The sequence below is a fragment of the Camelus ferus genome, chromosome 19 (genome assembly GCF_009834535.1).
Source record: "Camelus ferus isolate YT-003-E chromosome 19, BCGSAC_Cfer_1.0, whole genome shotgun sequence".
In the NCBI taxonomy this organism is placed as follows: Eukaryota; Metazoa; Chordata; class Mammalia; order Artiodactyla; family Camelidae; genus Camelus; species Camelus ferus.
In genome coordinates, this window is record NC_045714.1 from 24678716 (window position 1) to 24750313 (window position 71598).

The following is a 71598-nucleotide window of genomic DNA, read 5'->3' on the forward strand; positions in this document are numbered from 1 at the left end:
TGGTAGAGATCATGATCAGGGCAAAAAACACATGATCATCTGAATAGATGCAGAAAAAGCATTTGATAAAATTCAACACCCATTTATGATTAAAAAAAAAAAGAAAAACCTTACCAAAGTGGGTGTAGAGGGAACATATCTCAGCATAATAAAAACTGTTTATAACAAACCTACAGCCAGCATAGTACTTAACAGTGAAAAACTGAAAACCTTCCCACTAAAATCTGGGAAAAGACAACATTGTCCACTCTCACCACTTCTATTCAACATAGTCTTGGAAGTCCTAGCCACAGCAATCAGGCAAGAAAAAGAAATAAAAAGGATCCAAATTGGAAAAGAAGAAGTAAAATTGTCATTATATGTGAATGACATACTATATATAGAAAACCTGAAAAGTACCATTAAAAAAAAAAAAACACCTCTAGAGCTAATAAAATAATTTGGCAAGGTAGCAGGACACAAGATTAACATACACAAATCAGTTGAATTTCTTTACACTAACAAGTGAATCAAGAGTAAAGGAAAGAAACAATCCCTTTTAAAATTACATCCAAAACAATAAAATACTTAGGAATAAATCTGACAAAGGAGATGAAAGACGTACAGGTGGAGAACAACAAAACTTTGATTAAGGAAATTAAAGAAGACTTAAAAAATGGAAAGATAACCCATGCTCCTGGGTTGGAAGAATCAATATCATTAAAATGGTCATTCTGCCCCAGGCAATCTACAGATTTAATGCAATCCCTATCAAATTACCCAGGACAGTTTTTACCAAACTGGAACAATAATCTTAAAATTTATATGGAATCAAACGGAATTTCAGGGCTGGGGAAGGTGGAAGAATTGGGGGGGGATCTTGATTCGGGTGGTAGCGGCTGAGGAACGCAGCAAGAGCTAAGGGTGTAGTTAGGGAACTGGAACCAGCTTAACTCCTTTCTGCCCATTTATCTTTGTATTAAGCCCCTTTGACACCTTCTTCTTAGTGCTCAAGTTCCAAGGATGGTTTAGGAGGGAAGAACCTGGCAGGATCCCTACTTTGCCCTCTTTCCCTTTTTTTTTTTTTTTTTTTTGACTTTCTATTTCTGCCTCCTTTGCATCTTCCTGTGTCTTCTCCATTCCATATAACTCTACTCACTGCCCCCCACAGCACCCCGTTCTTTTCCTCAGAATCTCCTCTCCCCTTCTCTAGCTCGATTTCTTCTGCCTCACAGCTGACCACCACCGGCCTGCTCTCCTGAGTGAAGTCATGAAGGTGGTGAACCTGAAGCAAGCCATTTTGCAAGCTTGGAAGGAGCGATGGAGTGACTACCAGTGGGCAATCAACATGAAGACATTTTTTCCCAAAGGAGCCACCTGGGACATTCTCAACCTGGCAGAAGCACTGCTGGAGCAGGCCATGATTGGACCTTCCCCCAAACCTCTCATCCTGTCCTACCTGAAGTATGCCATCAGTTCCCAGATGGTGTCCTGCTCCTCTGTCCTCACAGCTATCAGGAAGTTTGATGACTTTTCCCGGGACCTGTGTGTCCAGGCCTTGCTGGACATCATGGACATGTTTTGTGACCGACTGAGCTGTCACAACAAAGCAGAGGAGTGCACTTGGGCTGTGCCAGGCCCTTCTCAGCGCCCTCTACTGGCTGCTGCACCGCACCGCAGCCTCTGCTGAGCGGCTCCTGGGACGGGCTGGAGGCTGGCACTCCTGCTGCAGCTGCCAAGAAGCAGCTTGCCATGTGCCTTCAGCGCCTGGAGAAGACCGTCAGCAGCACCAAGAACCGGGCCCTGCTCTACATGGCCAAACTAGAGGAGGCTTCCTCCTGGACTGCCATTGAGCACTGCCTCTTGAAGCCTGGGGATATCCTGGCTGGTCTCAGCAGCCCCCAGCTCCAGAGCCAGGCCAAGCAGTGCAGCACGCTTATCAGGAGCATCCCCACCATGCTGTCCGTGCCCTCGGAGCAGCTGCACAAGACTGGCTTCCCCACCGTCCATGCTGTGGTCCTGCTCGAGGGCACCAAGAATCTGACAGGTGAGAGACAGCCAGCCTGCTGGTGAAGAGCAGCATATGCCCACCCCACCTTGTGCCCTGGAGCCCTGGAAAGCTCGCTTCGTGGGTATCATCGAGTCCCCTGAGGGTACTGGAGAGCTCAAGTGGACAGTTTTCCCCTTCCTTAAGCTTCCACAGGTTTTGGTGAAGTTGAAGAAATACTCTCATGGGGACAAGGACTTTACTGAGGATGTCAGTTCTGCTTTTGAGTTCCTGCTGAAGCTCACCCCCTTGCTGGACAAGGCTGACCAGCGCTGCCGCTGTGACTGTACAAGCTTCCTGCCCCAGGAATGCAGCAAGCAGGGGCTTCTGTCTGAAACTAGTATGAACATCATAATGGCCAAGCTCAAAGCAGACCGGGAGCATGCACCGTGGCTGAAATCAGATGAAAATGCCAACCTCCAGCCCAACCCTGGGCTGATCCTCTGTGCAGAGCCCACAGTCACCAACATCCTCAGAACAATGGACGCAGCCACTCTGAGACCCTGGAGGGGCTGCTGGGTGTCCTGGGCCACATGCTGTCAGCAAAGAGCCTGAACTTGTTGCTGGCTGCAGCCATCAGCCACAGGGAAGTTTAACTCCTTTGCCTGGAAATTCATCAATTTGAATGAATTCACTACACACAGCAGTGAAGAAAGCACCAAGGAGGCCTCGGTATGAGCCTTGCTCTTTGACATCTCCTTCCTCATGTGGTGCCATGTGGCCCAGACCTCTGGCTCAGAGGTCATCCTGTCCGAGTCAAGCACAGGAACAGAGGTGTTCTTTGAGACATGGTTGCAGGTGTGCATGCACGATGAGGGCAAAATCCTGAACCCTGACCACCCCTACCTCCAGCCAGACTCCACCAAAGTGGAGTCCCTTGTAGTTCTGCTCAGCAACTCCTCAGAGATGAAGCTGGTGCAGATGAAGTGGCACAAAGCCTGCCTCAGCATTTCAGTGGCCATCTTGGAAATCCTTAACACCTGAGAGAATGGGGTTCTGGCCTTCGAGTCCATCCAGAAAATCACCTATAATATCAAAGGGAAGGTTTGCAATGTGGCAGTGTGTGCCGTGGCTTGGCTGGTGACCTGTGTGTGGATGCTGGAGCTGGATGAGCGTGAGAAGTCACTGCAGATGATCCGCCTGCTGGCAGGGCTGCTGTACAGCAAGAACACACTGCAATTCTACAATGAGAGGGTGGTGATCATGAGCTCCATCCTGGAGCACATGTGTGCTGATGCACTGCAGCAGACAGCCACGCAGATCAAGTTCCCATCCACGGGCGGGGACACCATGCCCTACTGGAAACTGCTGCCCCAAAGTGACATCAAGAAGGTGCTGATGGACGTTATTTGCCAAGGTGCTGGAGAGCAGATGGGTGGACAGCCGCTCCAGCCACATCTTTGACGCCCTATTGCACATGGGAGGCATCTACTGGTTCTGCAACAACCTGATTAGGGAACTACTGAAGCAGATGCAGAAGGAGCACCTGCTGCGGGTGGTGGAGCTGCCCTACACCATCTTCTGTCTGGACATGTGGCAGGGGGACCCTGGTCCTGCTGGGCCACATCCTGCCCAGTCTGCTCACTGACTCCTCCAAGTGGCACAGCCTCATGGACCCCCTGGCACCACTCTGGCCAAGCTGGCCATCTGGTGTGCCCTGAGTTCCTACTCCTCCCACAAGGGGCAGGTGTCCTCCCGCTGAAAGAAGAGAAACTGTGAGGACATCGAAGATTACATCAGCCTCTTCCCACTGGACAACATGCAGCCCTCAAAGCTGATGTGACTGCTGAACTCCAATGAGGAAGATGCAAGTATCCTCTCGAGTCTCACCAACCGATCCATGAGCAGCTCCCTGTCAGCCTCCCAGCTCCACAAATTTAACATGAGACCCGCTGAACTGAGTGCTGGCCAACCTGTTCCTGCTTATCTCCTCCATCCTGGGGTTGCAGCCCACACATGCAATCTGTTCAGTGGTTCATGGAGCAGTGCATGGACTGCCTGGAGCAGGGCAGCCAGGGCACTATCCTGCAGTTCATGCCCTTCACCACTGTATCAGAACTAGTGAAGGTGTCAGCCATGTCCAGCCTCAATGTGGTTCTGGCCATCACAGACCTCAGACTGCCCCTGAGCTGCCAGGTTGCTGCCAAGGCCATTGCTGCCTTCTGAGGGGCTTGGATTGGCCACCAGGGCTGGCAGGAGAGGGTCCAAGCCCCAGGCACCTCAGAAGGGAACCGTGAGGAGAGCTGAGACATCATTGCTTATAGCCACATGACATAACAGCCCTCGGTCAGTCGGTTTCCAGATCTTTCCCCTGCTCTTGACCTCTAAGAAGGCTCCCAGTCTCTTGTAATTTCCTCTCTCCACTGCCAGCACCTGGCTCCTTAGCTCAGGGCAGCCTTCCTGTTTTGCACCCGTACCACCACTCCTCCCCTCCCACAGGTAGCTTTACCTCTGAGGGACTGCACAGGTGCAGGGTCTGTGTGTATACATGTATATGTGTATATGTGTATATTTATATGGAATCACAAAAGGCTCAGAATTGCCAAAGTAATATTGAAAAAGAATGAAGCTGGAGGAATAACCCTCCCAGATCAGACAATATTACAGAGCTACAGGCATCAAAATAGCATGATATTGACATAAAAACAGACATATAGATCAATGGAACAGAATAGACAGCCCAGAAGTTAATCCACAGACCTACGGTCAATTAATGTTTGACAAAGGAGACAAGAATATACAATGTAGAACACAGTCTCTTCAGCAAGTGATATTGAGTAAACTGGACAGCAGCATGTAAATCAATGAAGATAGAACACTCCCTTCACCCCACATACAAAAATAAACTCAAAATGGCTTAAAGACTTAAATATAAGACAAGACATGATAAATCTCCTAGAAGAAAATATAGGCAAAAGATCCTCTGACATAAATCTTAGCAACGTTCTCTTAGGGCAGTCTACCCAGGCAATGGAAATAAAAGCAAAAGTAAACAAATGGGATCTAATTAAACTCATAAGCATTTGCACAGCAAAGGAAATGATAAGCAAAATGTAACAACAACTTATGGAATGTGAGAAAATGTATGCAAATGATGTGACTGACAAAGGCTTAATTTCCAGAGTATATAAACAGCACATATAATTTAATAACAACAACAAAACAACCCTATCCAAAAATGGGCAGAGCACCTAAACAAGCAATTCTCCAATGAAGACATACAAATGGCCAGTAGGTATAAGAAAAAAATGCTAAATATCACTAATTTTAAGAGAAATGAAAATCAAAACTGCAGTGACATATCACCTCACACCAGTCAGAATGGCCACCATTCAAAAGTTCATGAATGATAAATCCTGGAGAGGGCGTGGAGAAAACAGAACCCTCCTACACTGCTGGTGGGAATGCAGTTTGGTGTAGCCATTATTGAAAACTGGAAATTCCTCAAAAAACTAAAAATAGACTTACCCTATGATCCAGCAATCCCACTTCTGGGTATATATCCGGAGGGAACTCTAATGTGGAAAGATACCTGCACCCCAATGTTTACAGCACCACTATATACAATAGCCAAGACCTGGGAGCAACATAAATGTAGAAACATTTGACTGGATAAACAAATTGTGGTATATTTACACAATGGAATACTGCTCTGCTGTGAAAAAGAATAAAATAATGTCATTTGCAGCAACATGGATGGACCTATAGATCATCATTTTAGGTGAAGTAAGCCAAGAAAAGAAAGAAAAATACCATATATTACACATATGTGGAATCTTAAAAAAAAGAAAGGACACTATGAACTCATCTACAAAACAGAAACAGACTCACAGACTTAGTAAACAATCTTAGGGTTACCAGGGAAAGGGGTGGGAGAGATAAATTTGGGAGTTTGAGATTTATGAATGTTAGTCACTATATATACAGACAGATTTTTTTAAAATGTTTCTTCTGTATAGCACAGAGACCTATGCTTAATATCTTGTAATAACATATTAATGGAAAATTTGCTACAGCTACCACCTGACATAGAAGAGGAGAGTTAGTTATCCTGGGCTAGAACCCATCCCTTCACAAGTCCTTGTCCACCACCCTGAGAGCACTGAGTCCTCCTCCCAGGAACAGGCTGACATGAAGACACATTTCCAGTGAACCTGGGTCAGCAGAGGCCGCCCCCAGGACAGGCCACAGGGGAGATGGGAGCAAGTCCACCTTCTCCCCCAGGGCAACCCCCCTCACCTGGCCACCACTGACCCCTGACAGCACCGTGCCCACCTCCCAGGAGCCAACTCACCTGGAAACAAGTGTCCCAGGAACGTGGAGCAGCAGTGGGGAGAGAGGAGCTGCCCCTGATAAACTGGTATATTTGTACCTATCTCCTCTGCAATATGGCTTGGGGGTGGTCTCTGCTGCCCCAGCTTTGCTGGAGGCACCTCCTCATGTCAGCCTGCTCCTGGAGGCAGGCGGGGTGTGGTCAGTGGGCAGTGGTGGTGGGTTAGGAGAGCTGCCCTGTGCGAACCTATGGATCTGCTTCAATCTTCCCCACGTCCGGTCTGGGGGCAGCCTCTGCTGCCCCAGCTTCCTGGGATGCCCGTCTCTTGATCTGCCTGCTCCTGGGAGGCAGGCGCGGTGCATTCTGGGGGTGGCAGCAGTGGTAAAGGGGGGAATGGGGCTGCCCTGTGCGAGTACGGGGATTCGTTCCCACTTCCCGCTGTCACTGCTGCTGCCTCCCCCACATCGATTGCACCATGCCTGCCTCCCAGCAGCAGACTGACCTGTAACCTGTATCCCGCCAACCTGGGGCAAGCTGTGGGGGAGATGGGAGCAAGATGACCAGAGCGGTACATCCGGGGCAGGCCCCCTACAACTGCCTCCATCGCCACCCCCCAAACCCGACCTCACTGCACAGGCCTCCTGGGAGCAAGCTAACCAGGAGACATGCATCCGGGGAACCTGGGGAAGCAGATGCTGCCTCCAAGCCAGGTCTCAGGGGAGATGGAAACAAATCCAGGGGCTCACACCAGGAAGCCCCCCTCCCAACGTGGCCGCCTTAGCCCCCTGACCTCACTGTGAGCAAGGCTTCCCAGGAGTTGGCCCACCTGGGGATGTGCCTCCAGTGAACCTGCACAGCAGAGGCTGCCCCCAGGCAAGGCCACGGGGAAGGTGGGAACAAATCCACTGGCTCTCACAGGGCAGCTCCCCTTATCCCACCTTCACGGCTGTCACACCTGCCATTGTCCCTGCTGCTCCCTGACTGGACCGCACAGGCCTCTAGGGTGCAGTCTAACCTAAAGACAAATGTGAGGCAGCACAGGCCACCCCCAGGCCAGGCAGTGGGGGAGATGGGAGAAAGTGACTGGCTCCCAAGGGGCAGCCCCCCTCCCCTCACCACTACCTCCAATGCTACTGCCTCTGCCATCTTCCCAGCCCCCTGGCCACGCTGCACCCATGGTCTTACTAAAGTGGGTATAGAGGGAACATGTCTCAACATAATAAAAGCTATGAAAAACCTACAGTCACCACAATACCATACCAAGAGAGCCGAAAGCCTTTCTGCTAAAATCTGGAACAAGACAAGGATACTCACTCATGTGTGTAATCTTACAAAAAAACAAACAAACAAAAAAAGACACTATGACCTCATCTACAAAACAGACTTACAGACTTAGTAAACAATCTTACGGTTACCAGGGAGAGGAGGTGGGAAAAGATAAATTTAGGAGTTTGAGATTTACAAATGTTAGTCACTGAATACAAAAATAGATTTTTTTTTAAAAAAAGTCTCTTCTGTATAGCACAGAGACCTATGCTTAGTATCTCGTAATAACCTATAATGGAAAAGCAGCTACAGCTGCTACAGCCACTACCAAAAGAAACAAGGATAGGAGAGTGAGTTACCCTGGGCTAGAGCTCAGCTCCTCCTAAAGTCCTTGCCTGCTGCTGATGCTGCCCCCTGACCACACTGCACCCTTCCTCCCAGGAGCAGGCTGACATGAAGACATGCGACCAGTGAACCTGGGGCAGCAGAGGCCACCCCCAGGACAAACCACAGGGGAGATGGAAGCAAGTCCACCTGCTCCCCAGGGGCAGCCATGCTCCCACCACCACCACAGCCACCTTCCCAGCTGCTGCTGCTGCTGCCACCCCCTAACAGTGCTGCACCCGCCTCCCAGGAGCCAACTCAACTGGAAGCAAGTGTCCCACGAACCTGGGGCAGCAGTGGGGAATTGGTCTATTTTCCCCCATCTCCCCTGCATCATGGCCTGGGGGCAACTCCTGCTGCTCCAGCTTTGATGGAGGAACCTCGCCAGGTCAGCCTGCTCCTGGGAGGTGGCCACAGTGTGGTCAGGGAAATGGCGGCAGTGGGTTAGGGGGGCTGCCATGCGAGCCTTTGGATTTGCTTCAATCTCCCCTAGCAGCCTATCTCGGGGGCAGCCTCTGCTGCCCCAGATTTGCGGGATGCACGTCTTGGGAACTGCCTGCTCCTGGGAGGCAGAAGCGGTGCAGTCAAGGTGCGGAGGCTGCAGAAGGGATGACGACGACAGCTGCAGGGGAGGGGGACATGATCCAGAGAACCAGTCGACTTGCTCCAATCTTCCCCACAGCCTGGCCTGGGGGTGGCCTCTTTTGCCTCAGCTTCCTTGAAGGCAGGTCTCCCTGTCAGCCTGCTACCCGGAACCAGGCGCGGTGCGGTCAGGGGGCAGCTGCAACGAGTGTAGGAGGGATGACTCTGCGACCCTGTCCATTTGCTCCCATCTCCCTGCGGCCTGGCCTGGGGGCGGCTTGTGCTGCCCCAGGTTCAGGGGAATCAGGCTACATGACAGTCGGCTCCTAGGAGGCCGGGCGGTGAGGTCAGGGGGCAGCAGTTTTTGTAGAGGCCGAGGGAGGGGGGGGCCCTGGGAGAGCCGGTCCACTTGCTCCCATCTCCCCCGCTGCCTGGCTTTGGGGCGGCCTCTGCTGCCCCAGCTTCACGGAATGCACTTCTCCCTGTCAGCCTGCTCTTGGGAGGCTGGTGCAGCGCGGTCAGGGGGTGGCAGCTGCGGTGTCATGACTGGGGCTGACCCCGTGCAAGCCTGGGGATCTGCTCCCATTTCCCGCTGCAGCCGCCCCCGCACACTGACTGCACCGCACCCGCCTCCCAGGAGCAGGATGACCTGTAACCTGCGTCCTGAGAACCTAGGACAGCAGAGGCTAGCACCAGGCCAGGCTGCAGGAGAGATGGGAGCAACGAGACTGGAGCATCTTGGGCAGGCCCCCTACCCCCGCCGTCAACGCCGCAGCCATCCCCAGACCCCTGACAGTACAGCACAGGCCTCCCGAGAGCAAGGTAACCCTAAGACGTGCATCAGGAGAACCTGGGTAAGCAAATGCCACCCCCAGGCCAGGCCTCGGGAGAGATGTGAGCACATCCAGGGGCTCACACCTGGCAGTCCCCCTCCCACTGCGGGCGCCTCTGCCCCCACCCCCTGACCACAGAGCGCAAGGCTCCTGGGAGCTGGCTGACCTGGGGCTGTGCCTCCAGCAAACCTGGGGCAACAGAGGCTGCCCCCAGGCCAGGGCACAGGGAATTGGGAGCAAATCTCCCAGCTTGCAAATGGCAGCACCCTGCTATTCCCGCCTTGAAAGCTGCCACAGATTTCATCATTCCCACTGCTCCCTGTCTGGACCACACAGGCCTCCAGGGAGCAGTCTGACCTAAAGAGGAACCCGGAGCAGCAGAGGCCGCCCCCAGGCCAGGCAACAGGGGACATGTGAGCAAGTAACTGGCTCCCAAGGGATAGCCCCTATCCCCTCGCTGCCACCACCAAGGCCACGGCCTCTGCCATCTTCCCAGCCCCCTCGCCCCACTGCGCCCATGGTCTTACTAAAGTGAGTATACAGGAAACATATCTCAACATTATGAAAGCTATTCATGACAAACCTACAGTCATCATAATACCCTACCAAGGGAGCTGAAAGCTTTTCTGCTAAAATCTGGAACCAGACAAGGGTGCCCACTCTCATCACTTCTACTCAATATAGTATTGGAAGTCCTAGCCATAGCAATTAGATAACAAAAAGAAATAAAAGGGATCCAAATTGGAAAAGAAGAGATAAAATATCATTATATGCGGATGACATGATGCTATACATAGAAAACCCTAAAAGCTCCACACAAAAACTACTAGAGCTAATAAAAGAAATCAGCAAGGTGGCAGGATACAACAGCAACATACAGAAATTAGTGGCATTTCTTTACACGAAAGTAATAATCCCTTTTAAAACTGCGAGCAAAAACTAAATCTGACCCAGGAAGTTAAAGTCTTACACGCGGAGACGTACAAAACACTGACTAAAGAAATTAAAGAGGACTTAAAGAAATGGAAAGATATCCCATGTTCTTGCATTGGAAGAGTTAATATTGTTAAAATTGCCATACTGCCCAAAACAATCTACAGATTTAATGTGAACCCTATCATATCACATTTTTACAAAACTACAACAAATCAACCTAAAATTTATATGGAATCACAAAAGACACATAATTACCAAAGCATTACTTTGGAAAGAGATTGAAATTGGAGGAATAACCCTCTCAGACTTCAGACAGTACTACAGAGCTACAGTCATCCATGGTATGGGTATAAAAACAGATGTATGGATCAATGGACCAGAAACAGAGCCCAGAAATAAACCTACACACTTTTGGTCAATTAATCTCTGCCAAAGGAGGCAAGAACATACAATGGAGTAAAGATACTCTCTTCAGCAAATTGTATAGGGAAAATTGGACAGCTGTATGTAAATCAATGAAGTTAGACTACTCCCTCACCCCATACACAAAAATAAATTCAAAATGGCTTAAAGACTTAAACATAAGACAAGACACTATTAACCTCTTAGAAGAAAACATAGGCAAAACATTATCTGACATACATCTCAGCACTGTTCTCCTAGGGCAGTCTACACAAGCAATAGAAATAAAAGCAAAAAACAAACAGATGGGGACCTAACTAAACTTACAAGCTTTTGCACAACAAAGGAAACCATAAGCAAAGGAAAAAACAACCTCTGAAAGTGGGAGAAAATATTTGTTATACAACAGAATAACCAAAAAAAAAAAAAAAAAAAAAGCAACCCAATCCAAAAATGGGCAGAAAATCTAAACAAGCATTTCTTCAATGAAGACATGCAAATGGCCAATAGGCACATTAAAAAATAATCAATATCACTAATTATCAGAGAAATGCAAATCAAAACTACAATGAGGTATCACCTCACACCAGTCAGAATCACCATCATTCAAATGTCCACAACGGAGAAATGCTGCAGATTGTGTGGAGAAAAGGAAACCCTCCTATACTGTTGGTGGGAATGTAGTTTGGTGAAGCCGTTGTGGAAATCAGTAGGGAGACTTCTCAAAAGACTAAAACTAGACTTGCCAAAAGCTTTTGATCTCGGGGCAGGCCGACCAAGCTCCCAAAGGCCCAGGTATCGCCCGTTACTCTGAACTGGAGGGTCCAGGGTGGCCTCCACTCGCCAGGCAGGTCCACTTACGCAGGATGGCCATGGTCTGAGGACCAGCCGGAGGTGCTCCGGGGTCTGTCCGGCGCCCTCTCACCTCCCATGGTTGCATCTGTTTTCCCAAATCCGTGTGTGAGTGGCAGTGAAGACACGGGGTTCAGGGACTACTAATGTGGGGGGAGGGAGCATCATGAACCAGGTCTGTGCGTCCTGCCCCGCCGCAGGGTACTAACTCGACGCCTTCTCCCGGGCCTCACCTACACTCCCCTACCTGTGCGCTTCCCCAACCTTGCAGCCCAGGCCTCACCTGCTGGGTCTCTGACCTGCACGCCCCCATCACCGCCCCCTTACCTGCCCAGCGGCCATAACAGAGGTGACGGCAAGCGACGGCCCAGACCCCAGGCAGTGCTCCTCCTCGAGGAGCTGGTCCAGGAATAGCCGGCTCCCGCCAGCGTCCACACGCCCTGGGCGAGTTCCAGCGTCCGCCCGTCTGTGCGTCCGCACGTGAGCGCCCCTCCCCTTCCCGCCCGCGGCGCGGACGCTCGGGCGGGCGATGGGGCAGCCCCACCTCGCCCACCCACTGCCGGCCTAGGCTGGCTGGATCCCCGTCCCCAAAACAGCCACACCCCGGCACCGTCCGGTCCCTGTGCTCAACTAGATCCACCAACAACCCCAAGTCAGGCCACACGCCTCAACCCCACTACCCCTGCTTGCCTCCCCCCCACCGTCACTGCCCCCTCAATGCTTAATTGTGTATTTTTATACTCATAAACTTCTTAGCCAGTGGCCTTCACATTGGAGCACATCTCGGGGTACACAGAGACTGCGCAGGGCACGTGGGTACAGGTAACATGGGAGACAGGATTTCCAGATCCCCATTTCCCACGTGTGTTCCTCCTCAAAGCAGACCCATGACGTGAGGCTGTCCTGTCTGCTAGCCTTTCATGGGAGCTTTTTTCACACTCGAATAAAAGCACCATCAAATCATCTTAATCATCTGCACAGCTCTGTCCCCACAATGTAAGGATAATGATCCAATTTGAAATATGGATGTTGATATGGTGTAGTTAGTAAGTCTGATGAGCAGTAAATACTTCTGCAGATTAGGTGATTTCCATTTTTGTGCTTTTAGCAAAACTGAAGGGGGACCTAATGACATAGTTATCTGAATTTATAATAAGAGTAGTAATGTATATTATCATTATATATTAATTATTTTTAAAATCACATAGATATCACCAAAATAAAAAGGTATAATAGTAATAGTTTATTACTTTATAAATAATACTTTATTATTGTTGTTTTTTTGATGATAGGTCACTATGTGATTTTTTTCATCTGTCTTGGATGGGATATAGAAGAATTCTGTTACATTGCTATAAAATATCTCATTCTTGCCCTCTCTAGTTTTTATAAAAATCAGCTTTCTTAGCACCTATGTCTTTAAAAAGGAACACTGAAATACAATTTGATGTTGAACTACATCATTCCAGAAAAGTGAAATAGTCATCCTGTGTGTGAACTAATTCTTAAAAAGTCTTGCCTATATATTCAGATGCATTTCAAATAAAATTTTACTTTCATGTTTAGTAAATTAACAAATTCATAATATATTTCATGTTTTGATCTATGAAATGAAACTCAATCTAAGAAATTAATTAATATAGGATTGTAGTACTTAAAATTTAAAAATAAATTTAAGCACAAATTTTTGTTGTAGAAACCTACATGAAGATATAATATTAATATATGAGTAAAGATATTTGGGACAAATGGAATGAATGTATGGTTTGAAGGTTAAAATGAACAGTATGTAATCTCTGACTATTAAAAACATGCTCACTGATTTTCTTTAATGAATGATGGTGAGTTCAAATCACTATCACCTAAGATCCTTTCAGTCAGAAAAGGAGAAATATGATTAAGTAATTGATAGTGAAATATGCTGAACATTATACCTTAAGCTTATATTCAACAATTTTAGGTATCAATTAAAAATATGCTAGTGAATATTGCTGTTTAAAAATTATCTTAGCTGTTAAGCAAGCAAGGATGTTTGAAAATCACTGGCTTGGGGACTGCAGGGTTTTTTATTTGGATGTTTTATAATCACTTCTGGAAAAAGATATGTAGATGTGCTTCTTGATGTGCAAATTTGAATTTCATCTCTGTTTTGAGAGAAGGGATCCAGTAAGTACAGCAGTGAGAACAGCCATAAAAGCCTGGGAAAATAAGTGCCGCTGCTGCAATGGCACGTGCGCCGGGGCTGGAGGCCTCAAAAGCAGTGACTGCAGAGCACGGTGTTTACATTAAGTCTTTAATGATACAGTCAGGGGCATAAGTATCCACTTGTATCAAATAACTATAATTTATGGAAACTATCATGACTATTTTATTAAACTGGGGAAAACTGAATATTATTTTATATATTATTCAGAATTTAAACAATAATAACCACAAATATTTGCTAAAGACATGTTTAAGTACATAATTATATGCAGTTTGACTTGCATGGATTTAGGGAATGTTATTACCAAATATTTGCTCTTCACAATGTGGTGAAATCACACAGCCCGCGTGCTTCCAAGGCGTCAGCATACCAAGCCCCAAGTTGTTAATTGATATCTTACTGGCACATACTTTCAGTTTTCTCATAGACATGTGAATAATTTAAATACTTCTTTCTTGTTTTAGGCAATTCAAACCAACCTACAGAGGTGACAGCACTGTATTTCTTTGAAGGACAACAACCGGGAGATGAATTTTCAAGCTGGAGACAGAATCACAGTTATATCATAAACAGACACATGTTTTGATTGGTGGGAAGGAAAGCTCTGAGGTCAAACCAGCATTTTTCCAGCCAACTCTGTTACCATGAATTAAAGTTCATATTATTTCCTTCTTTGAGAATTACAAGAAAACCATTTCTACACACACAGGACTTTCTATCCAGTTAAACAATGCTTAATACAAGTTCAACAGCTCTTCTGTTTATTCCATAAACTTTTATCCTCTATGTAAAAGATTTTGTTTTTCTATATGTAATTTGTTACCTTACGTATCTTTAAATACTTTCCACAAATTTTATTACATATACTATTTAATATTTAATGTCTTCTAATTTATATGGTCACATTTCTTTTGTGTTCATTTTCAAAATTCCATTAACATTTTATTTGGCTTTGTACATGATGACTTTAATTTGGGAAGCTTAAGAATGGGGCATGAATTCTAACTGGGTATTAAGTAATACTCAGAGTTGTAGGTACTAGCTAGAATATTAATTCTTAAAATTATTTCTATACCTTCAAAAATTGCATATATATGTTTCATGTACATATATGTAACATGCTATTACAAAGAAATTCAACCACAATTCATTAAAAAAAAGATGACATCTATTAACTTTTCCTCTTTGTGAGTTTATGTTCATTTGTAGCAGTAAACTTATGTTGACATGGTTCTCTTGTCCCTAAATAAACTGTTTTTAAATGCTAAGTTAATGTTTTGGTCTTGTTTTTCTTATTCACTTTTTGTAAAGTAACCAGAGGTCTGTGGTTGGTCTGCAATTCACCTCCATGATTATACTGCTAAATTCTTTTTTTCAGCTTTATAAACATAAAATTGACAAATAAAAGTAAAAAATTTAGAGGTTCTGTGATTTGAAATACACAGTCATTGTGAAAGGATTCCTACTGAGTTAATGAACACATTCAACATCTCACATTTTTTTTTTTATTTGGTGAGAACCCTTAAGTTCTCTTTTAGCAAATTTCAGTTATAGAATGCAACATTATAACTGTAGTCACCACACTGTACATTAGATCCCCAGAACATACTCCTCTTAGAAACTGGAAGTTTGTACCCTTTGATCAACATCTCTTAATTTTGCTGACCTCCCAACCCCTGGTCAACACCTATCTACTCTGTTTCTATTAGCTTGGCTTTTTTGAATACTATTTGATACTACACAGTATTTGTCTTTCTCTGATTTATTTCATTTAAAATAATCCCCTCAAGTTTCATCCATGTTGTTGTAAATTTCAGGATTTTCTTCCTTTGTTTATATATATATATATATCACATTTTCCTTATCCGTTCATCTGTTGATGGACATTTAGGGTTTTCTATATATAATAACATGGCATCTGTAAGCAGAGATAATCTCACTTCCTCCTTTCCAGTTTGAATGTCTTTTATTTCTTTTTCTTGCCTAATTTCTCTGGCCATGGCTTCCAGTACAATGATGAATAGAACTGATGATAGTGAACGTCCTGATTGTTCCTGATCCTGGAGGAAAAGTTTCCAGATTTTCACTGTAGAATATAATGTTAGCTGTGGACTGGTTAAACAAGAGAAAGTTGTTTAACCTCCACATATTTGTGAACTTTCCAGTTTCATTCTTATAATTGATTTCTAGTTTCATACAATTGTGGCCAGAAAAAGATGCTTGATATGATTTCAATCTTCTTAAATTCATTAAGACCTGTTTTGTGCCTAACATAGGCTCTATCCTGGAGAATGTTTCATGTACACTTGCCAAGAATGTGTATTCTGCTGTTATTGGATGGAATGTTCTATAAATGTCTGTTATGTCCAACTGGTCTGACATAATATTTAAGGCCAATGTTTTCTTATTGATTTTCTGTCTGGATGATCTATCCATTGATGAAAGTAGGGTATCAAATTCCCTCCACAAACATAATTATGTATTGCTATCTATTTCTTCTTTTAGGTCTGTTAATATTTGCTTTATATATTCAGCTGCTCCTATGTTGGGCACATACATATTTACAAATATTATAGCCTCTTGTTGAATTGACCCCTTTATTATTATATAATGACCTCTGTCTCTTATTACAGTATCATGATTGCAGTCTATTTTTCTGATATTAGTGATCTCTGCTTTCTTTTGGTTTTTGTTTGCATGAAATATCTTTTTCCATCCCTTCACTTTCAGTCTGCATGTGTCTTTAAAGCTATTGAGTCTTTTGTAGGCAGCATATAGTTGGGTCTTTGTTTTTTTTAATCCATGTAGCTACTCTCTGTCTTTTGATTAGAGAATTTAGTCTAGTCCATTTACACTTGAAGTAATAATTGATAGGTAAGGACTTACTATTGCCATTTTGTTTATTATTTCTTGGCTGTTTTTTAATTCCTCTGCCCCTATCTTCCTGTCATAGTGATTTGATAATTTTATGTAGTGCTATTCTTAATTTCTTTCTCTTCTTCTTTTGTATATCTACTGTATATTTTTGCTTTGTGTTTACCATGAGGTTTACAGAAAACATAACAGTCTGTTTTAAGCTGATAATAACTTTGTACCATATTAAATCTCTGCGTTTTTACTCTCTCCCCACATTTTATGCCTTTAACGTCACAAGTTATCTATTTTTACCTGTGTATCATCTATAGTTACTTCAATGCTTTGTTATTTAACCTTCATACTAGATTTATAAGTGATTTAACCACCAGCAGCATTACAATAGAAGAGTATTCTGAATGTAAATCTATTTTTAATTTTACCAATGAGTTTTAAGCTTTCATATGCTTTCCTGTTACTGATTTGCATCATTTCATTTCCTCTTGGAGAACTACCTTTAGCATCTCTCGTGAGGCAATGTTAGTGTTGATGAACTTCTTCAGCTTTTGTTTGTCTGTAAAACTCTTTATCTCTCCTTTAATTCTGAAGGACAGCTTTGCCAGGTAGAGGATTCTTGGTTGATGGTTTTTTCTTTCAGCATTTTGAATGTATATCACCCTGAGAGCTCTCTTCTGGCCTGTAAGGTTTCCGCTGAAAATTCAGTGGCAGTCTTACAAGGGTTCCTTTGTCATAATAAGTTTCTTTTCTCTTGCTGCTTTTAAGACTGTCTTCTTGTCTTTAACTTCTAACTGTTGGATTATAATGTGTCTTAGTGTGGGATTCTTTAGATGCAGCTTATTTGGAATTCTGGGCTTCCTGGGTCAGGACGTCTGTTTCTCTCCCCAGTTTAGGGAAGTTTTCAGCCATTATTTCCTTGAAAACCTCTTTTCCTTTCTCTTTTCCTCTGGAACTTCTATAATGTACATGTTCACCTGCTTGGTGGTTCCTGAAATTCCCTTAAATGTCTTTACTCTTTATTCTTTTTCTTTTCTGTCCTCTGCTTGAATAAATTCTACTGCCTTGTTTTCAAGTTTGTTGATCATTCTTTTTGCTCAATATAGTCTACTATTGAACCTCTCATTTGAATTTTTCAGTTCAATTATTTTTATTCTATTTTTCAGTTCTATGATTGCTGTTTTGTACTTTTCAATATTTTCTATCTCTTGTTGAAGCTTTCACTTTGTTCATGCATTGTTCTCCTGAATCAGTGAGCACCTTTATGACTGTAATTTTGAACTCTCCATCAGGTAAATCATTTCTTTCTATTTCATTATGGTAAGCTTCTGAAGATTTATCTTATTCTTCTGCTTGGAATATATTCCCCTGCTTCTTCATTTTCCTTGACTCCCTGTGTTGGTTTCAGTACATTACATAAAACCACCACCTCTCCCAGTCTGGATGGAATGGCCTCATGTGGGAGTTGAACCCTGGAAGTCAGCCCAACCTGAGCTCCCAGTTGTCTATCTTAAACCCCTGTGATTGTCCAAGCTGCTATCTTTGCTTTTAGTGGCTCCCAAGACCCATCAGTTTTCCAAAGGGGAAACTCTCAGTCAGCACCTAAATGTAGGTTAATTGGAAGTTGGACCCTCAGACAGGACTGAGAAAGTATGTAATGAAGGCCTTTCTATGGAGAAACTGGGAGATGAGTGTTTTCACTTGCTCACTCCATGCTGAGGTGTGGGGTGTAGCTGGGGGGTATTCCTGTGTCCATTTAAAAAGTCCATCTTTGTTTCAGTCCTGTGAGACTCCGGAGTGTAATTCCTGCAGGATACCAAACCCGGGTGATTGGGGACCCATCCCTCAAATGGCAGGTATAAAAGCTGGGGCACTAGATGTGTGGACAAGCTCCTTCCAGGGGGATGCTTGGTTTACTGTTGGAGTGAACCAGAGGGAGAAGGCAGGGCTCTGGGAGGGTCACAGCTGGCACCTGGTTGTGTGCTAATTAGATGCTGGGCCCCAGGCAGCCCTTTGCAAAGTCTTCAACCAAACCCCCTCCAGGGAAGTGGAAGAGGGAAGATGGCATTTCTACCTGCAACCTCTGAGCTGGGGCCTCGGCGAGTAGCCCAGCGGGTGCTGGTGCGCCTACTGGTTCCCTGTTTGCTGCATTCCTGTGGGACTGGTGGACACAGGCCCTGCTGACTTTCATATCTCAGTGTCCTTGGATCTCGTCCCTTGGATGGAAGTCTTAAAGCTGGGGGGGGTGTTGTTCAGTTTAGACCCCTTGCTCCACAGGGAGAAGCTGGGAGTTGGGGGTCCCCTCAATTGCAGGGCACTGTGCTGGGGGTGGGATGTATGGTGGGGGTGTGCCTTTCCTACCCCTTCTGATGGGGGTGTTTTCTGTTACCTGATGTGTAGGAATCACTCAGCCAGGCTCTGGGATTCTCTCAGAGGCAACTGCTCCATGAATAGCCATGTAGTCAGTGCCTCTGTGGTAGAAGGGAAATTCAGGAGCCTCCAAGTCACCATCTTTGTCCTTCTAACTTTGTTCTTGAACTCCAGACCCATATCTCCAACTGTGCATTTGGCAGCCCTATTCTGACATGTAATAGCATCTCAAACCTCGCTCGTCTGAGGTAAAGCCTGCTCTTGCTTTCCCGCCACTGAAGCTGGCCCCTTCCACGGTGGCCCTCTTCAGCGACTGGAAATCCCACTTGTTACTGAGTCCAAACTCATTCTGCTCACCACACGACAGGCCAATAAATCAGGAGACAAGGTGTTGGGGCAAGGAATACCGACTTTATTTGGAAAGCTGACAGATCAAGAGGATGGCAGGCTATCTGGGAGAACCATCCTACTCCAGTCAGAATATGGTTTCCTTTTATATGAAAAAACAGGGGAGATGGTATGGTTGGTTGCTGCAAACTTCTTTCTGCAGGAATCTTTGTTCTTGCAGCCATCCATGTGGGACAGGCCATGGTGTTCCTGTAAATCTCCAACAAAACAAAGGTAATTCTCTATTTGCAACTTGCCATCTCTACGTAAGTGCAGAAGTGCTAACATCCTTAAAGGTCAGAGCCCTGATAATAGGCTCTCCTGTGTATTTCAGGCTAAAGGCAACACTGTTTTACAAAAGGTGCAGAGCTAGCAAGAATAAGCCTGGAAAATGTGCACAATAGTTAAAGCCAAAGGAATGGATATAATATGGAGTCATATTTGTTCTTTTCCATTACAGAGGGACACAGTGAGAGCCTCCTGGTGATTGGCTGGAGGTGTAGCCTGCTGAGAGCAGCCTGGTGATTGGCTGGAAGGGCTGTGGGGGTCACAGGGAGGCATTGTGATGCACCACAGATGGTTACAAAAGCCAGCGCTGCTGCCGAGGTCAGCCATAGCAGAGATGCCCTTTCTGGTTCTCTTGCTGGTTGTGGCCATGTCCTCTACTGCCTTTTCCATGCCCATCTTTGACTCACTCCATACCCAATCCTCTTGCCCTGGACCCCTTACCCACACCGTGCACTCTACTCTAATGCCAGGATCCACCTTCAGGCCCCTCTGTGAGCCAGCATGTCTGTGCACCCACACTCAGCACCTCCTGCACCTGCATGGGCTGGCCTGGCTCCTCTCCTTCTGGTTCCAGCCCCACAGCAGGGGATCAGAGTCAGCCACTGTTCCCGGATCCCTTCCCCACCTCTAGCACCACAATCTAGCCCCTTACTCACACTGGGGGACTCGGCAACACAAAATGACAACTTCACTGTGGAGCCTGCTCTATAGTTAGATGTGGCCAAGGAGACAGGGGTTAGAGTCATGAAAGCCTCTAAGATATTCCTTACAGACAGTTTATTCTTCTTCCCTCCTTCCTGATGTTGCTGGAATACAGTCGTGGCAGCTGGATTTGTACCCACCATCTTATTTCAGGAGGATGAAGGCCAAACCAGTGACAGCAGACCATTTAACGGGTTGTGAGGGCTGCAGAAATCAGATCTGCCACATCAACCATAAAGTGCCTTCCTTGGAATATATATGTAACAGAGAGAGTAATTTCACTTGGATAAACCATTGTCATATGAAGTTCCTAACAGCAGGCTGTATTTCTGACCAAGAGCTCAGCATTAACTCCATCCACAAGATTAGTAATAGTGTCAAAGCTAACCCACATTAATAACCAAGACCAAAGCACACATCCTTTCCCACAGGAAACATAACAGCCATCTGGGAAGATCAAACACCCAAACTTGATTAAAAATAAAAACAGCAAACAACCTGGGACAAAGGATCACAGACATCATAAAGATACTGCCTGAAATCCACATCCAACTTCAAACCCAGCCCTCAAGCCTCAGGCCATGATAAACATTACCTTAGGAGCAGACAGCTACATTGATCAGTTTTAGCCAGTGAAATAAGATACAAAGCCAGAAATCAAAGGGACAAATTTATGAATACAGATCATACAAAATACCCCAGTGTCCTATGAAAGCTGTCTATAAACCTTAGTATGTTTATCTTGATTATCAAAATGTGACTTAGATATATTATCTGTAATAAACACTAGATATTAAAACAACAATTGTGAGGACTCTGCTTTTTGGAAGATGGACAAGTACTTTCCCCTATTCCACCTCTAAGTACCCTGAAAGTCCTGGATGTTACACGTGAAACAGTCATCTGAAGGTTCTGGAAGGCAGAAGGAAGGAGGCAGAAACTCAGGACCAGGAATGGCATGGAGGTAACACCTGGGGCTGTCTTTTTGCCTCACGTGTCCCACACTGAGAGCTGGAGATGCAGGTGGCCCAGAAACACCAACAGGCACAACTGTGAACTCCAGCAACAGTCAGCTCTCTCTGGCCAAAGAATTAGAAGAGGGCAGCCTTGAGAAGAAAACGACTATACAATAACTCTCCTACTCCAGGCAAACCATCAAAAAAAAAAAAATCTGAAAATTTCCACCCTTCTCAGGCTGTGATGAAGGACCAACCCCAGGCTGGGCTGTCAGAGAGGCCATGCAGAAAGCTCTACCTCTGATTTCAGCCAGCTGTTAATTCATGATGCCACCACACCTTGATCCACATAGTCAGTAAAAACTAACAGCTTTTTTATTCCTCTCTCCCAGTAAGAAGCCAGAACTCCTGCACAGCAGGAAGGTGGTACTCCCACCCCCATGAGTCCCAACAAGCTCCCAACAGTGTGGAGCTTGAAGTTGTACCCCACCTGGCAGCATCAAGGTGGTGGTACTCACCTTCCTCTGCCAAGTATAGCCTGGGAAACCAGCCAAAAGAAAAATTTCCACATAAAAGAGTCTCATACTTAATATCCAGGTTCCAATCAGAAATCACTCATCATACCAAGAACCAGAATGGTCTCAATGAATGAACACACAAAATCAACAGACACCAATACCAAATGACAACAAGATTTTAGAGAAGTCATCATAAAAATGATTCAATAAACAACTACAAACATGCTTGAGGAAATGAAAAACAGAAACTCTCAGCAAAGAAAAAAGAAGATATAAAAAAAGATTCAAATAGAAATTTTAGAACTGAAAAAAAAAAAACCAAAAACAAAAACATCCTGAAATAAAAAGCTCACCAGATGGGAAGAACATCAAAATGGAGAGGACAGAGAAAAGCTTAGTGAACATGAAGAAAGAACAGTGAAAACTTCCCAAAATGAAACTGGAAAAATACTAACCTCGGGGACCTCTGGGACAGTAACAAAAGACCTAATATTCATCTCAAAGGAGTCACAGAAAAAGGGGACAAAGGAGGTGGCTGAAAAAATATTCAAAGAAATAATGGATGAAAGTTACCAAATCTGACAAAATACATAAACCAGCACATTCAGGAAACAGAAAATTCTAAAGAGAACAAACAAATCTACTCCAAGACACAATATAGTCAAACTTCAAAAAACTAAAGAAATGAAAGTGAAGCAGTGAGGGTAACACCTAACCTACCGAGGTAAGACAAGTCAAATGACAGTGGTTTCCCATCACTCTCATACTAAAACCAGACAGTGATCACAGAAAAGAAAATTATAGGCCAGTATCACCAATGAACATAGTACAAAAATCCTCAACAAAATACTAGCAAACCAACTCCAACAATACATTAAAAGATAAGACACCATGATCAAGTGGGATTTATCCCAGGGATGTAAGGATTTTTCAATATCCACAAACCAATAAATATGATACACCACATTAACAAATTGAAGTACAAAAACATATGATCATCTCAATAGACGCAGAAAAGCATAAGACAAAATTCAACATTTATTTGTGATAAAAACTTTTCAGAAAGTGGGCAGATAGGACATACCTCAACATAATAAAAGTCATACACGACAAACCAAAGCTAACTTCATACTCAACGGTGAAAAATCGAAAGCATTTTCTCTAAGATCAGGAACAAGACAAGGATTCCCTCTATCATCACTTTTATTCAACACAGTTTTGGAGTTCCTAGCCACAGCAGTTGGAGAACAAAAAGAAATGAAAGGAATCCAAATTGGAAATGAAGTAATAAAACTGTCACTGTTTGCAGATGACACAATACTCATATAGAAAATATGAAAGACACAAACAGAAAATTACAAGAGCTCATCAAGGAATTCAGTAAAGTTGCAGGATACAAAATTAATACAAAGAAATCTGTTGCACTTCTATATACTAATGACAAAATATCAGAAAGGAAAAATTAGGAGAGGTGCCAAGATGGTGAAGTAGAGAGACTCAAAGCTTGCCCTTTCCCCCAGATACACCCAGAATTACATCTACAAAACCAATGAAGTGCAAAGAACACCTACTGAACATGGGCAGAGCGTCTCTCATTTCAAAATATAGGAGAATCCTCACAAAACCGGAGGCAGGGGAGAAAAAATAACTTGGTGCAGGACCAGCACTGCAAGGAGAAAGCGGCGCAGGATGACAGGCACACTGATGCAGGGACACCCCCTCTACAGCCAGGAGGTCAGCAGGGACAGAAGTGGAGATTCTGAGGCTCAGAGGACAAAGTGACAGCTGCTTGGTGGACAGAACTAAGGGACACTGGCATGATCCCCAGCCCTAGATATAAGCTGGCAGGGACAAGCTGGAACTGGCTGCTGGAGACTGGTGGGGCCCCCAAGCAGAGGGCTGAGGCCCACTGCACAGAGGCGGGGGCCTGGCAGTTTCACAGGTGGGACTGGGATTTGTTTATAGCTCCTGGCAGAGAGGGCAGATGTGCTCTCTCTGGACCCTTTGTGGATCCAGGCCTCTGGGACTAACAGGCACTGAGTGGAGCTCTGGCACATGGCAGGGGTGAGTGCGGGGATTTACAAGAGGCCAGCTTACCGTATGTGTGTGGAGGTGAGGCTGGTGTCTGTGCTGACTCCGTAGCACACCACAGATTCAGGTGTGTGCCTGCATGCTTGATACGGTAGGTCCTAGCACCTGACAGATTTGCACTGGTGGTTCCTGGGGCCCAGAACATGGGAGACATCAGAGCAGGTGGCCAGCATTTACACAGCTAAGGTGGGAACAAAGGCAGCGTCAACAAAGGGTACTTTGTAAGCCCATATGAAAAGTGACAGACACCACCACAGAGGGCATGTCCCAGGGGCTGTCTCCTGTGGAGGTGCACTCAGCAACTCTTCTCCCCAGCTGAAGCACCCCAACCACACCTGCCACACACCACAGCTCAGAAACGGGTCTAGCAGCCTCTATTCCAGCCACAGGGGAGCAGACTCAGCTCCTGGCAAGGCTGTGACAACCACAGAACAAAAAAGGAGGCCATGCTCAGCAATGACCATAAGGGTAAACTCTGATCACCAAAACATCAAACACACCCCCAATCAAAGGGACAGCAGCCAACAGACACAGGAGACAGACACAGCAAACATAAATACTAGGAACAGCCCTCACAACAAAATTATCAGGTGCACAGTCTACACAGGAACACTCGCACTTTAAATGAAAACCAACAAAAACTAAAACAGCCCTTCAAGACCACAGTAGATAACTGATACTCCTAAATTCACAGAGCCAGAGAAATATAAGTAAAATGAAGAAGAGGAACCACTCCCAACTAAAGAACAAGAGAAGTCCCCTGAAGGGAAGAACGATGAGATAGACCTCAACAATCTACTAGATCTTGACTTCAAAAAGGGAGTGATAAAAACACTGTGGAAAATAAGAGAGACTATGAATAAGAGACAGAGAATACTATGAAAAGGAAATACAAACTATAAATAAGAGCCAATTAAAAACAGGAAACTCAATGGCTGATAGAAGAGCTGGGCTAAATGTCATCAAAAGCAGACTAGATAAAGCAGAGGAACAAATAAGTGATTCAGAACACAGGATAACAGAACTCACCAATCAGAACAACAGACAGAAAAGCAAAAATCAATGAAAGCAATATATGGGACCTATGGGATAATATAAAGTGTACAAACCTACGCATGATAGGGGCCCCAGAAAGAGAAGAAAGAGAAAACTGGATTTCAAAGGTACTGGAAGAAAGCATGACTGAAAACCATCCAAATCTAAAGAAAGAAACAGATATCCATGTACAGGAACCACAAGGGTCCCAAACAAGAACCCAACCTGACCTACACCAAGACATATTATAATTAATATGGCCAAAGTTAAAGATAAAGAAATGATTCTAAAGGCAGCAAGAGAAAAACAAAGAGTTAGTTACAAGAAATCCCCATAAGGCTTTCAGCTGATTTCTTGCCAGAAGGGAGCGGTGAGATCTATCCAAAGTCCTGAATGAGAAAATGATGCAACCTAGGATATTATCTGGCAAGACTATCATTTAGAGTAGAAGGAGAGATAAAGGATTTCACAGAAAAGCAAAAACTAAAAGAACTCAGCAATATTGAACCTAACAGAAACATTAAATGGTTCTACTCTAAATAGAAAGGAAGCTGGATGCTATAGAAATGGGAAAACCATAGTTGGAAATTCAGTAACAAGTTACAAGAGAATAAACATGAAGATGTAAAAAAGAAAAAGAACACCAAAGTAAAAAAAGGTGAGAATGGGAGAGAGGAGCAAGAAAATATAGATTTTTTTCTCTTTCTTTTTTTTTTTCTTCATTATTCTTAGGATGTGTTGGAGCCTACGTGACTACCAGTCTAAAGGAAATAGATATAGTAATGGGTTGACATACTTGAAAAATAAGATAACCGCAAATCAAAAGCATACAAAACAGTCACAAAACAAAACAAAACAAAACAAAAAGAAACAAACTCAAAATGGCTCAAAGACTTAAACATAAGACAAGATACAATAAACCTCCTAGAAGAAAACATAGGCAAAACATTATTTGACATACATCTCAGCAATGTTCTCCCAGGGCATTCTACCCAAGCAACAGAAATAAAAGCCAAAGTAAACAAATGGAACCTAGTTAAACTTATACACTTTTGCACAACAATAGACCATAAGCAAAACAAAAAACAGCCCATGGAATGGGAGAACATATTTGCAAAAGATGAGACTGACAATGGCTTAATTTCTAGACTATGTAAGCAATTCATACAACTTAATAAGAAAAAAATAAACAACCCAATCCAAAAATGGTCAGAACAACTAAACAAGCAATTCTCCAACGAAGACATACAAATGGCCAATAGGCACATGAAAAAAATTGCTCAGTATCGCTAATTATCAGAGAAATGTAAATCAAAACTACAATGAGTTATCATCTCACACCAGTCAGAATAGCCATCATTCAAAAGTCCACAAACAATAAATGCTGGAGAGGCTGTGGAGAAAAGGGAACCCTCCTACATCACTGGTGGGAATGTTGTTTGGTGCAGCCATTGTGGAAAACAATATGGAGATTCCACAAAAGACTAAAATAAGACTTATCATTTGATCCAGCAATCCCACTCTTGGGCATATATCCAGAGGGAACCTTAATTCAAAAATATACCTGTACTGGAATGTTCACAGCAGCACTGTTTACAATAGCCAAGACATAGAAGCAACCTAAATGTCCACTAACAGATGACTGCATAAAGAAGATGTGGTATTTAGATATAACAGAATATTACTCAGTCGTAACAAAGAAGGAAATAATGCCATTTACAGCAACATGGATGGACCTGGAGATTATCACACTAAGTGAAATACGTCAGACAGAGAAAGACAAATATCATATGATATCACTTATATGTGGAATTTTTTTAAAAAGATACAAATGAATTTATTTACAAAACAAAAACAGACTCAAGACTTAGAAAACAAACTTAGGAGTTGGGGATTAAAGGATACAAACTACTGTATGTAAAACAGACAAACAACAAGGATTCACTGTAGAACACAGGGAACAATACTCAGTTTCTTGCTTCCCATAATGGAAAAGAACCTGAAAAAGAATAGACTATATACCTGTACAACTGAATCACTATGCTGTATACCTGAAAGTAACAAAACAGCTGTATACCTGAAGCTAACACAACACTGTAAATCAACATTTCAATAAAAAAAACCTCAATGATAAGCTCTAAATATCTTTATTCAAAGAAAATCTTCAACTCACCCCTCTTATGAAAATTAAAATGGGAAGCTTGAGCAGGACCAAATTATATTGGATGGGCGGTTACATATCTCTTCCAGCACGTGGCCCATGCTACACACACATCGTGTTTCCCTTCAGATACGAACGGCCCTGGCTGCACAGGGAGAGAGTCCTGCTGGGACAAGTCCTTTGTGGCAACAGCTCCATCTCACCAGGAGGACAGGGTTTTCAGAGGGGAGGGGACACAGAGTCATACACTTCAGATCTATTTCCTGAGAAAAACTATGGAGAGACCAAATTCAACTGCAGTGTGGGAAACATGAGCAGGTCCCTAGGCAGACTTTCAGGTCCGAAGCAAGATGGACCGATGGTCACACTGGAACCAGAACAACAACTGCCTGACCCCAGTTAAATGACCATCACTTCACCTGCAATGAAATGCTTGTACTCAATGTCAGGGATGTTTCTGTTGAGACTTGGGAGATCAAAAACGTCATACCAGGGAATCCAGACCTGGTGGATGTCAGGGCCCTGCCAGTGGTAGAGGCGGCCCCAGGGGGGCAGCACCAGCAGTGACTCCTCCATCTTCAGCAGGGTCTTCAGGAGGAAGGCGATGTGGATGCCGACGTCCCTGTGGAGGCTGAGGCCCTTTGGGGAGTTGACGTCGCACAGAAGGTACCTGGCAGTGAGCAAAGGAGAGTGGTCCTTCAGGGCCAGGCCTCTGCACAGGAAACCCTGATCCACACCCACAGCCTATGGCCTGGACTCCAGGCACATTCAGCAGCTTCTGGTTTGTAAGTGGAGGCACTGCCCACCCATCTCCATGTGACCAATTACTTGGAGTCCGGGAGTAGATGCAGAAGACATCTTGGCATCTGTTTAACACCAGCTAAACACCTGACTAGCACCTGAGCACCCGTTCTCCAGGGGCTCTCAAACTTCTTGGTCTACAGACCCCTGTACACTCTTAACAATTACTGAGGACTCCAAAAGGCTGCTGTTTATGTGGGTTAAATCTGTCAATAGTTCCTGTGTTGGAAGTTAAATAAGAACTTTAAAAAATGTATTAATTCACTTAAAAATAATAACAACCTACTACATGTTACCATTAATACTCTGAAACAAAAAATAAGTATATTTTTCAAAACAAAAATCATTAGTGAGAAGAATAACAGTGATTATTATTTCTGCAAATCTCTTTTTGGACTGGTGAGAGCTGAATTCTCCTATCTGCCTCTGCATTCCCTGTTTTGTGATATCACAGGCCAGGTTTTCCCTGGAAAACCCCACAGGAAACTAGGGAGAGCAAGAGTGCAAAAAGCAGGTGACATCCTGGCATTTCTACGAAAATGGTCTTGTACCTCAGGGGCCCTTGGACACACTTTGATAACTGCCACCCTATCCTAGTCAAGACTCCCTTACACAATAGCCAGACAACGGTCCTGGCTTCTGTAATGAGTTACTGCCACCACACCCCCTCCCTTCTCTGTTTTAGTGTTCCCCACAACCTCTGTTACTGCAGATGAGGATGCAATCCTCATCTGGGGCCTCTAATCCCAGAAGACTGCCAACCTCGAGAGGGAGGGTCCCATCTACCATCCCTACACCCCGCAGTCTATTTTGAGTCAAGCCCTCGATAACTGCTAATCAGCACTGACCCTGGTGTCTTATTCCTAAGGTTTACTGAAAGAACCAATATCTGGTTGGAACTAAAATTTCCCTGCTGATAAGCAAGGCTGATAAACCACCCCACTCCAAAATTTGAATCTCCGGCTTTTCTAAACACGAGCAAGGCCCGGGGCCTTTCCGGGGACTCTGGGAGGCCAGGGCTGCCCAGGGCGACCAGGACTCGCGCTCCCGGCCCCAGCGCGGGAGGGGGAGGACAGCCCGAGGCTCTGCCCCAGCCCTGTCCCACCAGCCCTAACCCGCTCCCCCGCACCACAGCCCCTCCACAGCCGCCACCCCCACCCCGGTCCCTGCCCACCGGCCCCGCGGACTGCTAGGACTCACGTTTACCGTCTGTGGGACGCCGCCCCCGACAGGATGTCGGCCACCGACTGACCAGGCCAGAACTCGTCGCCCGAGGCCGAGGCCTGTGGCCAAGCCGCTGCCCCCAGCAGCAAACACCGCCAAGACCGCGGACAGCTACAGGACACCATGCCCCGCCCTGGAAGCTCACGCCGGCATTGCGGATCACGGCGCCCGTAGCCATGGCAACGCCACGGGGCCCTCCCCAAGCGCTTGCGTCGAGCGTCCTCCCGAGGCTGGATGTCCCAGGGGCAGAACGTGCGGAGCCAACGGGGGCGGAGGAGGGGCCGTGACGGGGGCGAGGCTTATGGGGGAGCTGCGCGGGGCCTGGGCGGACGGGGTCGCGCGGACGTCCTCACCCGCAGGTTGTGCCGGCTGGAGGCTTGGGCGGGGCTGCCACCGGTGGGCGGGGCAGTGGGGCGAGGGCACCCTCACAGGTCGGCAACGAGGGTCTCAGCCTGGGCTCCTCTGCCTCCGCTTGCACCGGTCGTTGACCCGGACTGCGGGTGGGCAAGCTAGAGGACTGAGCCCAGGCCCGCAAGGCTGGCTTGGTAGGGCACCTGAAGTGCAGATCCGCCAGGCCCTCTGTGGGCCTTGAATTCGTGCTGCTGGACAGATTCCAAGAAGACAAAGTCTGTCCCAAGAGAGAAGGTAGGACAGGAGGCCATCTGGGCGGGGGGTACCAGATGCCGGGCTGGGTGCGGTCTCACGGGAGAACCACGATGAGAGGGCGCAGAGCGGTCTCTGTGTTGGCCGGGCTAGGAATTTGGGGTATGGGGTGGGGATGGTGTGAGCCATGCTCTGTGGTCTCTTCAAGAACCCTCACCCCAGAGCAAGGGGCCCTGCTCTCCCCATCCTTCACTTCACCCCCTTCCTTCCCCAGCACCACCGCCCCTGCTCCCGGAGTGTCCCGTGACCTCCGCCCACGCCTGGCACTGTCTCTGTTAGAGGTACTGAGCTCTAGGTGGCTCCATCCCGAGGGTGGGGGCTGTATTTAACCCATTAGGATGCCTGGAGCCTTTGTAGTTCCTCAGTCCATAATGCAGGGGTGCACAGAGGCCCTTCAAACAGGATTCCCTTCACGGCCCTCCCTGCCACACAGCCACAGCACTGCTGACATGCCAGGCCATGCCAAGCCATGCCAAGGACCACTGGCCCATATCCTCCTGTCCGTGCTCAAGAGTGCACCTCCTACACTGCTGGGCATTTGGGGGGCCTTAGAAGAGCAGCTGGCATTTTCATGGGCAAATACTTGCTCTTTTGGGAAGATATGAGCGCAAAGGGATGTAGGGTATGCTTTTTCTGTTGCCCAGTAACTGGTGACTGGGATGCAAACTGAAGCCAAAGCAGTTTTTAGAGAGAGCCACAAAACATCCCACAACCAAAGATCACTGTTCCCCAACAAAGGCAACACTACCTGGAGGGGGGCTCGCTCCTTCTGCTGGAGGTTGGGAGTTGCACCCTCCAGCTGGGACAGAGCCTGAAACAGCTCCAAACACACTGGGAGTTGCTTCTCAGAAGACCTGTGGTCTCCACTTCAGGTCCGGGTCCAGAGCCCAGGGCCAGCATGGTGACTTTGCTCCCACTGTCCATTCTGGGAGGCCTAGGTGTCCTCCATGGCCCTTCAACCATTGTTTCTTTTGGAAACACCCCCCAGATGAAAGGGGTCTGAGAACAGGAGAGCCCCGCTGGGTGTCAGCAGCCACTGCCCAGTGTGTGACCCCAGGGAGGGGCATCTCCTCTCTGTGGGCTCTGATCTCCCCTCCTCTCTCCCCTACCCCCACCCCTCTCCTCCTTCATTTCCTGATTGATCCCTGGATTATGGTCCTTACCAGGAATGACCTGGGAGAGGTTTTATGAGTCTTAAAGAAAAAAAAAAAAAGAAATCTTTAGACAAATAACTGAAAGTAACTTCCATCTTTCCCAGGAAATTCCTCTTTCCAATGTTTAAGGCTAGTTGACAGGGTGTCAAGTTGCCTAACCACTCACATCTGAGCAAATGCTACCTCTCCCTCCAGCTCCATGCAGCGTCCACCTGTGGCATATTGGCCACAAGAGGGCAAGAGCGCTCTTTGCTCACGCCAGCTCGGCTTCAGAGGCAGTGGAGGCAGAGAGAATCAGGCCCACCTTGAGGCTTGGGGACCCTCCAGCCACAGCCAGAGGAGCTGGGGATTTTTAGAGCTGGCCCAGCAGGGCAACCAGGCAAGGCCACGTGGCCCAAGTCTTCCCTGCCCAGGGAGCCCCAAGAACTGCTCTGAGCCCCACTGCCCAGTCGGGCTTCCTGCAAAAATAACCAAAGTATCCACACCTGAGAAGGCAAGAGGATGGCCCTTTGTCCTGGGGTCCCAGCAGGTGTGTCCTGTAAGACTTGGGGCCACATCTCTTCCTTGTATCACCAGGTCTCTGAAGTTTCAGTGCTGAGCACCCTGGTGGGCAGGGGTACGGGAACAACTCTAAACTCCAAAGAGAGACAGAGAGACTCTTCTGGAAGCAAGGATTCCAGGGAGAGGCCTTGCTCAGAACTGGGAGACTATATCCTGAGCAGACCACCAGGAGGTGGTGTGGGGCTGTGGGGTCCTCTTCAGGGAAGAGAGCAGATGTGCTTCCTGGGGGGGACTCTGCTTTGTCTAGTTGTGTCCATTTATAAGCACCTCCCAGCCCATCTGTGGATGGCCCCAGGGGTGGGGGCAGAGGAGGAGAGGGAAGGGGCAGAATTATGGCCACCTAGCCCCACACAGGCTGCCAAGGGTCAGTAGGAACATCTCAGGGGTCAGGTGCAGGGGAGGAGGATGAGCCCTGAGAACATGCCAAGTTGTGCAGTTAAGTGACCTCTGACCACGAGACACGGGCAGCCATCCACCCAAGGAGGGAGGTGGAAATTTAGACCTAGGCTTTGAGAACCCTGAGAGGGGTTAGAGGGTCCCAGGAGCCCTGAGGAGCAGCTCTCCTGGGGGTGCAGACACCCCAATACACACATTTCTCATGGATGCTTTTTGGGGTGCAGAGTGAGTTACCAGGATGCTGGACTTAGTATGGAATCCTACCCCCTTGTTCATCATGATACCCAGCAATAAAGTCCTGTCATTTGTCCCTGGACATGCACAGGGGAGCTGATCACTGTGGGGGTCACTGCAAGATGGAACCTTCTGGTGTGGGCTCTGTGACAACAGAAACCCAGGATTTCTTAACAGGAGGACCTGAAGACCATGCCTGCCAGGACCACACTAATGGGATGGCCAAGGAGCCTGTGGGACCCAGGCCACCAAGTGACCAAGTCGAGGCTGCCTGGTGGTTTTCTGGGGGTGTGCAGATTCCTGTGGTCAGCACGTGGGCCCAGCACTGCAGGATGGTCTGCCCAAAGAGGGGCCTGCCCTCCTGATGATGGCTCATTACATCTGCAGGGAAACTGCTCCCAGGGCTCCTGGAGGTCCATAGTGAGAGCGTGGTGAGGCACTGTCCTACCAGCCATGTGGGGTCACCTCCTGATGCAGAGGCAGATCTCTTCCCCTTGGGGCCCAGTGGGCACCTGGCTCTGATCCTGCCTGTGTGCCCTGGACACACAGAGCCCCAGAGCTCTGGCACAGCCTGGGGTGTGGTCGTGCCGGGAAAGGGAAGGCCCAGGGAGGGGGCTCATTCAGGGACAGTGGCCACTCTGCAGGGATGCTGGACCTGGCAGCTATGCAGTGCTTCAGAACTCCCCTGGGCTGGGTTTCCAACCTGTGGGGTGGAAGGTCCTCTCCCTCCTGGGGTGCAGTGGGGAGAACTAGATCCATCATGAAAGTCAGTCCTGAAAATGGAGACTGTGCTACATCCATTCCTGGAAAGAAAAATCAGGCCCCTCCAGCCCAGGTGACTCAGAAAGTCATTCAGCTATGTTCGGGGTCCCCAGTTTAGGCTCTGAATTAGAGCTGAGCAGCTCAGGAGGTCAGCTCCCTGTCCGTGGCTCCAGGAGTGGGCTTTCTGCTTGGGGACAGGATCCTCACAAACACCTGTGTCTTTGTGGGAGACTCCCCTCTGACCAGCTGGGAGACAGGGTGCAGTTGTGGGAAATCATGTTTCCGAGAGCAGAGGGCCGCCAGGTGGTGGGGGCACAGGAGACAGTGAGAAGGAGTCCCACAGGCTTTCTGGAGTTAAAACGCTGGCAAATATCAAAAAGTGCATAATTTATTTTATTGAACAGGCTGCATATTTATGTTTGGAGTCCCAGGTTCAAGGACTCCGCATCCCTCCAGGACAACAGCCTCAAGGGAAGAACAGACAGAGGAGGAGGAGGTCTGGTGTTCCTCCTGGGAATGAGGCAGAACTGGGACTTCAGCCGATTTGCAAGGAGACCCCGCCCAATGAGCACAGGGTTACAACCCCACGTGACCCCTGCCTTGTTTGACTTGGACCCTGGATCGGACTGGATCATGGATCGTGTATTCTTCCAGCTGAGTTCCAGAAACTCAGAGGGTGGACTTAGAGAGGATGCTTTTGGAAGCCGGTGAGGAGGTGGAGGGTCCTTTATCCTGAGTCCCCTCAGCCAAATCACTGTAGCTGAGGCCCAACACCCCCCAGGCCCACAGGGTGGCTGTGGAGGGAGAGCAAGCCTGGCAGGTGACCCAGGGGTCCCACTGCTGTGCCCCTCCCTTGTCTTTGTTCCCTTTCACCCCGGAAGGTGTGATTGTCTCATGTCATGGTGACAAGCAATCTCTCTTCTCTGTCAGGCGGGGTCCCCACCCCTGCTCAGCCTTCTCTCTGCATGGATGCTGAAGGACCAGGCTTACTTGAAGTTCTGAGCTTGACAAGTAAGGTGGAAACAAAGAAACCAATGGAAACAAAGAAACAAGTGATTGTGGCAAAGCTACCCACCACAGAGAAGCTGCCCTGAGTGGAAGGGAGGGTGTGGGCATGCCCATTTGTTTCCTGTCTCCCAGTGCTCTTCACTTTCTTATTGCAGACCTGCATGGTTACAACAAAATGATCTGCAAAACTGAAAATATTTACTCTCTGGCTTTTACAGAAAAGGCTGGCCAGCCTCTGGTCCCAGTACCGGGCAAGTGATTGGAGTACCTTTCCAGTTTGGAAACATCTGGGCAGGCCCATGTTTGCAAAATTCTTTAAGAGTAGTTACGGAGTTTTGCTTCTAAAATCTTTTATGACTGTGTACTTCTGAGCTGAGGTTGTGTTGTGTAATTCTGAGCAGGGATTTTCTCAAACTGTTTCTCCCCTCTTATACTGGACATCCCGAAGTTCCAAGGGGGATTAGATATTAAGGAAGCCATGGAATTTAGGAAAATGATTCAGATCTCATTTCCTTTTTAGCATCAGTGTACCTCCATCCTAGGCAGTATCAGTTATGTGTTATTGATAGGGGAACTAAATAGAAGCCAGATTTATAGAAAATAGTGGGTCTTTAGGTACACAAGTTCAACTTTTCAACATTTTTTGTAATGTTTGCAGTTTAAGATGACCATTCCTGAGAAACAGGCAGCCTCTTAGAATGAAGTAGCATTTTCACTGACCATACTTAATTTTTATTTCGTAGACAGCAGGAAGGGTAGTCACACATCACATATATGGGGACCTCAGAGATAAAATGTAACTTTCTGGGAGCACACTCCCCATCTCCCACTGCTCTGTTCACTGTCCCATTCTCCCTGAAGGCTCTTTCATATCTTCTGCTCGTGGCTCCAGTAACTCTTCCTCCTCGTTCCTCAGCTGGTAAGGTTACTTTTCTACTTTGACCAAGCAAACTGAAGCCAACAGAAGAGAACTTTCACCAGCAACTCCCAGCTCACTTTCTAATGTCTGTGACCTCACTCTCTCTGCCCCACCTCTTATTACAGGTGACATCAAAAGCCAGTTCCTCCAAGAGTCCCCAGGGCCCCATCCCTCCCATCTTCTCCGGGCTGTCACTCCCACAACCATCCTCTCTCTCTACCTCATAGATTTTGTTCTCCTGCTTGTTGGCTCCTGTCAGTATATAAACGTCCATCCTCTTAAATGAAACAAACAGCACTCCTTGACCCTAAGTCACCCCCACCAATTGCCACCCTTTGTCTTTGCAGCAAATCTTTAAGGAGTTGTTTAAACTCACTGTCTGCATCTTCTTTTGAGCCATCCCCTTTTACACTCACTCTGGCTTTTCCCCTGATCCCTCGTTCTATGGAAACTGCTCTATCAAGGTCATCAGTGACCCCACATTGCTAAATATAGTGGTCAGTTTTCAGTCCTTATCATGCGTGGCCCCTCGGCAGCATTTGACCCAGCTTTTCCATCCCTCCTCCCCCGCGTTCCTCCTTTACTGGGACTCCAGTCCATCGTTCTGTCTGCTTTCTGCTTTCAGCCCACTGGCTGGTCCTTTGACGTTTCCTCTTTTTTCCAAATATTTACTGTGGGTGTGCCCCAGGGTTGGGTCCTGGGTCTCTCCTCTCTCTCTATGCTATTCCTTTGGTGGAAGCAACCAGCCTTAGAAATTGACATGCCATCAATTTCTCGATTTGTCCAAAACTCCCTACTTTGCCCTTTGTATCTGGACCTCTCTCCCTGAGATTCATATTCTTTTTCTTTCATTCATCTTGCTTTCACATTCATATATATGCTCTACTATGTAACTTATTTTCCCAAATTTTGAATCAGTCCATATATATCATGTAAAATGCTCAAATCTATTATTTCCACTAAGATGCTTATTCTACCTTAGAACCTTTCTGCATTTCTGTATTTATGTGAATAAAGCAAATAATATTTCTACAAGACTCATAGTTAAACAGTGTGTTTGTTTGGGGCTATTAGGTAACATGAAATAATGATACATCAACACAGTCCTTTTTCATTTATTTTTGTGTAACACCGAGATGAGGTTTTTGCACAGAAGACTGGTTTTATTGAAATTTTACCTACGTTATGGACAGTCAGTTTATGTGAAAGCCCTCATTTCTCCCCTTTTCTGATACATTTTCCACTTGGCTATATATAACATATACATTGGCATGAAGTAAAATTCCAAATTCATTCACATAATACAATTAATACATTTAAATTATATTTTTTAAGTGTTAGAGAAAAAACAAACAAACAAACAAACCCAGAGTCCTCTACCTATTAGGCATTTCTGTGACAATATCTAATAGACCCCTTAACCATGACATTGAAGAACTGAGCTGATTCCAGCCCCTTTCCACCTGTTCAGCCCCACCTTGTCCATCCCCTGTGGATGGAGAGGACATCCCTCCCATTGTCCAGGTCCAGATGTTGGAACCATGTTCTTTCTCTTTCTTCCTCTTACACACACACAGCAAATCCAGCTTGTTAGAAAATTCTGGCTACTCTGTCTTCATTAATCACCTGCTCCCTGCTCCCCGCCCTCCTAGGAGCCACCTTCAGCCCCTTCCTGGACACCAATAGCCTCCTACTTCCATCTTTGCTTTCCTACAATCTCTCATCCACAGAGTCAGTGGAAGCCTTTAAAAGCTTACATTGAGGGGGTGGGTGTAGCTCAGTGGTAAACCACATGCTTAGCATGCATGAAGTCCTGGGTTCAATCCCCAGCACCTTCATTAAAATGTTACCCCCCAAAAAAACCCAAAACAAAAGCATAAATTGGACTACATCACCCCTCCTCTCAAAACTCACTAAACAGGTCACCATTTCACTAGGAGCCAAAGTTGTCACAAAGGCCTCCAGGACCCAACGTGCCCTGCCTCTCCGCCCACACTCTCCCCATCACTCTTGGGGCCTCTGGCTCCGGCTCTTCCTTCTTCCTCCGGGTCTATTCTGCTTCAAGTCCATTACTCCATGAGATCCACCAGGATTGCCTTATTTCCTCCTGCCTGCATCCCACCCAACCACCATCACCTGAGTTTGCTCATATTACTCTTTTTTTTTAAATTTTTCCAAGCTCTTGTTACCTCCAACATGCTGCCTGTTTCCTGTACTAAAACTCTGAGCCCCCAGTGATGGGGAGTTGTGTCTATTTTGTTGACTGATAAAGCCCAAGAGCCTTGGGAACGAGTCTAGTTACTAGATTCCCATACATAGTAGGAGCTTATACAAATTTGCTGAATGAATGCAGAGGCCCTGGTCCAATCCAATGGAGCACTTCTGTGTCCTGCTTAAAGAATAACTCTCCTTTCTTCCTGAGAGGGGGTGACCACTTCCTTGGTGATCAAAGGCAAGATCTTTTTGCTTAATGCTGTTAATCTTAGGTGAGGAGACTGGGTGATTTTCATATATATTTTAAAATTTGATTCACTCTGCAGTTTGTCTTCGGTCTCTGTATCCTTTTGAGAAACTGTTTATGAGTGATCATTCTTCCATCAGATTGAACAGGATCCAGGGGGAAGGACCAAGCCTGTACCATTGGCCGTCCTGTGTGCTGTGTCCTGTAACTCAGTGGATGCTCAGCACGTAAGTGAACCGACAGGAGTGAGTGAAGAGATGGGAGCATCTCCTTATTGTGGTGGCTGCACTCTGTCCGATGCCTTGATATTTGGGGAAGGGATTACAAGTGCAGAGGGGAGAGGGCAGGGCCTCTGTGCTCTTCCTGAGTGTCCTGGCCTTATGTATTCCCCTGGCCCCCTCTAGGCAGCCAAGCTGGGGAGCTGGGCCACTGGGGGATGTGCTGATCAATAATACACCTTCACCCCGAGTCTGGGGAGTAGGAGCGGCCAGCACACCTTGTTGTAAACTCTGAAGGCAGGTCCTTGGAGGAATTCCTCACTAATGGTTTCCTTCCAAGGGACCATTCAGGCCCCCAAACTGGGCCTTGAGAGTAGGAGCCAGTCTGTCTGCTTCAGAGCCCAGGACTGAGGTGGGCGCACAGCAGGCCTTACTTGGCCGGGTCCATTTAGCTTCCCCGAAGCCCTGTGCAAAACATGAAGTGTGGATGGCCTGGTGAGCACAGCTGTGCCCTCAAGACCGGTTTCAACTCCTCTCTTCCCGGAGAACAGCATCTCTGAGCCCATCCTGGGTGACCTCACAGAGACCACCCTAGTGGCCCAGGCTACTGACTGGGAACATGTACCTTCCTGCAGCCAACCCCAGAGGTCCACTTATGCATCATGTACTGGGAAGGATGAGTCCCTTTGCACTGGTGCAACAGCAGAGGCTCTGCCACAGGCCCAAGTGTTGGTTTGTGGGACATGCAGGGGCACAGGACTGTAGGCGGTGCAAAGGTGTAAGTGATGCCAGGGTGCAGGGACTGTGGAGGGTGCAGGCAGTGCAGGGATGCAGGGGTGCCAGGAGTTCAGGGATTTCCAGGAATGCAGGGGTGCAGGGGTTGCAGGAGTGCAGGGGTGCAGGAGTGCAGAGAGTGCAAGGGTTGCAGGAGTGCAGGGGTGCAGGGAGGTGCTAAGGCACGTGGAGAGGATCAGAAGGCAGGCGCACATCCGCGCAGTCAGCCTGACCCCTGCAGGTGGGTGCGATGCATTTGGGACTGTGGTGGTGACGGGACGGGGCTGCCCGGGGAAGGCAGTCGATTTCTTCTCTTCCCTGCAGCCCAGCCTGGGGGTGGCCTTGGCTGCCGGAGATTTGTTGGACATCGGACTCCAGGTAAGCTTGCTCCTGGGAGTCTGGACGGTTAGGTCAGGGGCGGTGGCAGTGGCAGAGGTGGAGAGTAGCGCTGCCCCTGTTGAGCTGGAGGATTAGCTTCCGCCTCCTTGGCAGCCAGGCCTGGGAGCAGCCTCTGCTGCCCCAGGTCGCTGGTGTTGACTGAAATAAATGCACAGCCTAAAAGTTGAGAGTTACTTTTTATTTGAAGGGAGGACTCGAGCCGGGATGACAGCCCCTCACATGGATCTGAGGGACTGCTCAGAAGAGGGTAGGGGAGGACCTAGGATATATAGATGCTTTACAACAGAGACCAGGTAGATAGAACAAGGAAAGATTACTTGTTACCTAAAGAGAACCAGGCATCTCAAGTTCAAGAATTTAGTGCTATTCTATGTATGGGAGGAAGCAAATATTTGGACTCATTGAATTCATTCCTTTGACAACCATCTAGCTACCTAGGGCGTTTTATTTTGTACTTCCTTATTCTGAGTCCCCTCAGAGGGCACCATTGTGAGTGGCTGCAGAGGCCTGGCTGCAGACCTGTCCTCACTAGGGTGTGGCGACATCCAGTAATGCCTTGGTTTCAGGATTGTTTGCTGATAAGGTTGTAGTATTTTCATTTACAGTACTCCTTGGTCCTAAAGTCGACCAATATTTTGGGAGACATTTCATGACCAATTTTGTCCCAGGGTGCTAGGAAGGCTCATTCCTAGATCAAGTGAAGAATCGGTTTGACTGTGCCACTCAAAGTGCTAGTTTTTGAATCAGGCCCTGTTGATCGTAAAATTCTCTGGATCACCTGTCTTACTAGTCTATTATGAGCAAGGAAATGTTTACCCCTCATTGCTCATTCCCATAACTAGAATCACACTATTACAATTATTCTATGCAGGGTTATAGATTTATCTTTTCCCTCAAGATGGTTAGCTATCATCAATCTTGTTGGAGGCCTAGTTACACAGTGGGAAATGTAAGAGACCACAATCTTATAAAATAGTCAGGGTATCAGTAATACAGCTAGTAACGTTAATAAAGTCACGAGTAAGGATTTAATAGTTGAGAATACATATTTGGGTTAAAAATTTGCTTGTGTTTCTGACTGAGCTTGAGTGATCTTATAAGAAAATTCACATTCATGGTCAGGCTCAGAGCAGATATTGTTAATTGGCCAGGGGAGGTCTCCCACCTCGTAATGTCAATAGTGGCCTAAACAGAGCTATCATTTCTTTTTAGAATAAATTTTCTGAGGGCTATCTAGTTAGAGCCTTGGAGTAGGAAAACCCACCAAGGTAACACAGAAGTACTAGATAGAGGTAATTTACCATGAACCTAACAATTGGATTAGTTCATAATCAAAGGTAGGAGAAATTATCAAAGTAATTGGTATAGAGGCCTGGTCCGGTGTCTCCAGTCAGCTGTCTACCTCAGATGCCATCTTCTTCTCATCCAGGCCTGGTAGCTTCTTCTCCATTTGAACATTGTTTTAAGGTGAGCAGTACTCTATAGGCCAGCCCAGTGCAGGGGCTCTTTCTGACTGGAAATGAATCCAAAAGCCAGTTTCCTTCAGCTTTGCTGTGTATGGTCTAGTTAAGTGTATCTGATAAGGGGTCCTTCCATTCAGGTTGGAGATAATTCTTTAAGTCATGCCTGTTCCAGTGTGTATAATCCCCTGGTTGCAGGTGATGGGGCATCAGACCTTCATCCAAGGAAAGATTACTGAGCTTCAGAGACAAATCTAGAGTATCCTTTTAATAATTCAATTAAACTTTGCAGCAATGTAGCGTAACAGCAAGGAATGATCTGGGAGGTGTCTTAGTAAATATAGACCTCAATTAACAAAACTAAAGTTTAATATCCACTAAAATATCATCTTTTTCTCTCTAAAGTTACCTTCATTTGTATCAAATATAGCCAAATCAAGATTAATTTGTTTAAAGTTAAGTCTGATTATTTAATCATATAGGCTCTTTTAAATTGTCCTTGTTGGAATTTTTAATGAGTCTCAGGCTACAATGTTAATAAGGTTTTCTAAGGCCAGGAAAATCACATCAAGGGTTTGTCATAGATTTTTGCCTTACAGATTTAGGTAAATTCTTTCATCTTTAAGGTCCTTAAAACACCTTGAGATTCCTATACCTGTTAGGAGATGATCATTCTAATTTATCTGATAGAGCCCCTGGGGACCTAAGGCTTTCCAGTCTGGAGGGACCAGATAGAGAGAAAAGATAACTGTTCCAAGTCTGCTTACATAGGTATGATTTATCAAATTGCTGTGAATTCTAATTAGCTTAAGGAGAAGAGTTTCTTTATGTCTGGGAAACAGATTAAAAGCCAGTAATATTTCAGACAAAATAAAAAATTATAACCATATTCATCAGTGTACTCAGTCCCATGTAACTAATCCTTTTGTTAACAGTTTTATGAAATCAGAGTTTTCATCAGACCTTTAAAATTTCTTACCCAGTTTAGTTCAGTGCTATAGTTTGAAATTTATTAGAAACCAGTAAGTCTCCTTGAAGATTTTTGCAAAATCATCAGAATAAAACAATAACTGTGTATAAATGACAAAAGATTTAAAGGCATGCTTAAACACCATTACACTGTAATCGATAAAGAAACCTGGTCACAATAACCAGAATTGTGACTGGTAACATTTCAGATATACCAGGATTTTAGGGATTCCATATAATTTCTAGAATATCTATATTAATATTTTCTCATACAATATAACCTAGGAAGATTTATTATTCATTTGACAATACTTCCCATGTTACTTAACATACCAAATGAAACTTACTACTTTAAAGTCTCTTTGGGATGTTTCAGGGGTCCCTCTGTAGCATCCCAAAGTTAACTGGAGGTCAAAAGAACTTTAATTAGAAATTGATATTTGGGAAGTTTGTTAAAAGGTTTCAAAACACTTGGTCAGATAAAAGTATAGATTACTGTGAAATATTACTTATTCATTAACAAGAAACTATTTCAAAGGTAAATGCAGAACAAATCAGTTAAGGGGCAAAAGAAAATTTATAATCTGTTGCTGAAGGCAGATTAACATTTTAAGAAAACTTTGTACTCATGACAGAGAGAGAAAACCAAAACTCGTCTTGTACCAGCTTACTTTTAAGATTCATTTACTTTGACCAAATTGATTCTAAATTTAGCCAATCCCAACCATGTACAAAACTCTTTCCTGAGAGTTCCTCTTCCACAAGCCTTCCACAACTTTCTATACTCAGATTATTTTGCCCCTTATTTTCCCTTTCATTCAGAAGTAACCAGCTTTAGGACAAAATCACTATTTCCCATTAACAAAATATAATTCCATTCCTTATATCTTCCTTTACATATTCACCTTACTTTCCTAGGATACTGAGATGTTTCCCTTAATAGCAGAGAATATTTCAGGGTGGCACCAACCATTTATTATTTCTAAACACCTTTAGTTTCTCTGTAAGAGGAAGTCAAATGTTAAGTAATTCATATTTCAATCTTACTTTATCTGAAAATGGCATAGCTATTTAATAAATTCCCATCATTTAACTTAATTTACCACAACTCTAGAATTTAAAGACACCAAATATTTACAGAGATTGTCTTAAGCATACATTTCTAAAAATATATTTTTAAAGAATTTACCCAAAAGGTCTCATCTCATTTGCATTTAATTTACTTAGAGTTTTATCACACATTACTAGTTTTTTTGACAAATCTGTAACAGTTATAGTAGGATCTTATTTGACTTTCATTAAACCTAGGTACAGTAAAAGTTTTATGCTTAATATTGGTGACTCTAAAGATGTCTATATTAATTAGAACAAACTTAAACTAAACTTAATACCACGTATTAACTTAATATTGAATATTTTACAGTTCACGTGAACATGATAGTCAATTTGGTCAGCTTTTATTTTAGAAATATTTAATTTGTAAGCTCTTATTTTTAAGTCAATTAAGCAGAGATCTTTGATTTTGACTTTTTTTTTTTTAGCAGTAGAAATATCTCATATCTATAATGTGTACACAGACTTATAAACAGACAAAAGCTAGAGATCTCATAGCTTCACTTTAGAACTTACTTATCAGTTAGGTATTACAATATAAATTTACTGCTTATAAATAACAGTTGGAGTAAGCTGAATTTGCTTCCTGAAATCACTAAGGCTTACTGTTTATGAAAAAGACATTTAAGATTTCTTGACAATGTCTGAAGGACTTGTCAGAGTCTGAGTTCTAAAATGCCAAAACTTTCTTTGGCCTTAAGGTTTTATCTCATTGGAATAATTAGGCTCTTTCTTAGGTCATTGTGTGCTGTATTTACATTTCTGATCTGCAAGACAAAGACAGTTGCTTCCAGTTCCCTAAAGAACTGGTCTGTCACTTAGGCCAATTGTATCTCCTTAATTTGCTTTTCAGTATCAGTGAGAAGAGCTGTAAACAAAGAATTCCATGTTTTAAGACTTTAAGGCTTAGTTTATCACGTCTTCCAAAGCTTGCAGAAGGCATTTAGTAAGGTCTCTTTTTCCTGAGTTATAAGTTAAATCCAGGGTAAATCTCTTATTTTTTATTAGCCCCTGAATATTAGTTTTTAGTTTTACTTTATATTGGATGGCTTAGGCAACTCTATTGGTTTCCTTTAGTTTGTTTAATTAATATTTTCTGAGGGACAGATATGTGCCCAGCCTTATAATACCAAGAAGGGGAAGCGTTTTTCCATTGAAACATATCTATCCCACAACATAATTAAGCAAAAGAGGTTTATATAAAGCCCATTTAAATATACCAATTTTGCAAACTTTTATCTCAATTTTATTACCTCTTATACCTTTAACTTTAATATTCATCAGGTTTAATCAATAATTCTTATTTCTAGAAGGAGTGACAGAAGCCTTTTTCTTTTATTTCTTGTCCACTTTATCTAATTTTATATAGAAGTCTCTGGGATTCTCAAGTTTGAGCCAAAGGACTTAGGCTCTTGTCAATTTTTAATTTGATTAATTGGTTGCCCCAATCATTGATCAAGTATCTCAGTCTATATATATATATTTTTCAGCCCTATAAATATATACATTTTAAACTGGGGTAAATAAAGCGCACTTGTTTGAACTTTAATGTTGGGGACCAGTAGGTGATTTCTTTGGCTTTTTTTTTTTTTTTTAATTTTATGTAGTGTAGTATCAAAACCTTGTATGTTAATCCAAAAATGTCCATTTTATTTATCCCATTCAAAATAACCATCTAAAAATATTTATCCATTTGGGATAAGTCCCTTATTAATTTTTTTCTCATTAAGAAAAAAATCTTTTGACATTTTCACATTCTTTTTTCCAGTTACTCAACCTAATTAACATTAATTATTCTAATGTTTTATTAGCATCTCTAAAACCCATTGAGGGGAAAGGGAGAACACGAATGTAGCTTTCCAAATGGGGTTTTTTTTTTTTTTAACTAAGTTCTTAGGTTAACCATTAGATATATATTTCCACCTTTAAACTTGATTGATTTTAATAGGTACCAATAAAACAGCTGTTTATAATGAGAGCTCTTTTAACTTTCACCAGTTTAGAAGTTTTTCCAAATTAAAGGATCCATCATATGGCCATCAATTAATATATATATATATATAGTGAATTTAAACCAATAAGATGAAGAGGCTTTTCCACATGAGAGTGGAGGTATTCCGTAAATAAAATTCAAAAGTTTACTCCCCAAAAGCTAAAGGCCTTTGTGGTCCAGGCTGATACAACAAGGGTTAAGATGGCAAAATGCCTGAGAGTTGATACAATCAAAGGATTGTTGAGAATCCCAATTTATTTGCTTGGCCACCATATGTACACAATATTTGTACCTTTTGTGGGGCAGAGTCAAAGTTTTCCTTTAAAAAAAAGGAAACACATATATACATACACACACACACACAAAACACCGAGAGAAAGATAAAACGTTTACATTTCAAGGACACAGGAATAGAAATCCAACTTCTCCTTAAAGGGGCTTTTGTTTTTATAAGGCCAGAATTCCAAAAAAAATTTTTTTTATCAGGCCTGGCTAGTTATTTTAATTAACATATATATTAATTCCCAATTAAAGCCATAAGTTATGTACATAAACCTGGCTGGGGTATTAGTTGGAGGCTGGCAATCTGTCATTTCTTTTTCTTTTGTTTTGAAAGTTCTATTCCCCATTCTAAGATCGGGTTGTCAGAATAAAATCGCTAGTAGGTTTTCCAGCAGGGACAACTGCATGGCATGAGGTCTTTGCCTCTGCCACTCCTGCAAGTTTCTCAGACAACCGAGAAAGCTGTTACCAGCCAGGAGGAGGGTCTTATTTTTGGAGTTGAAAGGTTCCTCCTAAGAGTTTTACTTTTATCCTGACAAATTCAATGGAGGTAGCCAAATTGAGGAAAGTGTTCGACCAGCCTCTTACCTAACTACTCAGCCCAGACCCCAGTATTTTTTAACCAGGCTCCACCCAGGGCATCTCCACTGAGAGGGTATTTCCCTTGTATCTTTCAACCAGCCCCACCCGTGGAGTCTCCACTGGGTGGGTATTTCCCCCCAATATCTTTCAACTGGAGGGCCAGGTACCTGGATACACAGCTAAATAAAACTCAGGATCAACTAATATGGGAGATCCGAGAACCAGGAGAGACTCACCCAAATTCCTCTGGACTCCCCGAGTAGGTGCATGGGCACAAAGGGCCGCTGCTCGTACCAAAGCTGCAGTTCCTCGGAGAGTTCAAGTGAAGGAGAGAAGTCTGCTCTGGGTCCCTTTGTGGTCACCAAAACTGTCGACTGAAATAAATGTGCAGCCTTAAAGTTGAGAGTTATGTTTTATTTGATGGAAGGACTCGAGGAGGGATGACAGCCCCTCAGATTGTTAGAGCAGGCAGATAGCTAGATATGAGCAGAGAAAGGGGGACACAGACCAAATGGCAGGAATTGGGCAGAAAGGAGGGGCACAGGCCAAATGCAGGAAACCACACATCATGTGAGCAGCAGGGATTCCTGGGCAAAGAAAAGCTGGAATCTTTGGGCTGATAAGGGGCCACACCTTTTGGCCTGGAAACCAAAAAAGAAAGGTCAGAAAAGGCAGGAATTTCCAGTGTCCGAATGTAACCTTTTACTCATATGCCCTCATTTCAATAAAATTAGCCTTGCAGATCAGAAGTGCCCATCATGCACCAATGCCACCACACTTCCGATCCAGACTAAATAAGGACAAAAATCCCTCCTCCCTTTGGGAAGGTGGAATTGGGATGATAATCAGGGAATAATGACCCCAAACTCTTCCCTCCCCAATGAATATTCTGCCCATTCATTTTTACACCCTATGTAACTAGCTTGCCAAAGAAACTCAGGGCAGCTGCTCCCCCTGAGCCTGCCCGCTCTCCCCTGAGAGTGTACTATCCATCCTTTAATAAATCCTCACTTTACCTTTTTAACCTCTAAGTCTTGTCTCTGAATTCTTTCTGGGATGGGACAAGAACCTGGAACACCAGTTGCACCTATTGGAGGCGAGATTGCTCTGAGGAACTGCTCCGAAGAAGTAGAGGAGCTAGGATATATAGGAGCTTTATAACAAAGACCTGGTAGTTGGAAAAATTAAAGATTGCTTGTTATCTAAAGAGAACCAGGCATATAGAGTTAAAGAATTTAGTGCCTTTCTAAATTTATGAGAGGAAGCAAACATTTGGACTCATTGAATTCATTCCTTTGACAAGCATCTAGCTATCTAGGGCCAGTATCCTGTCCTTTCTTATTCTGAGTCCCCTCAGAGGGGACCATTGTGAGTGGTTGCAGAGGCTGGGCTTCAGGCCTGTCCTCACTGGGGGGTGGCGACAACCGCTGATGAACTGGTTTCAGCATTGTTTACTGATATGGTTGCAGTATTTTCATTCACACCAGATACACCAGTCCCACTCAGCTTGCTGAGGAGGGGAGCGGGGGCTGTGCTATTAGGGTGTGCTCTGCCCTACCCCGCGGCATGGCCTGGGAGCGGCCTGCTGCCCAAGAAGCCGGAAGCCCTTCTCCAGGTCAGCTTGCTCATGGGAGGCAGGCACGGTGCGGCCAGGGGGCGGGTAAGGTTATTTATTATTAAAGATTCAAAACTATTTACATGGTCTCTTATTTAGAAATAGCTTTATTAGAAGACTGAAGGGTATTTAAAAGGTGGAAAAATACCCATGATGTTACCATCATTTTTATTAACAAAATGTCAAGAACTGTGCAGGGTCTAATATTTGACCCCTCTTGCAAGCTAACAAGTTAACAAGATGCAGTTTTGTGGATGCTGCCAGGGGACAGGAGACTCCCTCCTGGGTCAGAGACCAAGAACTTCCTACCAGCACAGCAGGCAGCCTGTGGTTCACGTTCATGTTTGTTCCTGAGTTCATTTCCTATTGCTGTTGTAACAAAGGGTGACAAAATCAATGTCACTGGGCTAAAACCAATGTGTGGTCAGGGCTACGTTCTATACAATACCTGCCTTTCCCAGCTTGTAGAGGTTTCTCACATGCCTTGGCCCAGGGCCATGTGTCACTGTGACCTCTCCTGCTACTCCACATCTCTGTCTCTGACAGTCCTGCTTCTCTCCCATAAGGATCTTCGTGATGTCGTTTGCTTACCCACAGTGATCTCCCATCCCAAGGTCCTTAAGAGTCACACCTGCAGAGTCCCTTTTACCACACACAGTGACATATTCACAGGTTCTAGGGATCAGACCGTGGACATATTGGAGATTCATTGTTCTACCACATTCTTCCCTTTGGCCCCACAGATTCATGTCCATCCCACATGCAAAATGCATCCACCTCATCCCAACACACTTCAGAGTCTCATTTACTATGCCATCAACTCAAAGTCCAATATGTAGTCTAACTATTTTCAGCTCAAAAGTCCTCAACATTTTCATCCTCATCACCTAAGTCAGGCGTGGGTGAGACCCAGGGTGTGATACTTCTCTGCTCAAAATCTTACAATGGATTCTCATTTCACTCAGTGAAGAAGCGAGAGTCCTTTCAGTGAACTCAGAGCTTTCCTCCCCCCTCCCCAAGCTGAGCTCATCTCCTATTTTCTTCCTGGATCACTCCCTTCAGCTGCACTGGGCTCCCTGCTGGCCCTTGGGAACTTCAGACATGCACCCACAGGGCTGTTGCCCTGGCCAGTCTCTGTCCAACTCATATGCTGAAGTCCTAATCCCCAGGACTACAGAACATGACCTCATTAGGAAATAGTGTTGTTGCAGATGTCATTGGTTAAGATGAGGTCATTAGAGTGGGCCCTAATCCAGTATGACTTGTGTCCTTATAAAAAGGGGCAATGTGGACACAGAGACACGTGTACATGGGAGATGACGTGATGAGATGTGGAGAGAAGACGGTCGTCTCCAAGCCAAGGAGAGAGGCCTGGACCAGCCTTTCCCTCCCAGCCCTCAGAAGGAACCTGTCCTGCTGACATCCTGCCTGCAGACTCCCAGCCCTTGGAGCTGTGTGACAATGAGCCTCTGTGGTTCACGTCACCCAGTGTGCGGTGCTGTGTTAAAGGAAGCCCAGCAAATAACACCCCCTTCTCATGGTCCTCAGTGAGGTCAACTCTGGCCATCTCATTTTAAACTGGAAACTGCCTTCCCCTTATCTCTGCCCCAGAACCCCCCACTCCCTGATCATACTCTTTCTATCACCTTCTAGAATACCATACAAGTCACCTGACTGTTATGACTGTAGTTTATGTTCTGCTCCTCCTCAGTCCTGCAAGGAAAAGGATACTTATTTGTTCACCGATGGATCTCTGGTGGCTTGACCAGTACCTGGGACACTGCAGTCAATAGAAATTGGCCGGATAGAGGGAGGGACCATTATTATATTCACAGGTGAGTGAACAAAGGTTCCGGGGGATTGAGTGTTTCGCTCAGGCACAGAGCTGGTAAGTGTCAGACCAAGGTGGGTTTCAAGTACCTATGAACCTGAGGGTGGCTTGAGTGATTCCCTTTCTGTTGGTTAGTATTTCTCAGGTGTCTGTTTTTTCTGGCTCTAACTTTTGACCTCTTTCTGTTGCTCTTTTAAGCTTTCAACCAGTTTTAAGTTTTAATTTTGCTTTGTTTCGGGTAAACAAATGAAACCTGTAAATCTTTTAACTCATTATTTATTTCATCTGAATACGTTGTGATTAGCGATGATGTTTTATTTCTGGCATCTTGTTTTGTGATTTCTATTTGCTTTGCTCTGCTTTTCTCCTGCCTGTTTTATACCTTGCAGTCATGGTTAAGAGCATGGCGTCTAGAGACAGCCTATCTGGGCTTGGTTCCCTCCCTTGCTAACCATGTAACCAGGATATGTAAGCCCGTTGAGACTCACTTTCTTCATATACAAAAAGTGGTACTATCCCCCTCAAAGTCTGTGAGCATTAAGTGATAAAATAGATGAAGAACACAGAATAGTGACTGGCCTATTTTGCATGCTTCATTTTGACTTCTTTATTTTTATTCTCTTTTTAAACAATTATTTTAGAGATTACTCTTGAATTTTAAGGAACACCCTAGATATTGAAGGTTAAATGTTATTTAACCCACACATATAATTTTGTATACCAAATGTTATCTGTATTTTGTTTCCATAAGTTCTGTTTAGTTCTTTAAAGAATTGATGTTTTATTTTTCATGATGTCTTCATTTTTCATTATGTTATATATGATTCATTTTATTTTTTAATGATTCAGTCATACTTATTTTATGCTCTCTCTTAGATTGTTTCATAATTTTAGGCTCTGGAATATTGACCATCCTGTGTTTTATGGTTAGCTCTTTCTACCCTGTGGCCACTTATTTCCTTCTGTTTTTATTTGTGTGTCTGTGTGTATGTAGATTTGTGTGAGCTTCTCTTTAGTGAGTACAATTTTTTTCCTATGATTGTCCCTTACATCTTGGTTTTTAAAGTTTTCCTAGAGAACAATTTGTGTTGGTTATCCTAAGGCTCCAGGTGATTTGATCAATCTGGAATTATTATATTTTTTGGCTTGGGAATTCCTGAATCTTAAGTGGAATATCAACCTGGATTCCATATTCATATGAAGCAGGGTCTTGGAGATTAGATTTTTTTTTAAAGGAGACTTTTTTTTTTCCCTAGAGAACCAGTTCTTTCACCCCTTTCTTGTGTGCACACGTGGAGAACTTTGAGTCTCCCTTTCAGTGAAGAGGCAAGTCTTCCAGTACGTCTTATGCATAGGTTTCTATAAAGGAAGACTCTTCTACATCTGGTATGGATCCTTTATTCTAAATGGACATTGTATCCCTATTTATGTGCAGATTAAAGCCCCTTCCCTCCAGGGTGCGGTGGCATCAGCTCACAAGATTACCATTCTGGCTTTAAGTGTCCTCTTTGTATTGTCACCTGAGAACTTCTCTCTCCACAGTTAGCTCTGTATTACTTTTGTTGTTGTATTTTATCCAACATTACTGAAAGTTTTACTTAAAAGGGATCCAAATTAGCTGTGTTAACCTGTTTCTAGAACTGAAAGCTTCAGTTCTAGAGTATCTGTTTGATTTTCCTTAAAAATACATTCCAGTATATTTCTCTGGTGAAAGTCTTTATCCTGTTATCTATTTTCCCATCATTTCCTCATTTTCTTGAATATATTAAAAATGATTATTTTATAGCCTTTATTGTTAACTCTGATGCCTACAACACCTGGGGGTTTGCATCCATTGCTTAATGTTTCTTATTCTCATATTATCCGTCATATAGTCTTGACATGTTGCATGTCTAGAAATTCTTTATTACATGGCAGACATTGTGAATGAAAAATCCATATGTTATCTTCCGTGAGAGGTTTTCAACCTTCCCATCAGGCAGACAGGGTGAGGGACTGATCATTTCACTCCAAACAGGCCCTGAGGTGGGTCAGGACTGAAGTGCCTTTTTTCTTAAAACAGCTTTGAGGTGTACTTGCAAAATAATTTTCACATATTTAAAGTGTACAACTTAATACATTTTGACATAAGTATATTCCCAAGAAAACATGACCACACTCAAGACAGTGAACATACCCATCACCCACAAAACTTCTCTCCTACCTTTTGCTGTTCCTCCCTCCCTCCCCATCTCTTGCCCTGGAAACCATTGGTCTGCTTTCTGTCACAACATATTGGTTTGCATTTTCAAGATCCTTGTGTGAATGGATTCATGCAGTATCTATTCTATTTTGTCTGACTTCTTTCATTCAGCGTAATTATTTTGAGAGTCATCTGTGTTGCTGTATTAATAGTTTATTTTTCTTATAGCAGAGTATTGTTTAGAGCTGAGTTTTTACTGAATAGTTTATTGTGAGCAGTGTTTGGATAGACCATCATTTGTTTCTCCATTTACTTGTTGATGGATGCCTGGATTATTTACAACTTTGGCTATTATAAATAAATTTGCAATGAATATTTGGTTACAAGTCTTTGTATGGACAAATGCTTTTATTTTCTAAAGCAACCAGATGAGGAATGTCTGGGTCATATGTAGATAGATGTTTACCTTTTTTAAAGAAACTGCTAAACATTTTTCCAAAATGTATTATTGTAAATTCCTCGTTGTATATATGACTTCTGGTTGCTCTAATTCCTTGCCAGCACTTTGTGAGGTCGGCCTTTATAATCGTATTCATTCTAGTATGTATTTGTACTAGTATCTCACTGTGGCTTTTAAAAGCATTTCCCTAAAAACTAATGGTATCTTTAATCCACATCTTTTCATATGCTTATTATTCATCTGGATATCTTTAGTGAAGTGTGTTTTCTGGCCTCACTCATTCATTCAGGTGTTTGCTTTATTACTGAGTCTTGACAGTTAGTTATTCTGGATCAGATGCAAAGAGAGACTGTGAAGGAAAAGCCAGGCTGGTCTAACAAGATAAATCACAAGTCTAGGAATGTGAAGGAGAGGATGGGCTGGGCTAACAAGATAACTCACAAATCTAAGTATTGGAATACTGATCTGAGTTCTGCTGGACTAATTTGTAAATCAAAGTTAATTAGTGTTGGTTTGCTGATTCCTTGTTCATGCTTTTTCTTTTTTGCTAGCCAGCTAGATTTTCAAAGAGATATATCCGGCTTTGGAATGTTGGTTTGCTGCCTCCCTGCCTCCACTTTTGTGATAATGATGCTGCTAAAGCTGTTCCATGCCTATTGGCCGAATAACCCAAGCTTGTACTTTATCCTATAAAACCTCATGCACACGCCTTGGAGGTGCTCAAAGCTTCGGAGCAGAAGCCCCTCTGAGCCCTCTGGCATAATATATCTGAGTACTCCAACCCTCTGAGTGGTGCTTGTTTCTTGGCTTGCCTGTCATTTCTGTAACATTTCTGGAGGCCCCAGCGAGATACAACCACGCCGGCCCATTGAGCCACTGGACTGGTGGCTCCGGCCGACCGAGGGACGGGATTCTGGCAGCGAACGAGGTGGCGCCGCCAGACGGTATTCCGGGTTCTCCTTCGTGATGGCAACTCGGCCCCCCGGGTGGCTGGAGTACAACCAGAGCCAGATTCCATGGAGGGATGGACAGACTAACCAGGTGGCTGTCCGGACAAGGTAGGAACCCCCGGGAGGAATCAGGTCATGTCCCAATGGGCAGAAGAGGAGGCTGATCCCCTCCTACAGACTCTCCGTCTGATGGTATTTCAGGCGGGGGAATCAGGTCACGAATCAGGTCCTGTCCCAGTGGACAGAAGAGGAGGCAGATCCCCTCCTACAGGAAACAGGATATTGGTATTGGTGGGAGGACTGTTGTTAACCTCTGTGTGTGTGTGTGTGTGTGTGTGTGTGTGTGTGTGTGTGTGAGTGAGCGGCCTGTGAAGCATGCGATCAGGCTCGAGTTTGTAGCTCCACAGCATTCTGCTATGGAATTCGAGTGAGTCCCAATCTGCAGTTTTGTGGTTACCTCATACGGCTCAGGGTGGTATCGGCCCCTCAGGGTCCCGAACGGAGTCAGCGACTTATACTGACCCACCAAAGCTAAGAGGCACCTTCGTCCCCACGAGGGGAGCGGCCAGGCCGACACAGCGAAAACCCTCGTCATATCTGCGACACCGGCACAGGGTGGCTACACTGGGAGGGAAAAGGACATAGACAGCCAATGAGTCAATGCCCCTTTGCCCTCGGAGGCTAGGATGCTATTTCTTTGAGAAAGTCTCCCACCTGATTCTGTCACAGAACACCCAAGACTTATTGTTCCCCTACTGAACTGACCCAAATAGTGCCCCTTTTGACTAGCCTTAGACCCCCAGGACTCAAGTTAAAAGACGATTTCCTTCAGGACAGGGCTCACCCAGCCTTGGAGATCCCTTTTCTAGTCCATTTGTTTTACCACCTGCTGTCAGTCCCTTGCCCCTGTTACGTTAGTTCAGGATATAGAGAGGATTTAATGAAGAAAGTCCCTGGAACTGCTTGAGGCCTTGAGCTCCAGAGACATCAGCTGTGACTGGAACCCAGACTCCCTGACAAAATTAGCCTTCAAACAACTCATAGACCCAGCAAGAGAGCAGTCTCTCTGGGAACTCCGGTGTTTTGAAGAATGAAGAAGGAAAAGATATAACGGCTACCTTCCCAAATATCTAAAACAACAGATCTATTATCCTTAAACATCTGAAAAGAATGGGAGGCTCTAAGTCGAAACCCACCACTCTAGACTGCATGATTAAGAATTTCAAAAAGGGATTCTCAGGAGACTATGGAATTCGAATGACCCCTGGCAGGCTCTGCACTTTGTGTGCTTGAATGGCCGGCCTTTGGAGACCGGTGGCCCTCAGGAGGAACTCTGGACCTAGCAACAGTGTGAGCAGTCTATCGAATAATCACTGGAACCCCAGGCCACCCAGATCAATTCCCTTACATTGACTCCTGGCTGAATATCACCCAGACTTTACCCCCATGGATTCAGTTCTGCTCAAATGGACTTGGGCAATGCAAGATATTAGCAGCTCAGCCGGTCCAGGCCAAAAAGACACCCAGAGAAAAACCTATTTTCCAGGGAGATGCAGAGGACAAAATGTGCCTGCCCCCTCCGTATGTCCCCGGGGCACCAACACCTCCCCAACCTGAGGACCCAGAGGCAGAGCCCAGCCCCAAGCCTGAGCCTATAGAAAGGAGACTCTGGTCAGCACAAGCCAGAAGGCCAGCACCACCGGCCCTCCAAATGCCCCTGCGGGAGACACAAGGGCCACAACAAGTTGGGGAAAACAGGACTGTTCAGCCCAGGCACCCCGTACTCTGCTACCAACCCTTTAGCACTACAGCCCTTCTCAATTGGCACCATCATACTCCTTCCTACTCTGAAAAACTGCAGGCATTTCAATCACATTATGGTCTAAACAAAATTAAGAAGAAGAGCTTCCACAATAATAGCAGATAAAGAGCCACTGGTAAACCAGTCAGGATTTTTGGCCTGCCCTCCAAAGAAAAGGAGTGAAAAGTGTCAGAGCGGGCCACAGAAGAAGTCAAGCGGAGCCACGCCAAGTGGCAGAGGATGGAGCAGCGACCACAGCCTCCCGGCAACAACAGCAGCGGCAGCCCCCGCATCCCTGGCACCGCCTCCACCTCTGCCACCGCCTCCTCCATGGCAACTATCGGGGAGCGCCGGCCCATGCCCCGTCCCGAAGCGATGCTGGGATAGTAATAGAGCTCTGTCACAAAGACATGTGAATATTTGGTCTCTGTCCAGCCCACAATGATTTCTACTTGGTGGTATGTGACAACTGTAATCAGGCTGTCAAGACGCAGGCTATGATTGAACTCCTAGAGTCTATCTTCTATTCTCATCAGCCCACCTGGGAAGATGTCTGCCAGCTGCTTCTGACTCTTTTCAATACGGAGGAGAGGAGAAGAATTCTCATTGAAGCACGAAAATGGCTGCAGGGCCGAGCCCCTGGGGACACAATGGATGTAGAGAGATGGGCCATGACACATGCCCCCGACACCAGACCAGATTGGGACTTTAACACCCAAAAAGGAAGAGAAGCGCTGCGTGAGTACCGGGAGGCCATCCTACAAGTGCTAAGAGCGGGAGCCAAGAAGCCAACTAACATGTCTAAAATGACCACGGTGACCCAAAGGCCAGACGAAACCCCCATTGACTTCTATGAGAGACTGTGTGAAGCATTCCGAGTCTACACTTCTTTTGATCCTGAGGCCCAAGAGAACCAGCAGATGGTCAACACTGCCTTCGTAGCCCAATCATACCCAGATATATGCCAGAAACTCCTAAAACTGGATGGATTCGCAGGGATGAATGCTACACTGCTGCCTGAAGTAGCAAACAAAGTTTTGTAAACCAAGAACGGGAAGCACAATGGGAGGCAGACCAGCGAATGAAGCAGAAAGCCGCACTCCTTGCAGCAGCCCTGGGGAAAACAAGCTTCAGCCAGAATCCTGCACCATCCTGGAAGAGGGGACCCGAACCATGGATGCCCCTGAGACAAGACAAGTGCGCATACTGCCGGGAGACTGGACACTGGAAGAACGAGTGCCTAAACAGAAAGGATGGAAAGAGAGCACCCCTCAAAAGGCCTACTTATCAGCTGGAGCCACCAGCCAGTAATCACATCGGACAGGCTGGGGTCGACTCAGAGAAGGAGAGACCGGACTCCCTGCCCCTGGGCCCCCGGGAGCCCAAGGTCAAGATGTTTATAGGAGGCCAACCAATGAATTTTATGGTAGACACAGGAGCAGAGTATTCTGTGGTGACCCAACCTGTAGCACCCCTGACAAAGAAAAAGGCGACTATTTTAGGGGCTACTGGGGATTCAACTGCCCGCCATTTCTGCCAACCACAATCCTGTCAAATAGTGGGCCATCTAGTGACAGATGGCGTTATTCACTGTAAGGGACACCAAAAAGGAAATGACCCTGTAAGCCAGGGGAACAGGTTGGCTGATCAAAGGCAAGAGAGGCAGCCGCCTGGGAACACTCAGTAATTAAAGTTATGGCAGCGCCAGAGCTACTCACTGCCCCAGAATATAGCCACGATGAAAACAAGTGGGCACAGGCTGAACAAGGAAAGAAAGGAAACGACGGATGGTGGATCATGACGGATGGAAGGGTTTTCATCCCAGAACGACTAGCTTCTCATCTAGTCCAACAACAACACGAAGCCACACATATGGGAAAAACGGCTTTGGAGGCCCTCTTAAAGCGATATTTCCTAATTTCTCATCTCCCTACTCTATGCACATCACTCTCCCAACGCTGCTTGCTCTGTGCACAAAACAATCCAAAACAAGGGCTCACTGGGCCAATGGGAATACAATGATGCGGATTGGCTCCCTTCGAAGATTTAGAAGTGGACTTTACTGAACTTAGGCCCAGTAAGGGATATAAGTACCTGCTGGTTTTCGTCTACACCTTCACAGGGTGGGTAGAGGCCTACCCCACCAGGACAGAGAAAGCAAGAGAAGTGACAAAGGCTCTCAGGGATGTTATCCCTCAATTTGGAATGCCTACCTCCATCATGTCTGACAATGGACCCGCCTTTGTGGCGGAAATTGTACAGCAAGTGGCAAAGGCACTGATCATCCGCTTTAACCTGCACACAGCATACCGGCCTCAAAGCTCAGGGAAGGTAGAATGAATGAACAGAACTCTAAAACAAATGATAGCTAAAATCAGCCAAGAAACCCAGCTACCCTGGGTGGACATTTTACCCCTGGCTCTGTTGCGAATAAGATGCACCCCAAGATTTAATATTGGGTACTTTCCCTTTGAAATACTCGATGGGCGACCTCTACCTTTAGTCAGGATGGGAAATCCCACCCCAGAAATAGGAAACTTCGGGCTCCAACAACAACTGTGGGGACTAGGACAAGTACTATGAGAAGTTTGGGGTTGGGTAATAGAGAGAATCCTCTTTTCATTAAGGGTCCAAGTGCATCCCCGTAAACGAGGTGACCAAGTATGGGTGAAGGATTGGAAAAAGGAACCTCTCAAACCAACATGGAAGGGACCATATTTAGTGGTATTAGCTACCCCTACAGCTGTTAAAGTTACAGGAATCATCCCTTTGATCCACCACTCCAGGGTTAAGAGAGCGACTTCACCTCAGACAGAGGGTCTTTGAAAAATTGAGAGTGTCCCGGGAGACCCGCTCAAGATCAAGATCAAGAGGGACCAGAAAAGTATTGACAAGCCCTGCTCTAGCCACACCCGAATGCTGGCTAGTCAATGCACGGCCGAAGCTTGAGGAAAGCTCAACGAAGCTGTTAAATGTATTTCTTTTGTGCTCCCTTGCCTCTTTCCTTGTTTGCTATACCAGTCTGCGTACTAGCAGTGGGGCTAGCTAGCGCCACCCCACCTGACTGGAACATAGGGACAGGAATCGGTGGCATAGCCTCTTCCTTTTATTACTATTATCACCTTAAAGGTGAATTCAGCCACAATCTCCAATGAATAGCAGAAACCCTGGGAACTCTGCAAAATCAAATCGACTCTCTGGCCGAGGTGGTCTTACAAAACAGGAGGGGTCTGGACCTACTCACAGCCAAAGAGGGGGGACTATGCCTCTTCCTAAACAAAGAGTGCTGTTTTTATGCCAATCAATCAGGAATTGTCAGAGGGGTGGTTCAAGAGTTACAAGACCGAGTGGAAAAGAGAACACGTATTTTAGATAAGAACCCATGGACAGGCCTCTGGGGTTGGAGCTCCTGACTGGCACTGTTCATAGGTACTTTGCTCCTGATTTTTGCAGTTCTGCTATTTGGGTCCTATGTCCTAAACTTCCTGACCCGCTTTGTCAGTGGGCGGATAGAGGCTATAAAACTTCAGATGTTAGCCTCCAATTATGAGCCCCTGCAACAGATAAGTGATGATGCGTACTCCAACTAGGGTTGTGAAAACATCAAGAGGGGGGAATTTGAAGGAAAAGCCGGGCTGGTCTAACAAGATAACTCACAAGTCTAGGAATGTGAGGGAGAGGCTGGGCTGGGCTAACAAGATAACTCACAAATCTAAGTATCAGAATACTGATCTGAGTTCTGCTGGACTAACTCATAAATCTAAGTTAATTAGTGTTGGTTTGCTGTTCATGTTTTTTGCTAGCCAGCTGGATTTTCAAAGAGATATATCTGGCTTTGGAATGTTGGCTTGCTGCCTCCCTGCCTCCACTTTTGTGATAATGATGCTGCTAAAGCTGTTCCATGCCTATTGGCTGAATACCCCAAGCTTGTTCTTTACCCTATAAAACCTCATGCACACGTCTTGGAGGTGCTCAGAGCTTTGGAGCAGGAGCCCCTCTGAGCCCTCCGGTGTAATACATCTGAGTACTCCAACCCTCTGAGTGGTGCTTGTTTCTTGGCTGGCCTGTCGTTTCCATAACAAGGCCTTTATCAGATATATGATCTGCAAATATTTTCTGTCGATGGCTTGTCTTTTCATTTGCTTAGCAGTGTTTAGAAGAGCTTTGAAGAGTCTTCATTTTGATAAAGTTCACTATATAAGTTTTTTTTTTAAATAGGTTATACTTTTGGTGTCATAGCAGAGAAATATTTGCCAAACCCAAGGTCATAAAGCTTAAGCCTATGTTTTTTCTCCTAGCTGTTTTATGGTTTTAGATTTCCTTTTAATATCTATGATCCATTTTGAGTTATTTTTTGTGTATTTTGTGAGATATGGGTCAAAGTTCTTTTGTTTTTTTGCATATCACTAATTTTTCCAGCACTATTTGTTGAAAAGATCCTTCCTCCACTGCATCCTTTTTGATAATAAATTGTCCATATAAGTGTTGGTTTAGTTCTGAACATTCTATTGTGTTCCTTTATTCTATTTTGCTGTTTTTACACCAATACCATGCATTCTATTGTAGCTTTACCAAAAAAAGTCTGAAAATCAGATAGTGTAAGTCTTCCAACTTTGTTTTTCTTGTTTAAAGTTGTTTTGGATATTTGGGATCCTTTGCATTTTTATATGAATTTTAGAATCAGTTTTTAAATTCCTTACATCCTGTTATGCCAAAATTCTACCCATCTCTTTGGCCATCTCCAAAACCACATTTTCTGAAGAAGTCTCTCTAGATCCCAGGTGAAAGAAATTTCTCTTTCTCCTGTGCTTCATTCACATTTCACAATGTTTGATTGCATTTATTCATGTTTGGCTGTATGTACTTGTCTGATCTTTCCTGCCATATAGTAAATCTCTCAAGATTAGGAATCTTGACTTGGTTCCCTCTGTCTGCTGAGAAAACTAGTTCTGTGCTTTGCAGGAGTGAGCCCTGCAGTAAGAGGTATATGCAGCAGACATCTAGCTCATTGCTTGCATATTGTCAAGGAATCCTGCAGATTTAGAATTGTTTATTGACTGTTGTCTCCAAGATGGCTCAGTCTTTTTTCTTTCTATTGCTACTGCTGCACTTTCAAAAAAAATTGGCTAATTATTTTCCAAATATCAAAACATGCTGTAATTGAGTTGTGATGCAAATTATGTGCTGCTGTGTTTTAACAACCTGCTTAGTGTTCACATGCACCTTCAGTCACAGATCTTTTGGGAGAATATCATATCCTTAGAGATAGCAATGCTGTCTTTGACTGCCTGAGCAGCAGTATCTGAACTGCTGTATTTCCAGTGACCCTTCTAGCCCTCCTCCAGCCCTCCATGGGGGGACCTGCAGTTCTGCCCTCGAAAAGCCTGTTGTTTCTCAGGAAGAATTCCCTATGAAACATAATCATATCCTTCTTGTGGAGACATTCAGTCCAGAGACCTGACAGCAGGGGAAAATGTTTAGTCTGCTTTTGGTAGAGCCTAAACTCTTCCATACCTATTAGAAGCAAATCCAATGAGGAAATTGTGTTGGCATCTAACAAATCAGCATAAATGTCTGATGAGGAAGATCAGCTTCCCCATCCCACTCAGGCGTCATGTTGATGTGACGCTCACCGTGGCTAACCTTTTCTCCTGTGAGCAACATAAGGTTCAAGACGTTGTGAATGGCTTTTTGTTTTTCTTCCTTAGTCTTTCCACATTCACTGTGTCTGGTGAGATTATATGAATCCTGCTTATTTTCAGCCCAGCACTAATCTTTTTTAAAGGATCATGTGTTAAAAGGCCAGTGGACAATTTGTTAGAAGATAGAAATCCTCTTTGTTTTTGGTCCTAGAGTTGACTCTTGGTTAGTGGTGAATGAAAATTCCCCTTAAAAATTTAAATACAGTGATATAAAGTTTTAAAAATAATTAAATATTAGTCAATTTCATTAAACACTATAGCAGTTATTTACCTTTAAGCCTGTTTCTAGGGCAATTTTCCAATGATTCCCTCTCTTCATTGATTCCCTCTTTATCAGAGTCCTTGAGAGGCCCCTGTCATCACTGTCAGTGTCATCATCATCATCATGGAACTGATTCCTCTGGAAGATTCTAGGAAAATAAAGAGATGGATGGGCTTACGTGTAGGTCAGTGTGTGCATATACAATAAGAACAGTTATCAGACATTAGATGCAAGATATCCATTTCATTTAGAGAAGAATGTGGTCATGAAATCCTGATGTGGTGAATGAAGGAAGCCGTGGGAACAGGATAGTCAATGGAAAGGAAGAGAAAGTGAGTGAAGCTGGGCCGCCTGTGACATGTTACTGTACATGGCAAAAGGGATGACAGATATTTTAGGACAAAAATCTTAGAGGATTTCTGTCTTCTAAATTGTCCATTAGCCCTTTAAGCCCATGATACATTATTAAAGATTAGTGCCAGGCCACAAATAAACAGGATTCATATAATCTCACCAGACGTACTGAATGTAGAAAGACTAAGGAAGAAAAACAAAAAGCCATTCATAAGTGTCTTGAATTTAAATTGCTCATGAGAGGAAATGTTACACAAGGTGAGTGTCACAGCCACATACATAATGTCTGAGTGGGGTGGGAAAAGGGGACCCTGAGATGAGACAATAGGATGAGTAGCCTGGATTGTCAAGGTGGGCCCAATGTAATCACAGGGGTCCTTAAAAATGGAGGACATTTCCCAGCTGAGTTTAGGGTCAAAAGGAGGTGTAGCCATGGAGCGATGTTCAGAAAGGCTGCTGGCCATGAAGATGGAGAAGTCATGGGACACAAGCTAAGGAAGATGGGTGACCTCTGGAAACTGGGGGAAAAAAACAAAAAACAAAAAACAAGGAAACATTCTCTTCTAGACCCTCCAGAAGGAAGGAACACTGCTGGTACCTTGAATTTAGCCCAATGAGAACTGTGTTGGATCTCTGATCTCCACAGCCATAAGCTGATAAATCTGTGCTGGTTTAAGCTATTACATTTATGGAAATTTGTTACAGTGGCAATAGAAAAGTAACATAAGGAGTGGTTGTGTAAGGGATTAAACGTCTAGGCTGGGGTGTGGAGAGGATTTTGACATTTACACCTAAAAAACAACCAGGTGCAGTGGAAGGTGTTTTAAGGAAGAACTACCTTATAGGGCTGTTAAGCAGATTGTTTGGAGTGAGGAGAGCATTGGAGTAGAGGAATCGATTAAATCTCTACCAGAAAAATAAGGAATAAAATGTCACAGGGCTTCAGTGTTACTGGATGTAAGAATGGAAATGGGCAGAAAGATATAAGCATTACTTTGAAATTAGCTATAAGTTTGATGATTGCATGTTGGGGAGAGTTAGCCAATATGTGGACTGAATGTTTTCATCCCCTCAAAATCCATATGTTGAAACCCCATCTCCCGGGGTGATGGTACTGGGAGGCGGGGCCTTTGGAAGGTGATTAGTAGGATAAAATGAGGTCATGAGAGTAGAGCCCTCATGAATGGGATTAGTGCCCTTATAAGAGGCCTCAGAGAGCTTGCTTCTCTCTGCTCTCTGGCCCATGAAGATAGTGGGAAAACAGTCATCTTCAAGCCATGAAGGCTATCCTCTCTCAGATGCCTTTCCCTTGAAAGTCTCAGCCTCCAAAACTTGAGGAATATGCTGATTGTTTAAGCCACCCAACCCATGGTAATTTGTTACAGCATCCCAGACTGACGAAGACAGTAGAGAATGCCTCTGAGTTTGGAACTGATTGCTGAATCCTGGAGAATTCCCTGGAGAATGCTGAAACCCAGGGAAGTGGGCGGCACATACGTTAACTCATTTAATCCTGCCAACGCAGCAGGAGATAGAGTCTACATATTCCTCACTATTTAAAATGCAAGGAAAAAGAGTCACAAATAAGCAGCAGCAGCAGGAGCAGCAGCAGCAGCAGCAGCAGCAGCAGCAGCAGCAGCAGCAGCAGCATAATTTTGTCCAAGATTCACACAGAACCCCCTGGAGGCAGAGTGAGAATTTATACTCAGGCAGGCTGGCCCCAGAGCTCCTGCTCATAACTACTAAATCAGATCACCTTGCTTATGTGGGTCAATTTTTTTCAACTGTGATATGAGAGTATTGTGTCCAGTAACTTATAGTTTCAAAATACCTCACTATAAGGGTATCTTTAGTCACGGGCGTTACAAATCACAGAAAGCTAGACATAGAAAAATAACTCGTTAGGGCAAGAAAACCACTAATGTTTTTAAACATTATACATGCTGAGCCTTTTCAATAAAATGTTTATTTATAATTCTGTCTGGCTACAGAATAACTTCATAATCCTGCATGTGGCTGGTGGCTCCCATGTTGGACAGGACGGGCCTAGAGAATTTAAATGACTTGCCCAGCCTTGCCCAGGAAGCTCGTGGTGGGATCAGAGCTATAGTCTGGGGCTTTTCATTCCTATACAACAAGTGCCTCATGGAGGATTAGAAGCTTCTTTGGTGCCCAGCTCTCTATCCGTACTTATGACATCTTGTCAGGCATCACAGCCTGCTCCTGAACATCAGCCCGTACCCACTTCTGCCCTTTTCTGGCCAGGTAATACCTCTTAGCAACTTCCATTGCCTTCTTGGCATCAGTTCTTATCTGGAAGGGTAGTGGCTAGAGACTGGAAATGTGTCCACATGAGCAGAGGGACAGGTTTTTCTTAAACAGCTGGAGTGGTCAAGAGAAGAAAATGTCAGGAAGACGAGTGGAAGCAGGTCATTTAATATACCAAATGGGTGCTTTCAATGTATCTTTGTGTTATTGAGTCTAAACTTGTTCTGCTCGTGCATTACAGGCCAATAAATCAGGAGACCAGGTTTTGGGGCAAGAAATAGAGATTTTAATTCAGAAAGCCAGCTGAGAAGATGGCAGACTAATGTCTTGGAGAACCATCTTCCCAAGTCAGAATTCAGGCTCTTTTTATATTAAAAAGGGGAAGCGGGAATGCCTTGTTGTTGCAAACTTGGTGTAGGAATTCTTTGTTGTTAGAATCCTTTATACTGGCAGCTATCCGCCTGGGTCAGATCCCTGTAAACCTCCAACAAAGCAAATGTTATTTTCTATTCTGTAACTTGTTATCTTTATATAAATGGAAAAGTGTTAATATCCTTCAAAGTCAGAGCCTTGAGAATAGGGTCTCCTGTATATTTCATGCTCTAGGCATCATTGTTTTACAAAAGGTGTAGAACCAACAAGACTAAACCTAGGAAACAGGGCACAGGGTTAAGGTCAAAGGAACAGATCTAATATGGAGTCAGATTTGTTCTTTCCTATTTCAGTAGTTCCATGGAAAAGGCACTTTGGGCAGCTTTTTGTAGGGTCCTGGAGGCTTTCTCTCTCAGCCTCTGGGCGCCTCTATTGAAAACCCTTCATAGCTGTCTGGCCTGCTGGAAAACCACTCCGCCTTTTTTGCCCTGAAGATATGTTCTGTTTATAACTCATTTCTACTCCTTGGAAAGCAACTCAATGAAAACTCAATTGGTTTTCCACCAGCTCTTGGCAGGGGTGAGGGATAGCATGTTATTATATAATGAAAAATATAAATAATAAAAATGTTATAAAACAGCACTGGGCATGTAGGAGAGAGTCAATAACTCCTTCCTGGCTTAAAGCAAAAGTGATGGCTCAGTTTTCCCATGGCTGCTGTATTTGCTGAGCTAGTTACTCCTTTGCTCAATTACACTTTTTTTTAACTGAAAAAGAAATACATGCATATGGTTAAAAAATTCAAACAGCACAAAAATACGCAAATGAAAGAAGTTTTCCCTCATCCTCTGTTCTCTCAGCCCTCCCTGGAGATGCCACTGTTTATAATCCTTTGTGTGCTTTTCCAAATATGCTATGCATATTCCCACCTATGTATGTAAGTTCCTTTAAAGCTTTACTTATTTTTAACTTAAAGGGATTTAAATCCTCAAGTGGCTTTTGCCCCGATAATAGAAAAGAACAAATCTGACTCCATATTACATCTGTTCCTTTGACTTTAACCCTGTGCCCTGTTTCCTAGGCTTAGTCTTGCTGGTTCTGTATCTTTTGCAAAACAGTGTTGCCTAGAGCCTGAAATACACAGGAGAGCCTATTCTGAAGTCTCTGGCCTTTAAGGATATTAACACTTTTCCATTTATATAAAGATAACAAGTTGCGGAATAGAAAATAACATTTGTTTTGTTGGAGATTTACAGGGATCTGACCCAGGTGGACAGCTGCAAGAACAAAGGATTCTAACAAGAATTCCTACACCAAGAAGCTTGCAACAACCAAGCAAGTAGGAAAGGAGCCTGAATTCTGACTTGGGGAGATGGTTCTCCAGGGCATTAGTTTGCCATGTAGGTCTACAGAAACTTGCTATTCCAAGCCCCAACACCTGGTCTCCGGATTTATTGGCTTGCCCTGCATTAAGGAGAATGAGTTTGAACACGGTAACACTCCTATCTACCTAGCAAGCTGGGCGCTGGAACTGAGGACAGCTCTCCCACACCCAGGGGCCTACTGTGACCCCTTTATGGGCCCCCGAGGGTGGGGAGTGGTTTACCCTGGAGGGATGGGGACTATGCACCAACACTCAGGCAGTCTGCTCCGTCTGGGGCTCTGAACTTGTACCTCCCACTCTCCGCCAGCCCAAAACCTGGGAAAGTGCAGCTAAGGCAGAGATCATGCCTGCCTGTTTCCCAGCCTGTAAAAGGGGAAATTATACTGTTCCCAAGGAAGTTCTGAGCGACAACACCTGAGGGTGCTTTGTTCCCAGAGCTACAGGAAACCCAGCTCCGCGTGGGGGCAATGGTTGTGGTCCCCGTAGGGGTTCTGCAGGGGCCTCGGCTGAGGGGCTGGACAAGGGAGGTAAAATCTGAGCTGCAGGCCTTGAAGGGTTAGAGAGGGGTGCAGAGGCAGGACTGCCGCCTCCTTCGGAGTGCCCCCAGAGGTAAAGCTTTTTCTCTCCATCTCTGCTACTCCCCCACCCCCTCCAGATCCCTCCCTTCTCCTCCTTCTGTCCATCTCTCTCCCTGCACTTTTCCCCTCCTCCCCTCCCCCTCCCATTTTCTCCCTCCCTAGAACCCAGAGCGGCTCGCTGGCCCTCCTGCGCATGTGCAGGTCAGTGCCAGCTGGACCGCGAGTTCAAAGCTCCAACTCCGAGCTGGGGATCGGCCCCATAGTCTGCTAGGCTCTGTCGCCCGGTAGGCCTTTGGCTCCTGCCCCGAGCCGGGGCCTCCAGCTGCGGAAATGCAAGGTGCAGTGTTCCGAGGAAGGGGGTCCGCGTGTCACAGCCCGCAAGGGTGTGAGCCAGAGCCTGTCCAGCTGAGGGGCTAAAGCCAGCCCCCCTCTACCTGGGCCACCTGCCCCGGTGCACCGGCCACACCTGTCCAGGGCCAGGTTGGCACCTGCCGGGGGCCCGGCCACCCCCGTCCCCGCCGCGCCCTCACCTGCCGCCTCTCGCCCCAGCCGGGCTCCCCTCAGTCCACGGCCGGCGTCCCCTTCCCCTCTCCCGCCCGCGAGTCCTCCCCTCCCGGGTTTCCTCTCCTCGCCCAGCAACCCGTCCCCGCCCCTGGGCGGGCTGTGTCCTGGGCCGGCGGGGTCTGCGGACCGGGCGGGGGTGGGGGCTGAGGCTGGGACTGGCCTCTAAGCAGGGCTGCAGCCCGCGCCCCCCGCCGCTTTCCCTGCCCCGCGACCCCGGGGCTGCCCTCCTTTCCCTTTCCCGCTCCCCAAGGTCCAGCTCAGCGGCGTGGGTGCTGTTTCCCCAGGCTGAGACCCTCCAGCTGTAAAGCCCAGCTTCTCCTGGTGGAGTCGGGAAAAGGGAGAGCCAGTGCTGAGAGTGCTTCTGTCTCCTCCTTCAGTGTTTCTGCCCCAGGTAAGTAGCTTTTTCTGGTGTTAGGATGGGGATGTTTGTTGATGTCACATGTTTTTATAGTGTGAGGGATTACAGTGTTGAAAGCAGGGCTTGGTTCAGTTAAAAATGAGCTGAAGGCATGACGCTGCGACATCCTCCATCCTCCCCCTCCCAGGGTGAAACATGTAACCATCGATTTTAAAAAGACAGTTATAGTCCCTAACTAGTCCAGCCCAGCTAGTGTTTGTTAACAGGAGCAGCACCACCAGAGGTATTTTGGAGATCCTGGAATATTGCAGTCTTAACGATCTCCTGGCAAATCTTTGTTTTGTTTTGTTTTGTTTTTGTTTGTTTTTCTTAAATTGTGGGGCAGACTAGTAGTATAGAGGGAAAAATAGTTGTCAAGAAATACTTTTTCATAGAACAGCTTTATTGTGATATTGTTCACACACCATTAAGGCCATCCATTTAAATGGTACAATTCAGCAGCTTTTAGTATATTCACAATGGTGCAACAATTATTATTCCAGAACGTTGTCATCACTTCAGTAAGAACAGTGGAAATGAATGACTTATCCTCCCCTCCTGAGTGGTGGTTCTAAAGAAATTTCTTGGCTGTTCCTGACCATAAGTTAACTTGTTACACTCCATGAAAAATCTGGTAGGAATTCTAATCAGAATTGCATTGAGTCTGTATATTAAAAGAGGAAGAATTAATGTCTTTAGGCATAAACTTCTTCTACCCATGAATGTATCTGGGACCCTATCTTTTCATCTATCCAGAGTCTGGCCCATGGGAAGTCCTAATTGTTGGGTCTGTGAATGATGAGATTCTATACATCGTTAGTTGCAACTGTAGCCTTTCACAAAAGAGAAAAATAATCTCAGTGAAGCCAAGTGACTCCCTGATGGTCAGAAAGAGTGACAGCCAGTGCTGGAGTGATCCAGTAGACTTGGTGCTTGTAACCAGAGTTCACCACCTACAGCTAAGGGGATTACAGCGTCCTTTTATTTTTTTCATGGTGTTGCTTTTATTTTTACTAATTTTTTTAAAATTATTTTTTATTGAAGTGTAGTCAATTTACAGTGTTATTTTCAGGTGTACAGCAGTGATTCAGTTATACGTATGCATATGTACACACATATTTTTCAGATTGTTTTCAGTACAACTGTACTGTCTTTAGTACAACAATAAGAAATTGAATATATGTCCCTGTGCTGCACAGAAGCTCCTTGTCATTTATTTTATATTTATAAATGTGTATCTGTTAATCCCAAATGCCTAATCTGTCCCTCCACCCTTTCCTGCCTGCTAACCACAGTTTGTTTTCTATGTCCATGAGTCTATTTCTAGCAGCACCGTTTTTGCTAGTAATATATGCTGGTTGGCTGCTTTCAGTTTCAGTAATTCCATCTTATCTGTGGGCGTTTTTCTTCTGGTGGGCCTGTATGTGGTTTGCACATGTGTTAATAGGGATCTGTATTTGGGAGAACTCTGGGCCTTGTCTAGTGACTGGCACGGAGGGCCTGCTGAGCTCATGCTTGAACTGGGAAAAAACATAGAGAAGTTTGGAATTTCCACTGTGGTTCAGTTTCTATAACCTGTTTAGCCCACCTTAATGTTGGCCACACCCATACTGGACAATTTGGTGGAACTTCATGGTGTGGCGGTGTAGAGACAGGGCCTTGTATGCTTCTTCTCTTTCCTTTTTCTAACATTCATTCTCCTAGGCCTTCCAGATCCTTCCCCAGCAGTGCCCAGGGCTGGCTTGGTGCTGAGCTGAGGAAATATTTGTTAATAAATACCTTTCCTCATCTCTTTTGGGCCTTCATTTCCTTCTCTGCACCATGAGGGCTTAGATTAGATAAGTGCTTTTCAGTTTCTTTTAAAGCCATGTCTCCTTTTGAGAAACAGAAAACCCAAATCTCTCCTCCCATCCCAACCCTTCAGATTTTGATACGTCCTCCAAGAAGTGACATAGCTATTTGTGGAAAGTTGATGTGATTGTGATTCTAGGTGGCACAGAAAAGACTCTTCAGAGATTTATTGCAGGGAGATGGCAGGAGAGGGGCAGTATGTCACACTTTCTAGTGTGAGCACTGGAACAGAGTCTCGGGTTTAAATACAGTGTCTGACGTGTCCTCTCTCTAATCTTGCACAATGTGATAAACCTCTTTCCCTCAGTTTCTTCATGTGTCAAATTAGGGTGATGATATTTTAGGGTTTTTGTGAAATATTATACACATAAGCCATTTGTGTCTCAGCAGAAACAAGACCTGTTAGGGAGTCAGGGATTTATTAAAAAAAAAAAAAATCTTGTCCATAGCACTCTGTGTGTATTTTGAAGTTCCTGGAAGGGCGGGTTGTGTCTAAGGTCCATCATGGGACAGGTGGCCCCTGGGTCTGCATACCCCAGATTGCCCCTCCTCCTCAGGCCTCTTTATCTCAGTCCAGGATTAAGCTCCCCATTAGAATTACACAGAGGTCTTGTGGAAATGACTTTTCATTTTATTGTTTCACCAAGGAGGGCTGCTGTCATGATCTCTGTGGTCAGATTTTCGGTGACCTGAATGCTATGCAATTGGAGGTTCCTACTTAAGAAAAAGAAAACAAAGTTACAAATACAAAATTAGACCCAGGGCCATGGCAGGGGCTCTTGGAAGTGGGCACCATTAGCTTTGTTAGCTTCAGGTGCAGTGGCCTCTGGCCACGAGTACCCATCCATGTGCTGTGAAGTTGGAGGGACCAGTGGGTTCACTGGGAATTTTACTGAGTGTATCTCATGGGCTGGGCATTGTCCTATTTTTACTGTGTGTTCCTTATTTGAGACAGTGAGCTCATTTAATCTCAATAGCCTCTTTAAAAATAATTAGACTTTTTATTTTGAGATGTAATGTAGATCACCATGCAGTTGTAACTGATAATATGGAAAGAGACTCTGCCCAATTTTCCTTAATGGTTTCAACTTGCAAAGTTGGGGTACAATTCATGATTGACTCACTAACATTTTGAGGTTTGTGTAATTACCCTTATTTCTATTCATGATTAAACTGGGGTTTCGAGAATCACATAGGCCTGCCCAGGTCACCCACACGGTTAGTGTAGCAGTCCAGGAGTGGAACATGGGCTTGAGATTTCCAGGCAGTACCATTATGGTGGTCTGTGGCAGGGGGAAGCATTCACTTGCTTGTTTATTCATTCATTCAATAAACATTTATTGAGTAACTTCTGCAGGTCAGATGCTTTCATAGGGCTATCTAATTCTTCAGCAGTACTGAGAATCAGGTAATGTTTTCTTTTTTTAACCTGAGAAAATTAGCTTGAGGTTATAAAACCCCCCAAAGGAAATATAGCTTATAAAGGAGGGACTTGTACAGACCCCCCTTTTTATGTGGGTGGTACCCTAGGCATTTTACATTTGCAAACTTCCATAATCCAGATATATTCTTGTAAGGCAAGGATTTTTTTTTTAATTGGAGTATAGTCAAGTTTACAATTTTGTGTCAATTGCAAGGTGGTTTTTTGAATATTGAATTAAAAATTATTTTTTGAGGGGGGTAATTAGATTTATTTATTTGTTTCATTTTTTTAAATGGAGGTACTGGGGATTGAAACAAGGACCTCATGCATGCTAAGCATGTGCTCTACCACTGAACTGTACCCTCCTCCCCAAGGCAAGTTTTCTTATCCATTATTCTGCAGCTTAGGAGTTCAAGTAAATTAAGTTGAAATCCAGGTCTTTTGATCCCACTGTGGTTCTTTTCATTATATTGTTGGGGAAGCAGTTCCTTTATTAATTCCTTTATTCAGCATTTTTTGAGCACTGACTTTGCATCAGGGCCTGGCTAGGTGTTGGAAACAGAAAACAAGAAATGGTCCTTTTCTTCAGGGGCTGGAAGCCTAGATCAAGAGCTGGGTAATGTGATCTGAGCTATGGTAGCCATGTGCAGACTCTGAGGACAAACTGTACCCTTGGCTTTGCTTGGGCTTCCCCTGCCTTCTGACTGGTACACACCAGGTCACCTCATCCCAGAGGGGCCCGCAGCCCACAGCACATTGTCTACCTTGGTCTCCTCTACCCTCTCGGCAGGGCCTGAAACAGGATCATCCCTGACTATATGCAGTGTGCTGAGAACCACCAGACTCTCCCAGTGGTGGTCCAACCTGTGGGAATCATCTCAGAGAGAATTTCTTTTTCATCTATAAGGGAATATCCTTGGTGAGCCAGATCAGCCCGTGCGGCTCCCAGTGGGCACTCTGTATCCACTACAGGCACCACTATGCACCCGAGAATGGGTGGAGCGGACTTCCAGACCCACCGCAAGGTCGTGGGCCTTGTCACCATTACCGACTACCTCTTGGCCAAGATATTCTAGAAGCTCCATGTGCAGAGGAGCTGTATGGCACCACGCTCTATGACTCTCAGCTCTTTGTCTTTATGCTGCATGGGGAGGTGGCTGAGCAGCCGCACACTGACGTGGCCTTCAATCTACGAGGACTGAAGGGTGGTGGAGAAGAGGATTGAGGACTTCACTGAGTCACTCTTCATCATCGCTCAAGTCCAAGTGGCTGGACGGGGCCCCTGACAAGTCTGGGGACAAGATCTCCCTCCTCTGCATCCTGTTTGAGAAGGAGGACTTCGTGGGACTGGACACAGACAGCAGGTAAGTCTACCTGGAGGCCCATCCGCCCTGGCTGTGTGCTAGGTTCTTCCCTACATCCAGAAAGGGATCAGCAAGGAGGAAGGCTGCCTTGCAGCCAAGGAGGGAGGTGCAGCCCGCCGGTTTTCAGACTTTTAAAAATGAATCTGCCTTTGGTTCAGAGAGATCCTTTTAGGGTTAGTGTGGACACTTCCCCTTTTCAGCCAGGACCCCTGGTGGGACCCCTGGAGTTGCTGTCCAATAAGTAGCCACAGCCACTGACGCTAGGAGCCCTGGGGAGGAGGCTGGTCTGAGCTGAGATGTGTTGTAGATCAAATGCAAATCAGACGCTGAGACTTGTTTACAAAAAAGAATGTAAGCTATCTTGTTACTTTCTTTTTTTTAACATTTATTATTGATTTATAATCATTTTACAATGTTGTGTCAAATTCCAGTGTTCAGCACAATTTTTCAGTTATTCATGGACATATACACACTCATTGTCATATTTTTTTCTCTGTGAGTTATCATAACATTTTGTGTATATTTCCCTGTGCTATACAGTGTAGTCTATTCTACAATTATGAAATCCCAGTCTATCCCTTCCCACCCTCCACCCCCCTGGTAACCACAAGTCTGTATTCTCTGTCTGTGAGTCTAATTCTGTCCTTTATTTACGCTTTGTTTTTGTTTGTTTGTTTGTTTTTTTTTTTGTTTTTTAGATTCCACATATGAGTGATCTCATATGGTATTTTCTTTCTCTTTCTGGCTACTTCACTTTCTTGTTACTTTCTATATTGATTACATGTCAAAATGATAGTATTTTACATACAGTAGATTAAGATCTGTTCTTAGAATCAGTGTCTAGTTTTGTTGTTGTTGTTGTTGTTGTTGTTGTTGTTGTTGTTGTTGTTGTTTTATCTTTTTAAATGTGGAAACTGGGAAACTTTCTTTACATGGCTATCATTTCATTCCTGTTGGACTGCCTGTCCTGGGACAGTCTCATCCCTTTGCTTATAGATGAGATGCTGAATCCCGAGATGCAGAACGAGGCGCTGGTTGAGCTGTGGGTGGAGCCGGTGTCTCCTGCCTCCCAGGCCCAGCACCTGCACGGCTCAGTCCCTCTCTCCCTGCCTGACAGCCACCATGCCAGGT

The 71598-nt window shown here is 45.0% G+C and overlaps 2 protein-coding genes, 1 long non-coding RNA gene and 1 pseudogene across 5 annotated transcripts in view; 3 read left to right on the forward strand and 1 right to left on the reverse strand.

Annotated features, from left to right (window-relative positions):
* The first annotated feature begins 1219 nt into the window (after positions 1-1219).
* LOC102505612 lies at positions 1220-4192 on the forward strand (annotated as a pseudogene).
* Positions 4193-19448: 15256 nt separating this feature from the next.
* Positions 19449-30030, reverse strand: LOC116657929 (GDP-fucose protein O-fucosyltransferase 2-like). Of its 3 annotated transcripts, XM_032461819.1 has the most exons (4): positions 29144-30030; positions 27641-27806; positions 23947-24121; positions 19449-19595 (listed from the first exon to the last, which is right to left on the reverse strand). In XM_032461819.1, the coding sequence occupies exons 1-4, from the start codon at positions 29284-29286 to the stop codon at positions 19492-19494; spliced, it is 588 nt and encodes a 195-aa protein (XP_032317710.1). In that variant the 5' UTR covers positions 29287-30030; the 3' UTR covers positions 19449-19491. The 3 variants fall into 3 exon arrangements, 2 of the variants coding, with proteins under 2 accessions (XP_032317710.1, XP_032317711.1); XM_032461820.1 differs by lacking the exon at positions 19449-19595 and having other exon boundaries at positions 23958-24121; positions 27627-27806; XR_004313109.1 differs by lacking the exons at positions 19449-19595; positions 23947-24121 and having other exon boundaries at positions 27681-27806; positions 29138-29271.
* Positions 30031-37674: 7644 nt separating this feature from the next.
* On the forward strand, positions 37675-44658 carry LOC116657946. Its single transcript, XR_004313125.1, has 3 exons — positions 37675-37686; positions 37922-37924; positions 44560-44658. It is a non-coding gene; the product is annotated as an uncharacterized LOC116657946 (long non-coding RNA).
* Positions 44659-46675: 2017 nt separating this feature from the next.
* The window catches only part of LOC116658040, a 59400-nt gene continuing 34477 nt past the window's right edge, over positions 46676-71598 (forward strand). Inside the window, exons 1-4 of the mRNA XM_032462344.1 lie at positions 46676-46769; positions 52036-52255; positions 65717-65823; positions 70308-70467. Coding sequence (XP_032318235.1) covers positions 46676-46769; positions 52036-52255; positions 65717-65823; positions 70308-70467 — 581 coding nt within the window. The remainder of the gene's footprint in view (positions 46770-52035; positions 52256-65716; positions 65824-70307; positions 70468-71598) is intronic.

What these genes read in the sequence shown, in the direction of transcription:
- LOC116657929 (XM_032461819.1), bottom strand. Translation starts at nt 29,286, where the DNA reads ATGGTGTCCTGTAGCTGTCCGCGGTCTTGGCGGTGTTTGCTGCTGGGG. An exon ending in GGGGCGGCGTCCCACAGACG is followed by an intron (nt 27,807 to 29,143) that starts GTAAACGTGAGT and finishes GCTCACTGCCAG; the next exon opens with GTACCTTCTGTGCGACGTCA. An exon ending in AGGGCCCTGACATCCACCAG is followed by an intron (nt 24,122 to 27,640) that starts GTCTGGATTCCC and finishes TTCCCACCTTAG; the next exon opens with CTGTGTAAATGCTGGCCACC.